Raw genomic sequence first — 72,089 nt, 5'->3', positions numbered from 1 at the left:
AGAGATGCAGCCTCATCCCCTGTACTCTATAGTCCATTCACCTTTCAATATTCTTAACACATAGTACTAAAAAAAAAAAAAAGGAACATATCTCAGTTCAATACCAAATATTGTTTGTGGAACAACAAAAGTGAAAAGCAAAAGGAATGAATTTATGTAATTAGATTGCATATCTGTGCCTCTGAATCGGTTCTCAAGTAAATTTAAAAAATCCTCTTGAAGTTGTTTGTACTTATTATTATGATCTCACTTGGAAACTAAATGACTTCCTTCAATAGTCTATTTCAGCTGTCATTATGCTGTAGTGAGGTAATTTGCTAAAACAGCTGCCTCTAATGAGTAAACCTTTCCAGTTGGCAGAACAAAAATACAGACAAGAAGCCTCAAGCTTTCTCAAATGATCTGGCAGTGCAAACAGCTGAAAATATGCCTCTCAAATGCCTTCCCTTCCCTCTCCCTCATTTTTCTTCTAATAATCTTTTCATTGTAGGTATGCAGGAATATAGGTCAACCAACAAGTCGTAAGTATTTTTTTATTAGCCTGATTAAATATATTTGTGACTAACTTTCAGTGGTTTCAAGGGCTTTTCTCCCTTCATTAGCCTAAAATGGAAACAGCAAAACAACACTGATAGATATGAATTTTGCAACATACATCAATATCATGTAAACTCTGACATTCAGGTTGTGAGATTCTGAAAGTGACACACACTTTCTTCCTCACACATACACACTTCATGCACACTCTACACCGATATTCTTTTTCTTTTGTTGTTTATTCAGCAAAAACAGGCACTCAGCATCAAAACAACGCATACTCTTATTTAAAAAAACAACACTCTAGAAACTAATATTAAGCTGCCATAATCAGTGCAGTACCCTACAGCTAAACCATAATATGCTCATATAGTATATCTAGGGACTCATATATTATGCATTTATAACTCTTTCAGGGGATCTAAATAGACTATGATGGCAGCTAAAGACTGTAACAACTTCTAGTCCTCTCATTTTCCTTTTCTGTTGCAATACTACAGACTAGGGATGTGCAGAGGGACGCCATACGTTGCATTCGTGATTCGGATTCGTCGAGCAGCAGATATGTTGCATTCAGCCGTATGGTGCCCCGATGCGTTAATACGGCGATTTCTATTCATGTCCCAGCTAAAATTAAAATTAACTACAACCCCCCACCCTCCTGCCCCCCCCCCCCCCCCAAGACTTACCAAAACTCCCTGGTGGTCCAGCGGGGAATCCGAGAACCATCCCCTGCACTCTTCCACCCTTGGTGCCGGTTTCATCATGGCACCGATAACCTTTGTCACAGGGGCTATCGGTGCCATTGGTCAGCCCCTGACACATGGTCATCGGCGCCATCTTGTGCTCCTACCATGTGACAGGGGCTGACCAATGGCACCATTAGCCCTTGTGACATAATATGGGCAAAGGCTATCGGCGCCATTTTGAGTACTGGCATCGGACGGCTGGAGTGCAGGAGGTCGCTCCCGGACCCCCGCTGGACTTTTGACAAGTCTTGTGGGGGTCAGGGGGCACCCCCAAGCTGGCCAAAAGTCCCTGGGGTTTCCAACGGGGGTCCCGGAGCGACCTCCTGCACTCCGGCCCTCCGATGCCAGTACTCAAAATGGCGCTGATAGCCTTTGCCCATATTATGTCACAGGGGCTACCGGTGCCATTGGTCAGCCCCTGTCACATGGTAGGAGCACAAGTTGGTGCCAATGACCATGTGACAGGGGCTGACCAATGGCACCGGTAGCCCCTGTGACAAAGGCTATCGGCACCATGATGAAACCGGCACCGAGGGTGTGAGTGCAGGGGATGGCTCCTGGACCCCCCGGTGGACCACCAGGGAGTTTTGGTAAGTCTTGGGGGGGTTCAGGAGGGTGGGGGGATTGTTTAAATTTTTATTTAGGTGGCCGTATAATTCGGCGAAGATTCGTCTATTCGTGGGGAATCGTGATACGTTTCGCTTCCCCACGAATACTATGAATAGTGCAATATATGTTGCAGATCGCCAATACAGCAAAAACGAATGCACACCCCTACTACAGATGCTATTTGATCTCTGGCTTTACTCTAACTTCGTTGGAGCATGTATATTTATCCCATGCTTAATGTAATGTACAGATTTGTATTCTGTCTTTCATACCTGTACAAAATAGGTCACAAGCATCTTAATGCAATATTCATATGACTATATCATCAAAAACAAAATGTTTATACAATTAAGATTCCATTCAATTAAAACAAACATTACGAATATTCATATCTCAATCCCCACAACCAATTTGCCTTGCCCAATGCCATATTCATCTAACTAAAAGTTTTTAAACTAATGGGCCCTCACTGTCTGAACAACAGCATATTTTTTTGTTTTCCTTCAAATTCAGTAAAAGTGAATTCCATATATTGAATGCTGCTCCTGTACAAGCCCTCTCCCTGGTTTTGAACAAGCTACAGATTGTATCACAGGTCTCTGAGCTTGATTTTATCACAGGGGTTGGGACAGTTAATACAGCGAAAGATTATTGCTTAAATATTTTAAATACTTTTGATTAAAGGTACAGGAAGTTAAATACAAGTCTAAATGTAATTTATAGATCTAATGGGAGTCAATATAAAAGCAGTGGGGTGTTGCTTTTTCAGCAGCAGTGCCCTTTCACTACCCATACAGCCAAATTTTGAAATGATTGCAATCTGGTTACTGTTATTTTAGGCAAACCACATAAATGGCATTGCAGTAATCCAAGTAACTTAAGATAACAGTCTGCATAACCAATCCAAAATCCCCCATATTCAAAAATGGCCTTTGCTAATTAATGAGTTTAAGCTGCTAAACAGTCTTTCTGGTGACCATAGACTCCTCAATCACAACAGCAACAACTTTTTTCCACTGAAAAATGCTTGCCTCTTGTGCATTATTTATACTTATGGGGTATCTCCTCTCTTTTGCTTCTCCCCTGTCTTTCTTAGTGCCAGTAGTGGTGATGGGAAACATGTAGCTACATCTAGTCTGGATTCTAATGTAGACAAATGGCTCAAGGGAAGTGTTCTGTTCTGTACATGGTGCTCAGATGTGGTCAAGTCTGAGTAAAGCTATAATCCCAGACCCAGGTGGAGTACTCTGGCACTACATTTCTACACCTGCCACCACACTATGACCATACTGTAACAGTGCCTCCTCATCACAACATCCCGCTGTTGTCTGAAGAACTCAGTGTAGAAAACAACCACTAATTGACTCTGAACAGCAGTAGTAGGCAAGTGAGGCTCATAGTGCAGCATATTTTATAACATTTGTCTGTGCACATCAGAACAACACAGATGTACCCTTTAGATGCACTATATGCTCTTTTTTGCAGTTTTAAAATCTATGTTAAGCACTTAGATACATACTAGAGACAGTAGCAGTATCAGACATGTGGGTTCTTATGGTTACATATTAACTTTAACTAGGGCTTCTGATTATAGGTGTCTATAAATTGTGAATTTAAGTGTTTATTTCCAGCTAATTGGGAGTTCTTTGAGGGTACCACAAAGTCAGTGCTCATCAATGTTTTTGCAGTATTGGTACTACTGCTTTTTCTGGTTGAATCAAATACATACATTTCTTCAGCTGGGGAGTCAGCATGGAAAAGGCACAAAACCAGAGTGGTGGATCCAGGGAAGGCAAGGGGGTGGGTAAGACAGTACTAGAGCAAGTGGTGTTTTTCCAGTGTTTATGCAATGAATACCTTTTTTTTTTTATTTTTTGCATTCAGGGTGTTTTATTTGTTAAAACCTAAAAACAGAAGCTCTAACTGTAACATCTATCTGTGCAAACCACACTAGCATTACATAGTTGATTCCACTACTGCCTGTATTGCAGCATCTGCCAATTCTTGTGTGCCACTGGAATCAATGAATGCCCCCTCAATCAACCAATAATGATCCAACATGCATTGATGCCCAGAAAGCTAAGTATCACCTATTTAATAGCAATGATTTACCCCAAGGAAAATATGACGTTGTCAAAGGTTGAGCTTCTAAAACTAGGATGTTGAAATTCTCTCCAATTTAATTGAATCTGTGAAAAAAATCCACTGTATAAAGTTTGCTGAATTTCCTAATAAAACTGTGAAAAACAGTATGAAATTGAAATAGGCTGAAATGTTCCTGGTTCAAACTTGAAATGGAATTTTTTACATATTTGCAGGAGTGAGCAAAGGGGTAGAGAAGCATGTGAAGAGAATACAGGCCATGTTCTTTACTCTGCTCCCAACTGTCGGAGTATGTCTTCATCTACTCTAGCAGTATGCACAGAAGTGAGGATGCGTTGTGCTTCCATACAAGAGCCAGGCTTAATGTGGCAAGAGCCGGATAGAATCAGGAAGTTTCCTTATAAGGGTGCCTGTGCATTCTCAGAACTGGCCAATAGCAGTCCAGCCTAGGGATGTGAATCGTTTTAGGACGATTAAAATTATCGTCCGATAATTTTAATATCGTCTTAAACCGTTATGGAACACAATACAATAGAGATTCTAACGATTTATCGTTATAAATCGTTAGAATCGTGAGCCGGCACACTAAAACCCCCTAAAACCCACCCCCGACCCTTTAAATTAAATCTCCCACCCTCCCGAACCCCCCCCCAAATGACTTAAATAACCTGCGGGTCCAGCGGCGGTCCGGAACGGCAGCGGTCCGGAACGGGCTCCTGCTACTGAATCTTGTTGTCTTCAGCCGGCGCCATTTTCCAAAATGGCGCCGAAAAATGGCGGTGGCCATAGACGAACACGATTGGACGGCAGGAGGTCCTTCCGGACCCCCGCTGGACTTTTGGCAAGTCTTGTGGGGGTCAGGAGGCCCCCCCCAAGCTGGCCAAAAGTTCCTGGAGGTCCAGCGGGGGTCAGGGAGCGATTTCCCGCCGCGAATCGTTTTCGTACGGAAAATGGCGCCGGCAGGAGATCGACTGCAGGAGGTCGTTCAGCGAGGCGCCGGAACCCTCACTGAACGACCTCCTGCAGTCGATCTCCTGCCGGCGCCATTTTCCGTATGAAAACGATTCGCGGCGGGAAATCGCTCCCTGACCCCCGCTGGACCTCCAGGAACTTTTGGCCAGCTTGGGGGGGGCCTCCTGACCCCCACAAGACTTGCCAAAAGTCCAGCGGGGGTCCGGAAGGACCTCCTGCCGTCCAATCGTGTTCGTCTATGGCCGCCGCCATTTTTCGGCGCCATTTTGGAAAATGGCGCCGGCTGAAGACAACAAGATTCAGTAGCAGGAGCCCATTCCGGACCGCTGCCGTTCCGGACCGCCGCTGGACCCGCAGGTTATTTAAGTCATTTGGGGGGGGGGGGTCGGGAGGGTGGGGGATTTAATTTAAAGGGTCGGGGGTGGGTTTTAGGGGGTTTTAATGTGCCGGTTTTGCGATTTTACGTTTTTTCGATTTTTCACGATTTTTCACGATATTTTACCCCCCCAAACGGCAACAATACGATTCCCTCCCCCTCCCAGCCGAAATCGATCGTTAAGACAATCGAGGACACGATTCACATCTCTAGTCCAGCCTGCCTCAACATGGGGCAGACCATGGGATCTGTGCAGCCAGCCAGGAAGGAGAAGTGCCATGGGTAGGGAGGCAGGGAGCACTTACAGTAAGCCTTGTCTTGGATACTTTGTTTGATGGGCACTGTCCTGTCTGGAAGGATATTAGGGATGTGCATTCGTTTTCAACAAATGTGCAATCTGCAATGCATAAGTCCTTGTTCATTTAATTCATGGGTTCGCGAAATGCATGGCGATCCCCCATGAATAAAACATATCATATTAATTTCATTCTTTTGGTTCACTGTGATTTCTTAGCAGCCATTTGAAATAGGAGAAGGCCATGTGGGAGTATTCATAAGAAAAACCAGCCCTTTCCTGTGAGTCATAAGTGACCTCACAGCCCTGTCATAAAGTGGGTCAGACAGGTTGGCAAGGAGATGAGAATGCAAACTATCAGAGCTAAGCATTTTTCTAATGCAGCCAATCGCCACTCTTACTCAGTGCTCTGTGTTGCTGTTCCTGATACCGCCGCACTATTTATACCTTAAGCACGAGGCATGCCATGCTCTTTCTTTGCGGGGGTGGTCCGGGGAGGTGATCCGGGGATGGTGGCTTTACTCAGAGCTAGTCTGATTGTCTCAAATCTGTATTCAAATGCTAACTACTTTGATAGAATTTTCCATTGAAAAAGATATTTGTTCGTTTTTGCTGCAGTGCCAGCCAGCCAGGCTTTTTTTGACTGCACTTTTTTTTATTGATCTCAGATTGTCTCTCTGTCTCTCCCACTGAGACAAACTGCTAGCAGTGACATTTTGCTGCTTATCTTACCCCCCCCCCCCAGGGTAGGTAGTTGCAGGCACAGGCAGGGTGTTGGTGGGAGATAGTGTGAGTTGGCATTTTCAAACAAGAAGCAGCATCACTAGGAATTGTGTACACAAAGCAGTCTCAGTTGTAGTGTACTGTACATCAAGGCACTGCACTGCATCTGTGGGCAGTTTTGCAGACACATATATTGGGCAGCAGTGCTCTTTTAATCCAAATCCCCAGTAGGAATCTTCTTGAGTTAAAATTGTGTTGTGTGCACATAAAGTGGTCCCAGTTGTAGTGTACATCAAGGCACTGCATCGTGCGCATGTGAGCAGTTTTGCAGACTCATATATATTGGGACAGCGGTGCTCTTTGAAGCCAAATCCCCAGTAGGCCTCTTTTGTAGTTACAAGTTTGTTGTGTGTACATACAGTGGTCCTAGTTGTAGTGTACATCAAGGCACTGCATGGTGCACCTGTGTGCAGTTTTTTAGATTCATATATATTGGGACAGTGGTGCTCTTTGAAGCCAAATACCCAGTAGGCCTCTTTTGGAAATAATTCTTTTAATTGAATTCCCTAGAAGGCAGTGACATTAAATCCATGATGTCAGGGAAAGCTAGACGTGGTCGAGTGATTGGGACTGCCAGAGGAGGTACTTCAAAGGCAGTGCCACTCCCCCATTAAAGTTAAAAAGGGAGCTGTTCCAATCTTATATCTCTGGAGGGGCAGGCAGTTCCATCCAGAAAAAACTGAAATTTAAAGATGATACACCACCACCACCTGTTTCTGACCCTGTAGTTTTGGAGGTGAGGGAAGAGGAGGCTGAGTCAAGCAAGACAAAAGGGTGAGACCCAAAAGCAGCAGTGTGACAGCAGATTCAACTTAGCATTGAAAATGTAGCGCAGGCACTGTTTCCTTCTGATTCCGATGAAGAATCATCTTGTGTGGGATTCTCAGCATCAGAAATGGAAGAAGTAATACCTGAAGAAGGTTTAGGAGGATTAGTTAGTTCTGTCTTAGCCTCTACTTCAGTGCTGCAGGGGAGAGATGAAACAGATGATGATCAGAAGGAAGAGCAGTCAGCGCAGGCACAGTGTGTGACTGATGCCCCTGGCATTGTTTCTCAGGTTACACCCACTACTTCAACTCCAGTGCCAGCATACACCCCAAAGGCTATAGGGAAGGGATCACAAAAGAAATCTGCAATCTGGAGCCACTTAAAGTGACAGAGGACCCACATTTTGCTCAGTGTAATTACTGTGCTAGGGCTATTAGCAGAGGCAAGCAAATGGGACATCTAACTAATTTTGGCATGATGCACCATATGCAGAAGCAACACCCAACAGTATTGCCATCTCGGGATGGTGGCAGTACCAGTCAGGGGACCCCTTTTACCAGGCAGCATAAAGTGGTTGAAAAGAAGCAGAGTCACCCCACACCCTCAGCCCCTTCTAGCAGTCAGGTGGCAGGCCAGCAGCCCCCTGCCATATGTCAGAAACGACACCCCACCATGGAGGAAATGGGGTGGTGTTTGGTAACACTATCCTGAGGAAGGAGGCAGGCAACCTCAAAAGTTGTAACCAGGAGCATTGGGGAAATGATTGCCCTTGATGAGCTGAGTTACAGAAGTGCCACCTTGGCTGGCATCATCCCTATAGTTAATTTTCTGGAGGAAAATTTGGAGGGCTTTAAACAGGAAGAGGGAATGACAGCAGAGGTGCTGCATTGTCTGGACGTTTTGCAGAAGCAGGTGCAAGAGAGATTAAGACCTTTAACAGAAGACCACACATACATACATGCCATAGTCTGTGATCACCGTGTGAAAGGGAAACTCGCCCAACAGTCCAATTGTCTCATATTTGTGAATGATCTGCTGATAATAAAAGTCCATGAACAGGAGCGCCAAAGGCAGAGACAGATTAGGCATGAAGCAGAGGAGGAAACAGCGAGCACGTCAGAGAGTAGTGCAATCCCAAGCAGGAGCAGCACTCTGTCAGCAACAGCTAGTACTTCCTCCTCCAGTTCAGTACGCCAAAGCCATGTTGCCCCTAAAAAATCATCTGTTCTGGAATGGGCTAGAGAGAAAGCAGCTGGAATGAAGGATTCTCAGCCCACCCAAGCAATGGAGACACCAGCACAAATGTCAGTGACACAGTATCTCACAGAGCCCACAGAGGACATGCAGACAGATCTGCTGGCATATTGGGCACTAGGGATGTGAATCGTTTTTTGACGATTTAAAAAAATTGTCAGATAATTTTTAAATCGTCAAAAATCGTTAGAGTCGCGATACAATAGAAATTCCCCAGATTTATCGTGAAAAATCGTAAATCGGGGGAGAGGGAAGGGCGCGAAAACCGGCACACCAAAACAACCCCTAAACCCACCCCGACCCTTTAAAACAAATCCCCCACCCTCCCGAACCCACCCAAAATGTTTTAAATTACCTGGTGGTCCAGTGGGGGGGTCCCGGCGTGATCTCCCGCTCTCAGGCCATCGGTGCCATTTTGGCTGCCACTAATATAAATGGCGCCGATGGCCCAATAAAAAAAAAACCCACCCGACCCTTTAAAATTACACCCTTAGCCTCCCCCACTCTCCCGACCCCCCCCCCAAAAAAACTTTTTACACATACCTGGTGGTCCAGGGGGGCCGCGGGGAGAGATCTCCCTTTCCTATGCTATCAGCTGCGCTAAAAAAAAATGGCGCCGATGGCCCTTTGCCCTTACCATGTGACAGGGCAAAGGTAGTGCCGGCGCCATTTTGAATATTAGCAATACGGCCCACATGCAGGAGATCGTTCCCGGGCCCCCACTGGACCCCCAGGGACTTTTGGCCAGCTTGGGGGGGCCTCCTGACCCCCACAAGACTTACCAAAAGTCCAGCGAGGGTCGACTGTCGGGGCCCTATGACATAGTGAGGGCAAAGGTAGCGCCGGCGCCATTTTGAATACTGGCAATACGGCTGGCATGCAGGAGGTCACTCTTGGACCCTCGATGGACTTCTGGAAAGTCTTGTGGGGGTCAGGAGGCCCCCCCAAGCTGGCCAAAAGTCCCTGGGGTCCAGCAGGGGCCCAGGAACGATCTCCTGCACGTGGGCCATATTGCCAATATTCAAAATGTCGCCGGCGCTACCTTTGCCCTGTCACATGGTAAGGGCAAAGGGCCATCGACACCATTTTTTTTTTTAGCGCAGCTGATAGCGTGGGAATGGGAGATCGCTCCCTGCAGCCCCCCTGGACCACCAGGTATGTGTAAAAGGTTTGGGGGGATCAGGAGAGTGGGGGAGGCTAAGGGGGTAATTTTAAAGGGTCGGGGTGGGTTTTTTTTTATCGGCGCGGGCCTCACTAAAAAAAATTAGTGATGTGAATTGGATTCAGAATGATTCTAATTCACATCTCGTAACGATCAGATCCCCCCCCTCCCAGCCGAACCCGATCGTTAAAACGATCGGGCACATGATTCACATCCCTATTGGGCACACAAATCCACTGTCTGATCACACCTAGCCAAAGTGGCTCAGTGATATCTGTCATGTCCTCCAATCAGTGTGCCCAGTGAATGTGTATTTTCAATGACAGGGGATATCATGAGCCCTCACCGCTCAAGGCTGGTACCAGAGTTGAAGAAAATGCCAGTGTTTTTGGAAATAAACATGCCTTTGCTTGGGTTTCCAAATTTTCCCTGTGAATGGCTAGATGAATAAAAGCAATTGAAAGCCTTACAGCAGCTCCAACTGCCTCCTATGCTTCAGATAATATCAGCACATGTACCTGACTTCTAACATCTGTCTACTGTCCAGGCTGTAAGTCCCTACAAGGGCCTGACCTCAAACGCTGTGCCTATCTATCCATTGTCCAGCCCTTACATCCCTACAAGGGCCTAACCTCAAACACTGTGCCTGTCCGTCCAAGCCTTATGTCCCTACAAGGGCCTGACCTCTAAAGCTGTGCCTGTCCATCCAGGCCTTACATCCCTACAAGGGCATGACCTCTAACACTGTGCCTGTCCGTCCACTGTCCAGGCCTTACATCTGTGCAAGGGCTTGACCTCAAAAACACTGGCCTGTCTGTCCAGGCCTTATGTCCCTACAAGAGCCTGACCTTTAATGCTTTGGCTCTCCATTGACTGTCCAGGCCTTTTGTCCCTACAAGGGCTTGACCTCAAATGCTGTGCCTGTCCATTCAAAGTCCAGGGCCCAGAAAACAGAGAGGAAGGAGGTCTAGAAAAGCCGTGAGGACTTCCGGCTACCTTCTTTTTGTTCCATTCAAAGTCCAGGCCTTACGTCCCCACTAGGGCTTGACCTCAAACATTGTGCCTGTCCGTCCAGGCCTTACGGCCCTACAAGGGCCTGACCTCTAATGCTGTGCCTGTCCATCCACTGTCCAGGCCTTATATCCCTACAAGGGCTTAACCTCAAACGCTGTGCCAGTCCGACCACTGTCCAAGCCATATGTCCCTACAAGGGCTTGACCTCAAATGCTGTGCCTGTCCGTCCAGGCCTTACATCCCTACAAGGTTCTGACCTCTAATGCTGTGCCTGTCCATCAACTGTCCAGGCTTTATGTCCATACAAGGGCTTGACTTCAAATGCTGTGCCTGTCCATCCAGGCCTTACATCCCTACAAGGGCCTGACCTCTAACACTGTGCCTGTCCATCCGAGCCTTAAATCCCTACAAGGGATTGCCTCAAACACTGTGCCTGTCTATCAAGGCCTTACATCCCTACAAGGGCCTGATCTCTAATGCTGTGCCAGTCTGTCCAGCTTGGAGCTTAGATATTTCATATGCTCAATAGTTTTCATGACCTTTATAATATGGGCCATTTTCCCTAGATGTTTCTTAGGTACCAACATTAATTTTCTAGTACTATAGAAAACTGATGGTAGTTGTAATCTAGTTCATCCTCTGTGTTCCCATAATTTACAGAGGCACTGTAGGGTACAATGTCAACATAGGTTGATATTGTAGTTTTCGACTTGAGTAGCAGTTTTCTTATTTCTGAGAGCTCTTCAAGTTCCTTTGTCATCAGCTGAAGTGCATAAGTACAGTTAATAGCTTCTGGGTATTTACTAGACACCAACGGAACCAGCACACTCTATGGGCCAACCCATTCTAGGGAGCCCTTTCCTGAGCAAAGGAAAGGGAACTCTCCCCGGGTATAGCCAGCCTCTCTCTTAGTACCCGTTGACCCATGTTGAACCAGAACCGCTGTTCACATGGAAACCTCCTCCATGTTGACTCGCCATGCTGGAAGGCTCGTGCTACACTCTAGGGGCCAACCCATTTCAGGGAGCCCTTTCCTGCGCAAAGGAAAGGTAACTCTCCCCGGGTGTAGCCAGCCTATCTCTTAGTACCCGTTGACAAATGTTGAACCAGAACCGCTGTTCACATGGAAACCTCCTCCACATTGACTCGCCATGCTTGAAGACTTGTGCTCCACTGTAGGACCAACCCATTTCTGGGAGCCTTTTCCTGCGCAAAGGAAAGGGAAATCTCACCGGGTGTAGCCAGCCTATCTCTTAGCACCCATTGACCCATGTTGAACCGCTGTTCACATGGAAACCTCCTCCACATAGATTCGCCATGCTTGAAGGCTCGAGCTGCACTCTAGGGGCCAACCCATTCTAGGGAGCCCTTTCCTGCGCAAAGGAAAAAAAGTTGTTCCTTATGTTACGTTATGTTATACTGATTTACCCCTGTTCGATGTAAACCGACCTGATAGGGTATTCAACCTTGAAGGCCGGTATAGAAAAATGTTAAATAAATAAATAAAACTCTTTCCGGGTATAACCAGCCCATCTCTTAGTACCTGTTGCTCCATGTTGAACCAGAACCGCTGTTCACATGTTAACCTCCTCCACATCGACTCACCACATTTGAAGTCTTGTGCTCCAGTCTAAGGGCCATCCCATTTCAGGGAGCCCTTTCCTGCGCAAAGGAAAGGGAACTCTCTCCGGGTGTAGCCAGCCTATCTCTTTGCACCTGTTGACCCATGTTGAACCGGTGTTCACATGGAAACCTCCTCCATGTAGATTCGCCATGCTTGAAGGCTCGTGCTGCACTCTAGGGGCCAACCCATTCTATGGAGCCCTTTCCTGTGCAAAGGAAAGGGAACTCTCCCTGGGTGTAGCCAGCCTCTTTCTTAGTACCCGTTGACCCATGTTGAACCAGAACCGCTGTTCACATGGAAACCTCCTCCACGTTGACTCACCATGCTTGAAGGCTTGTGCTCCATTCTAGGGGCCAACAACCCATTCTAGGAGCCCTTTCCTGCGCAAAGGAAAGGGAACTCTCTCCGGGTGTAACCAGCCTATCTCTTAGTGCCTGTTGCTCCATGTTGAACCAGAACCGCTGTTCACATGTTAACCTCCTCCACATTGACTCACCACATTTGAAGTCTTGTGCTTCAGTCTAAGGGCCATCCCATTTCAGGGAGCCCTTTCCTGAGCAAAGGAAAGTGAACTCTCCCTGGGTGTAGCCAGCCTATCTCTTAGTACCCGTTGACCAATGTTGAACCAGAACTGCTGGAACTTCTGTTCCATTTCTGTTGCTACCTTGTTCCTGCATCCTAGTATTCCAGCGTCCTTCTGTTCCTGTTTGTATGTCCGTCTCCCCTGTTAGTACCTCTGGACTGTCTCACTGACCTTGGCTTGCTCCTTGACTTGCCTGCCTGCTGCCTGCCTTCTGACTCCAGTCTGTTCCTCAACCTGCCTGCCTGCTGCCTGCCTTCTGAACTCAGCCTGCCTGTGACCTCGTCTGACCTCCAGAACCTGAGCTCTGCTTTGCTGACTACTCCTTGGACTGACTCCCGGACTTTGACCTCTGCCTGCTTGACCACGTCTCTAGATTCTGGCTCTGTTCCTAGCCTTTTCATCACCTATGCTCTTCTGGTCCTCCTTGTTCCATCTGACCTCCAGTCTCGAACCTGACCGCGCTCCCCTCCTGCCTGTGGGCATGCTGGGCTTCCATTCTTCCAGGAGACCCTGCGAGGCCCACCTAAGTCCAAGCGGCCCAGGTCCCTATGGGCTCCTCCCGGGAGGACCTCAGGCTTCCAGTGGTGAAACTCTTCCTAGCCTCTGTATCCTCCAGTGCTCTGCCCCCTGGTGACAGTTGCTTCCTGGTCCCTACCAGGAGGCAGTTCTCCACTGCCTCAGGTGAAGGGTCCATCCCTGAATGCAACAATTTTACTACAGAATTATATTTCATAAATTCTACTACTGCTACTACTCATTTCTATAGTTCTACTAGATGTCCAGATACACATCATATGGTCCCTGCTCTGTGAAGCTTACAATCTTGTCAAGACAGAGACAAGACAAATGAGATACTTAAGAAAATATATTTATTATAGTAAACATGGCCACAATAAACAGGGCTTTGATGAGAGAGATCCAGAGTTTTATACACAAAAAGATTTCAAAGCAACCTCAAAAAAGCATGTTTTAGGTGTTACATATGTAGGCCAAAGAGAGAAAGTATGATGTATCATCTCAGGAAGGTTATTCCAGGCATATGGAGCAGAAAGGTAGAATGTGTAGGTTGCATTTGGTGATGGAAGAAAAGGACAGGGATAAAAGCAGCTTGCCAATGAAGGTCACAAGTAGAAATGTTGGGATTGATAAGACAGGAGAGGTTAAGAGAAACTGCAAAGTGAATGCATTTGTAGTTTAGTAGGAGATGATTGAATTATATGCGTAAGTGGATTGGGATCCAGTGTAGTTATGTTAGAAGAGGAGTTATATACTCATATGAATTTTGTAATAAGATGTCATGCAACTGAATTTTTAATAGACTGTAGCAAAGATAGATGGTTTGGTGGGAGATCAGTGAGAAGTAGGTTATAGTGTTTTCACTCATCCTTTCTGAATACAGAAGGGGAACCCTTCCTTCCAGATTGGTGAAGCATAAATCAAAAATTCTTCTTCAAATCCAGCGCAGCATTTTTCTCTTTTAATCAAAAACCAACTTCTCATGCTCTAGCCACTTTTTACTTCTCCTGAATAACTAGCTTGAGATCCTGAAGGACCTAGACAGGGATCTCCACCCAAAACCTTCACATCTCCACACCATCTCTCTTGTAGCATCGCCTGCCCTCTGACTGTGAGCATGCTCCTACGGTACTTTAAACCCCTAAGCTGCAACCCACAAAAAGGTGTTTTTAAAGTGAGGGAAGGATTCAAATATGCAAACTCACTCCCACTGCCTATAGCTGTAAAAATGATGGGGATTGAATTATTGATCGGCAAAACCCCTAGAGATGTGCAGGCAAAAAGTTTTCGTTGCGTACGCGATACGTATTCGTGGGGGGTCAATTCCGTTCAATGTGAACGTATGGCGAATTCAATAAGTTGTTGATCTGTAAATACGTTACTACTAAATTAATTACAACCCCCCACCCTCCTGACCCCCCCCCCAAGACTTACCAAAACTCCCTGGTGGTCCAGCGGGGAGTCAGGAAGCCATCCCTGCACTCGTTTGTGGTTTCCTCACAGCGCCGATAGCCTGTGTCACAGGGGCTGCCGGTGCCATTGGTCAGCCCCTGTCACATGGTCACTGGCGCCATCTTGTGCTCCTACCACGTGACAGGTCACGTGGCAGGAGGTCGCTCCGGGACCCTCGTTGGTCTTGTAGGGGTCAGGAGGCCCCCCAAAGCTGGCCAAAAGTTCCGGTTGGGTCCAACGAGGGTCCCGGAGCGACATCCTGCCACATGACCTACCTGTCACGTGGTAGGAGCACAAGATGGCACCGGTGACCATGTGACAGGGGCTGACCAATGGCACCAGCAGCCCCTGTGACACAGGCTATCGGCGCCGTGAGGAAACCGCAAACGAGTGCAGGGATGGCTTCCTGACCCCCTGCTGGACCACCAGGGAGTTTTGGTAAGTCTTGGGGGGCTCAGGAGGGTGGGGGGTTTAAATGTTTATTTAGGAGGCCGAATACAATGGATATCTGTTGAATACGTGGGGAGTCGCTATGCGTTTCACCTCCCCACGTATTTTTCAGATTGCAAAAAAGAAGTTGCGGATTACAAATACGTGGAAAATGGATGCACACCCCTAAAAACCCCTGTCACACATTTTAGACCCTGAAGATCTCTTAAAGACAATCTACATCAACTCAGTTTCCCCTTGCTCATTTGGTACCTCAATGACCTTTATTCTGTTGTTCCTATAATGTAAAGATTCTCCTTCCCCTTTTTCAACCTATCCTATCCTATCCTTTATGAAAGGAGCATATTCTAGTATATTCAATTCCCAGTCCTGATCATCATTGAACTATGATTCAGTTACTGCAACCACTTTGATGTCCTCTTCCACCATGGTAGCTTCTAGGTCAATCAGTTTGTTGGATAGAATATAAGCATTTGAACAGATAACTTGAAACACAAAGTTCAAATAATTCAGAGAGCTCTACCTCAGTGCTAAACTGTGGGCATTTGTTCAGCTTCACTTCGTTGTATGTAATCTTGCTGTTCATTTCTTAGTCCCATACTCTCTGCTCTGATCTAATGCATTCCAGACTAGCTCAGAACATATTTGTAAAATAAACATTCTAAGAAAGTAGACTTCATTAACAGCTATCAAAACTTGTTAGCTCAATTAGTTGGTGGCAGTGGATAAACTATTTTCATAGCCGAATTTAGAAAGGAAAAGAGGTGACTGTGTGTGTGTGTGTGTGTGTGTGTGTTCATACCCTCTAAAGTCTCCAGCATTTTACTGGAATCACCATTCATCCTCTGTAATACTTTTCAGCCCAGAATTTAATAAATGTGAATCCCCAGCAAAATCACAATATCTGTAGTGAAATTCCAGAAAAATCTCTAGCAGAGCTATGAAAGACCTTGCAGATTATGGAGCACTGTTTCTAAGTGCTAATGAACAGGGTCTGGCTTTAGGATGGGATAAAGTGAATGAACGCTTTCATTTCTAATTCATGTGACTGCTATATTTTGTACTTTTATTTATTTTGTAAGAGTGTAAGTGAAAGAGGTCATTTAGTTGTGATTCACACTATAAACTGGCCTGTACTTAGTCTCAAGAGTATGTATTCATAAAACACTGTTCCTTGTTCAGTGTTCTTGTTAAAAAATAAAAAATGTAGAGTTACAGATATCAAATACAACATTATTCCTCAAATTATCACAAAATAATACAGTAGCAGAAGAGCTTTGGATTTTTAGAGCTTTTAATTTTAATGGACTGTTTTATGCTACAAATGTATTCAAGCAAAATTCATGAGGTGTATTATAGGGATGTGCAACCTCAGTATTTTCATGTTTGTTTGTTTTTCATTTTGAGGATTTTTTAAATGTTGTCTTCATTTCATTGAATGTTTTATTTTGATTAGGTAAGTTTGCCAAACTGAAATAAACATTAAAAAAAAACAAAAACCCCATAGCAAGAAAAATATCACAACGGGGCCTCCCCAGGCCAACACCGCTGCATTGCCTCCAATTTACAGGGTCTCCCTGGGCCCCTCTGATCCTCCACCTCTTGAAATCAGTGCGATTTCCCGCCGCGAATCGTTTTCGTACGGAAAATGGCGCCGGCAGGAGATCGACTGCAGGAGGTCGTTCAGCGAGGGTTCCGGCGCCTCGCTGAACGACCTCCTGCAGTCGATCTCCTGCCGGCGCCATTTTCCGTACGAAAACGATTCGCGGCGGGAAATCGCTCCCTGACCCCCGCTGGACCTCCAGGAACTTTTGGCCAGCTTGTGGGGGGCCTCCTGACCCCCACGAGACTTGCCAAAAGTCCAGCGGGGGTCCGGAAGGACCTCCTGCCGTCCAATCGTGTTCGTCTATGGCCGCCGCCATTTTTCGGCGCCATTTTGGAAAATGGCGCCGGCTGAAGACAACAAGATTCAGGAGCAGGAGCCCGTTCCGGACCGCTGCCGTTCCGGACCGCCGCTGGACCCGCAGGTTATTTAAGTCATTTGGGGGGGGTTCGGGAAAGTGGGGGATTTAATTTAAAGGGTCGGGGGTGGGTTTTATGGGGTTTTAATGTGCCGGTTTTGCGATTTTTCGATTTTTCACGATTTTTCACGATTTTTCACGATATTTTACCCCCCCAAACGGCAGCAATACGATTCCCTCCCCCTCCCAGCCGAAATCGATCGTTAAGACGATCGAGGACACGATTCACATCCCTAATTTTTATGTCACACTAGATGTCAGTCTTAGAACCAACTGGCACCATTTTTTAAAGGAATCCAGTGGGGCAGGAGTGAGTGGGGTTCACTGCTGCCCCTTTCTTGTACTAGAATCCCCACAGAAGGGATACGTGGGGGCTGGAAAGGTCCCTGGTCCTGAATACGTTTTTGGGGTTGGAAGGGAGGTTGTGGGGAATGCTGCAGCTGGGTTTGGTTCAGTCCATCTGGGTAGGCCTTGGCTACTTACTGGTGGGGAGTGCATTTTTTTCCTCAGGAAATAGTGCATGTTATTATCTAAAAGTTTGCACTATTCCCTGAAAAAAAAAAAATACCTCAAAGTTTTTTTTGGGTTTTCGTAAGGATGGCTTATTCTTTGTAGGTAATTCAAACCAAAACAAAAAATGGCCTTATTTCATTCACATTCTCCGTTTGTTTGAAATTAATACACATCCCCAGTGGATTAACATTATTGCTAAACTACATCCCCAAGAAATATAATATTTTTCATTATGATAAATTAAGGGATAGATTTTCAAAGCGCTGCATGCGTAAATCCAGGGGTTTACGTGCGTGGCCGGGCCTTGCGCACCCCGGGCACATTTTCAAAGGGGCCCAGCCATGCGCATAAATCCCGGTACGCGCATAAGTGTCCCGGAGCCTCACGGGCCGACCAGCTGCCGGCGCACGCAAGTTACTTCAGGTCGGGCCTCGAAGTTAGTTGGAAAACAACAACAACAAAAAAGTGAAAAGGTAGGATTTAGGTGTTGGGGAGGAGAGGAGAAGGAGAAGGGAGGTTAGGGTAGGGGGTAAGGAGGTTCCCTCCCAGTTTGCTCCTTAATTGGAGCGGATTGGGAGGGAACTGGGGAAGGATGGGATGCGTGGCCATGCGGAACTTGCATTAGTCTCCCCCTCCCCCTTGCACGCACATGTGCGCGTGGCTCCCGGATTTTAAAACATGCACGCGCCAGCACGCACATGTTATAAAATCGGCGCGTCCATTTGTGTGCGCCAGGAAGCACGCACGCATGGACACGTGCGCGCACCTTTGAAAATCTACCCTTAAGCTTATAAGTTATAACAGCGTTTGAAAATATTAAACATTGTTATATTTGTTCAAATAATTGCTAAAAAGTAGAATTTGTATCTAAGCAAAGTAATTAAGAAAAAAACATGTAGTATCTGGTTCACTAAAGGCTTTTCTCCCATTCTGTGATTTGGTGATTCAGGCTTTTGTAATGCTTTGCTACGCCAAGGGCTTCTCCTATTCTAGCAGATGAATCAATAAATAAATGAATGTTTGTCTTAAATATTTCAGTTAAAACTCCTGTTGAATTTAGTATAAAATGAATATGCAACACCATTACTGCAGCAGCATAGACTTGTGGGCTGCTAGAGCAAATTGATTACCTCCCGCCACACATGCTCACACCATGATAATGTATTTTTGAAAGAAAATGTCATTGTTATTGTTAGTAATAGCAGAAGCAATGAGGAAAGATTAGTGCCTGGCATGTAATTTTTCAGAACAAAGATAAGAATGGGAGTTGCTGCTGAGGCGAGAGCCGGTGAGAGCAAGACTTTGCACTGGATACAAAATTGGCGTCTGTCTAACTTGCTAAATTGAGGAAAGTGTGATAGACCTTTGAAGTAAATTATTTTGTGTTTGGATATGTGTTAGAGGTGTTTCCTTATTTTCCCTCCCCACTCTTCTCAAATCTTCATTTATAAACTATTGCCCCATTATGGGACAGGGAGAAAATGTACAGTACAATAATCAACTAGTGTTTTGGGCAAATAAGTACAAAATAAGCTCTCAATTTTAAAAAAGAAATAGTAGGTCAATTATAAGTCTTTGGCTACAGAGTAAAAAGAAAAGAAAAAGATGCAGACAGTAATCTAGCAATGGTCTATTGCACTGAGTGCCATGTCTGTCTGTTGGGGAAAGATGATATGTTCACACCCAGTGCAAAGTGCTCCAAGCTCTCAGAAAATGAGTCTGTAAAGGAGTGTAAGGTAGATCCTCCTTAAAAGCTCATGACCGGGCATTTAGTTTGGTCCATCTTAAGCCACAGATAGGAAGGGAGTACTGCTCTCAAAGCATTTTCTGTAGACAGGGCCCCAAGGAAGAGAAAGATTCATAGGAAAGGCCAGTCCTGACTAGGGATGTGAATCGTTTTTGAACGATTAAAATTATCGTCAGATAATTTTAAAATCATCCAAAATTGTTAGAGTGCACGATACAATACAAATGCCCCCGATCTATCGTCAGGGGCCTTTGTATTGTATCGTTAAATAGGGCGCGGGAAAACCGGCACACCAAAAAAACCGTAAAACCCACCCCGAACCTTTAAAACAAATCCCCCACCCTCCCGAACCCCCCCCCCCCAAATGTTTTAAATTACCTGGGGTCCAGTGGGGGGGTCCCGGCGCGATCTCCCTCTCTCTGGCCATGACTGCGTTAAGAGAAATGGCGCTGGTGGCCCTTTGCCCTTATCATGTGACAGGACAAAGGTAGCGCCGGCACCATTTTGGTTCCTGGCTCCCGACGTCACGCGTGCAGGAGATCGCTCCCGGACCCCCGCTGGACCCCCAGGGACTTTTGGCCAGCTTGGGGGGGCCTCCTGACCCCCACAAGACTTGCCAAAAATCCAGTGGGGGTCCAGGAGTGAACTCCTGCACGCGGGCCGTATTGCCAATCTTCAAAATGGCGCCGGCGCTACCTTTGCCCTCACAATGTCATACGGTCGCCCGTATGACATAGTGGCGCCGGCGCCATTTTCCGTACGAAAACGATTCGCGCCGGCAGGAGATCGACTGCAGGAGGTCGTTCAGCGAGGCGCCGGAACCCTCGCTGAACGACCTCCTGCAGTCGATCTCCTGCCGGCGCCATTTTCCGTACGAAAACGATTCGCGGCGGGAAATCGCTCCCTGACCCCCGCTGGACCTCCAGGAACTTTTGGCCAGCTTGTGGGGGGCCTCCTGACCCCCACGAGACTTGCCAAAAGTCCAGCGGGGGTCCGGAAGGACCTCCTGCCGTCCAATCTTTTTCGTCTATGGCCGCCGCCATTTTTCGGCGCCATTTTGGAAAATGGCGCCGGCTGAAGACGACAAGATTCAGGAGCAGGAGCCCGTTCCGGACCGCTGCCGTTCCGGACCGCCGCTGGACCCGCAGGTTATTTAAGTTATTGGGGGGGGGGGGTTCGGGAGGGTGGGGGATTTAATTTAAAGGGTCGGGGGTGGGTTTTAGGGGGTTTTAGTGTGCTGGCTCACGATTCTAATGATTTATAACGATAAATCGTTAGAATCTGTATTGTATTGTGTTCCATAACGGTTTAAGACGATATTAAAATTATCGGAAGATAATTTTAATCGTCCTAAAACGATTCACATCCCTAATGCTCATTGAGGTCCCCTGGTGGAAGAAGACTGCAGGATAGGCTGAATCCTGAGACCAGGGAAAAGATGGGAAGAACAGGTAGGAGCGGAGCTCACTGGAGGCCTCTGCTGCTAGGGAGGTGTCCAAGCCAGGGCATGATGAGACTGCATCATAGCTGAAATCACAAAAATAGCAACAAACTCTTGCCTGTAAAACTTCACAGCCTTGTCAGAACAGAGGCAGGACAAATTGACAAGGAAACCACACAGGGGACAAATCACAGTACAACATCTTTTCATCTAGCCTATATCCAAGGTGATACATATAGGGAAAAGTAACCCTTGCTATAATTACACAATGTTGGGTTCCATATTAAGTGCCACAACCCAAGAAAGAGATCTAGGCTTCATAGTGGATAACACATTGAAATTGTTAGTTCAGTGTGCTGCGGCAGTCAAAAAAGCTAACAGAATGTTGGGAATTATTAGAAAGGGAATGGTGAATATAACGGAAAATGTCATAATGCCTCTGTATCGCTCCATGGTGAGACCGCACCTTGAATACTGTGTACAATTCTGGTCGCTGCATCTCAAAAAAGATATAATTGCAATGGAGAAGGTACAGAGAAGGGTTACCGAAATGATAAGGGGAATGGAACAGCTCCCCTATGAGGAAAGACTAAAGAGGTTAGGACTTTTCAGCTTGGAGAAGAGACGGCTGAGGGGGGATATGATAGAGATGTTTAAAATCCTGAGAGGTCTAGAACGGGTAGATGTGAATCGGTTATTTACTCTTTCGGATAGTAGAAAGACTAGGGGCACTCCATGAAGTTAGCATGGGTCACATTTAAAACTAATCGGAGAAAGTTCTTTTTTACTCAATGCACAATTAAACTCTGGAATTTGTTGCTAGAGGATGTGGTTACTGCAGTTAGTATAGCTGTGTTTAAAAAAGGATTGGATAAGTTCTTGGAGGAGAAGTCCATTACCTGCTATTAAGTTCACTTAGAGAATAGCTACTGCCATTAGCAATGGTAACATGGAATAGACTTAGTTTTTGGGTACTTGCCAGGTTCTTATGGCCTGGATTGGCCACTGTTGGAAACAGGATGCTGGGCTTGATGGACCCTTGGTCTGACCCAGTATGGCATTTTCTTATGTTCTTATGTTCTTAGCTGCAATCTGGATCAATTACTGTATCAACTGTCACCTACTGTAAATGCTGAGCATGTGCAAGGAGCTCTGTATTTCCTCTCTAGCATATGGTAGAGAAGAATGCTTATGGTGAAGCCTTTTTAGTATTTAAAAAAATATATTAGAAGTTTTAGAATTTGGCACTGGTAAAGGGCTACTTCTGATCTCTGTGCTGCAGTGGTCTCATTCACTCTGCCTGAAGGACAAAAGCAGTGGTACCATTTCTATTTTTTATTTTTATTTTCACTGGGGGAGGGTCAGAAAGGAGATAATATGGAGTATTGTAGCAGTGCTTATATGCCAAAGAGGTGAGTACCCTGTTAGACTAAAGTGAAGAATAGCCTTAACAGGCTGCCACTCTTTTTTGGTTCTCTTAGTGTTTCAAGATTTTTTTCTGTGTGGATTAGGGATGTGAATCGTGTCCTCGACGTCTTAACGATCGATTTCGGCTGGGAGGGGGAGGGAATCGTATTGTTGCCGTTTGGGGGGGTAAAATATCGTGAAAAATTGTGAAAAATCGTAAAAAATCTAAAAATCTAAAAATCGCAAAACCGGCACATTAAAACCCCCTAAAACCCACCCCCGACCCTTTAAATTAAATCCCCCACCCTCCCGAACCCCCCCCCAAATGAGTTAAATAACCTGCGGGTCCAGCGGCGGTCCGGAACGGCAGCGGTCCGGAACGGGCTCCTGCTCCTGAATCTTGTTGTCTTCAGCCGGCGCCATTTTCCAAAATGGCGCCGAAAAATGGCGGCGGCCATAGACGAACACGATTGGATGGCAGGTGGTCCTTCCGGACCCCCGCTGGACTTTTGGCAAGTCTCGTGGGGGTCAGGAGGCCCCCCACAAGCTGGCCAAAAGTTCCTGGAGGTCCAGCGGGGGTCAGGGAGCGATTTCCCGCCGCGAATCGTTTTCGTACGGAAAATGGCGCCGGCAGGAGATCGACTGCAGGAGGTCGTTCAGCGAGGGTTCCGGCGCCTCGCTGAACAACCTCCTGCAGTCGATCTCCTGCCGGCGCCATTTTCCGTACGAAAACGATTCGCGGCGGGAAATCGCTCCCTGACCCCCGCTGGACCTCCAGAAACTTTTGGCCAGCTTGTTGGGGGCCTCCTGACCCCCACGAGACTTGCCAAAAGTCCAGCGGGGGTCCGGAAGGACCTCCTGCTGTCCAATCGTGTTCGTCTATGGCCGCCGCCATTTTTCGGCGCCATTTTGGAAAATGGCGCCGGCTGAAGACAACAAGATTCAGGAGCAGGAGCCCGTTCCGGACCGTTGCCGTTCCGGACCGCCGCTGGACCCGCAGGTTATTTAACTCATTTGGGGGGGGTTCGGGAGGGTGGGGGATTTAATTTAAAGGGTCGGGGGTGGGTTTTAGGGGGTTTTAGTGTGCCGGCTCACGATTCTAACGATTTATAACGATAAATCGTTAGAATCTCTATTGTATTGTGTTCCATAACAGTTTAAGACGATATTAAAATTATCGGACGATAATTTTAATCGTCCTAAAACGATTCACATCCCTAGTGTGGATTGGAAAAGGAGTCAGTCAGCACTCAGTGTACACAGCATACACATACACTGTGTGTGTGTGTGTGTGTGTGTGTGTCTGTGTGTGTGAGAGAGAGAGTTCTCCACAGTGTGAATGGGGGTAGAGTTAAAATATCAATAAATAAATTCCTTTCAAATAACCAAACCTCTAGTAGGCAGTGTACGTCAGCAAATTCCATCTAATTTCAAAGGGAGAGGAGGAAATGGCAGGTTTGTTAGCTTTAGCAGGGGTAGAGGAATTGGGGCACAGCGAGCCCAGCTTAGAAGCAGCAATAAAAAAAATATCAGTCCTGCCTTTAAATTGAAGAGAAACATTTTTAGTTGCAGAATGGCAGGAGAGGAAGGCAGCTTTAGGCAGGCGCATTGAAATTTGGAGTGTATATCCCACCACTACCTGTTCCTCTCTCTCTTGTTTTGGAACAGAGAGAGAAAAGGTGGGGGAACCATCCAAGGCTGACAGTAGCATGGCAGGGGTATGGACTGAGACAGCAAAAGTATAAAAGCCAAAACCAGCAGCATGCTCATCTACATTGGTTACTGCTTCTGCTTCAATAGAGGCAGTGGGTTAGATTTTCAAACTTGTGCATGAGCGTCCATGTGCGTGTGCTACCTGGCGTGCACACATGCACATGCAATTTTATAACATGCGCGCACAAGCATGCGCATGTTATAAAATCGGGGCTCTGCGCATGCAAGGGGATGTACAATTGTGCACCTTGTACGTGATGAGTCCGCGCTGAGCATGCTGCCTTCCCCCATTCCCTACCCAATACCCCACCTTACCTTCCCTTTCCCTACCTCCCCCACCCTTTCCCCCCTACCTTTTTCTTTGTTTTTCTTCTGTTTTAAAACTTACTTCAGCCCTGGGGCTGAAGTAAGTTGCATGCACTGGCTGACTGCCAGCGCACAATCCCCGCCACAGCAGCAAATGGCCACTGTGCAGGAAGCCTCTGACCCTGCCCAGCCCCTGGACAGCCCCACCCCACCCCCTCATTGCCCCTTTTTCAAGCCCCGGGACTTACATGTATCCCGGGGCTTTACGCGCGTCACCGGGTATGTATAACCTTTTGAAAATCTACCCCAGTGTTTTCAACTCTTATGGGAAGCAGTCTCCTCAAACTCAAAAATTGGCTCATAGGAAGATTCTGCTTTAGAATCCTATTGTATTGACTCTGGAAATAAGGTAACTTATTATATTCTGTGGGGGCCTTTTAAAATCTGGCCTTAAATGAATTCTTTATTTTGGTATTCACTGAAGAAGATGTAAGAGATATACCAATGGCAGAAATGATATTCAAAGGTGATGATTCAGAAAAACTGAAACAAAACTCAGTGAGCCTAGAAGAAGTACTAATGCAAATTTACAAACTAAAGAGTAGTAAATCACCTGGGCCAGATGGTATACATCCCAGAGTGCTGAAAGAACTGAGAAATGAAATTGTGGACCTGCTATTGGAAATTTGTAAACTATCAGTAACTTCATATATGGGTACCTGAAGACTAGAGAGTTGCCAATGTAACAGCAATTTTTAACAAGGGCTTAAGGGGTGATCCAGGAAACTACATCCCAGTAAGTCTGATGTCTGTGCTAGGCAAAATTGTAGAAGCTATCATAAAGAAAAAATTGCTCTACATATAGATAAGCATAGATTAATCGGACAAAGCTAACGAGGATTTAGCCAAAGGAAGTCTTGCTTCACAAATTTGCTACATTTTTTTTTTGAGGGCATAAATAAACATGTGGTTAAAGGTGAGTCAGTTGATATAGTGTATCTGGATTTCCAGAAAGCATTTGACAAAGTCCCTCATGAGAGACTTCTTAGGAAATTAAAAAGTCATGGGATAGGGGGCAGTGTCCTGTTGAGGATTGTCAACTGGTTAAAAGATAGAAAACAAAGCAGGGCTAAATAATATATTTTTCCAATGGAAAAAGGTGAATAGTAGAGTGTGCAAGGGATCTTTTCTGGGACCACTGTTTTTTAATATATTTATAAATGACCTGGAAATGGGAACAACAAGTGAAGTGATAAAATTTGCCGATGACACAAAATTATTCAAAGTTGTTAAATTGCAAGAGGACATTGCAAAACTGGGAGACTGGGCATGCAAATGGCAAATGAAATTTATTATGTGGATACGTGCAAAATGATGCACTTAGAGAAGAATAACCCAAATTACAGCTACCTAATGCAAACTTCCCTTTAAGAGTTACCACTCAGTAAAAGGATCTAGGTATCATTGTTGAAAGTACATTGAAATCTTCTGCTCAGTGTGCAGCAGCAGCCAAGAAAGCCAGTAGAATACTAGGGATTATTAGGAAAGGGATAGAGAATAAAACAGAGAATACCATAGATTCTCTGTATCACTCCATGGTGTGACCTCATCTTGAGTATTGTGTGCAGTTCTGGTTATTATATCTCAAAAAAGATATAGCAGAATTAGAAGAGGTACAGAGAAGGCCAATCAGAATGATAAAGGAGATAGAACGAGTACCCTGTGAAGGAGGCTAAAGAGGTTAGGACTCTTCAGCTTGGAGAAGAGACAGCTAAGGGGAGATATGATAGAGGTCTATAAAATAATGAGAGGAATGGAACGAGTAAACTCCTAATGGTGCCCTCCACCTGGAACACACACCTAATGCAAATAAGAGACCATATGTTTTCCATAGCAGGCCCCAAGCTGTAGAATTCACTTCCAGATCCATAATGACAGATAACAGAAAGAAAGAATTTCAAGCATGAAATGAAACCATGGCTCTTTAGAAGGGCATACAATTTAACGTAAAATACCAATATGCTGATAATTGCAACAACAGTACCAGAGTCAATGCTAGATGAGCACGCAATATATAATGAATGATATAAAGGGTATTGAAAGGGTATAGCTAATAGAATTAGAATTTGTATTAACTGTTGTGCTGAATTAGAAAAGTGTCAATATGAACTAAATTACATAGTAGCTACTTTGTTATCCTAGAATATGTATATCTATGAACTAGAATATGTACTTGCTGTGGTGTTGAGTTAGAAGTTGAATGTGGACACAAAGTATATGATTGGAGACCATGAATATAAATGCTGTTACTGTAAACCATTGTGATTTTCTTATGGAACAATGGTATATAAAACAATCAGTTGTTTACTCTTGAAAAGTACAAAGACCAGGGGACACATAAAAAGTCACTAAGTAATACCTTTAAAACACATAAATAAGCTCTGGAATTCATTGCTGTAGAATGTGGTGAAAGCTTTAATGAGCTGTATTTAAAAAAGATTTGGACAAACTCCTGGAGGAAATGTCTATTAACTATTATTAAGGTAGAGTTGCAGAAATCTACTGCTTATTCTTGGGATAAGCAGCTTGGAATCTATCTACCCCTTGGGATCCTGCCATGTACTTGTGACCTGGCTTGGCCACTTTTGGAAACAGGATACTAGGCTTGAAGGATCTTTGGTCTGACGCAGTATGACAAGTCTTATGTTCTTATGTTCATCTGTTTCTGTTGCAAAGTTAATGCTTTGTTAAATATATGAAGATTGATAAATAAAAGTTTTTTTTTCAAAAAGGTCTCTTTTTGTTGTCAAAACATCCCCCACTTTTCCTATCTTTAGACATGTCAGAATTTCACTTCTACTGACAGATTCTGGATCTTGTGTTAATAGTAAGAAGCAGGATACTGTTGCGCTCGGGGGTGGACCCCTGGCCCGTGGCAGTGCGGGAACGGACCACAGGGGGAAGATCATGAGAGGAGACAGAGGCAGTGTTGATCTTCACCACTGGAAGCCCGCGGTCCCCCTGGGAGGAGCCCGGAGGGACCCGGACCGCTGGGACTTAGGTGGGCCTCGCAGGGTCTCCTGGGAGTGTCAGAGTCTGGCGTGCCCACAGAGGCAGGAAGAACACTATAGGGTTCGAGGCTAGAAATAGGATGGAGATAGGCGAACCAGAAGAGCATTGGTGATGACAAGGCTAGGGACAGAGCCAGAATCAAGCAAGGTCAGACGGGCAAGGTCAAGATCCAGGAATAAGTCCAAGGAGTGGTCAACGAAGCAAGGGTCAAGATCCAGAAGTCAGGCAAGGTCAAGAACAGGCTGAGGTTGAAGGCAGGCAGGCAGGTCAGGAACAAGCTGTGGTCTTTGGCAGGCGGCATGCAGGCAGACAAGTCAGGAACAAGCTGTGGTCTTTACCAGAAAGGCAGTACAAGGTAAGACCGGGAAGACAAACAATGAAGACAGGAACAAGCAGGGCAAGGAAGCAGATACAAGCTGGAATGGAACTGGAACAGAAGGATCCTGGAACAAGACTAGTATCAGGCAAGCAGGTACACGAGCAAGGGCAATCTCAGGAACTAACCGACCCGATTGCCAAGGCAATGAACTTCCTTTAAACATCCCTTCAATCAGGCCAGGAACTTCATTTAAACATCCCTTCAATCAGGGTGCACTGTTTATGCTCTCCATTAAATAACTGAAGTTTTGATGGAGTTAATGGTGCATGTACCACATGATCTCTAATATTTCTGCTTCTTTGATAAGAGATCAAGGGTAACTCTTGAAATGAAGGGTGGAGTTGAAATACATGCCAGTGTGACTTGATGCTTTGCGCAATAAGATATGATTTCTCAGTATGCTGTAAAACGCAAATATTGGCTGTCATCAGTGCTTTTGACTGATACTGTAATAAAGCACTACGTGGTGAGTAATAGGCATGTTTATATGCCTTATATACTGTAGAGTAGGGATAACCGCGATCAAAAAATCTACGTGCAAGTATTTGTGCTTGTGCTTTAAATTCCTGGTCCGTAGAGCAGAGGCGACGTATCCTGAAAAATTGACTGACAGGGAGGCCATTTTTAAAAGCCCGTGGGTGAAAACTGGTGTATCGTAGATTATTTCTATCTTTTTGTGATGAACTGTGGTGGCCAAATTAGTACCATGTTTGGTGATAGATATGTCCAAAAACACTACATGCTTGTCACTGGATTGGGTAGTGAACTTTAAATCGGGAGCATGCTAATGACCTTATTCTCAACCCTTTCTTACAGGGTCTTTCATGAAGCTGCATTAGGGCTCTAACACATGTTATATCATGGTATTTTGCATGACCCCACCCAGTTATCAACCTTATTTCACATATGTTGTTCTGGCTTGATAGAGAACAGGAAGGGAACCAAAATTAAATTTAATGTGGACAAATGCAAAATAATGCACACAGGGAAAAATAATCTCAACTATAGTTATACAATGTTGGATTTCATCATCCAAGAAAGGGATCTAGGCATCATCAAGAACAATACATTGGAATCCTCAGCTCAGTGTGCAGCAACAATAAAAAATCAAACAGAATATTAAGAATTATTAGGAAAGGAATGGAGAATAAAATGGAGAATATCATAATGCCTCTGTATTGCTCCATGGTGTGACAGCATCTACAGTAGTGTGTGCAATTCTGCTCACCATATCCAAAAAAGATATAGCAGAAGTAAAAAAGGTTCAGAGAAGGGTAATAAATTATAAAGGGAATGGAATGGTTCCCCCTATGAGGAAAGGCTAAAGAGATTAGGACTCTTCAACTTGAAGTAGAGATGGCTGAAAGGAGATAAGATAAAGGTCTAGAAAATCATAAGCAGACTGGAATAGGTAAATGTGAATCAGTTGTTTATTCTTTCTGAAAATAAAAATACTAGGGGACACTCCGTGAAGTTACTAACATATTTGAAACAAATCAGAAGAAATACTTTTCACTCAGGGGTAGATTTTGAAAAACTGCGCGATCGCGTACTTTTGTTTGCACAGCAGGCGCGAACAAAAGTACGCTGGATTTTATAAGATACGCGCGTAGCCGCGCGTATCTTCTAAAATCCTGGATCGGCGTGCGCAAGGCTGCTGATTTTGGGCAGCCGGCGCACGCCGAGCCGCACAACCTGCCTCCGTTCCCTCCGAGGCCGCTCCGAAATTGGAGCGGCCTCGGAGGGAACTCTCTTTCGCCCTCCCCTTACCTTTCCCTCCCTTCCTCTACCTAACCCACCCCCCCAGCCCTATCTAAACCCCCCCTACCTTTATCCATGGATTTACGCCTCCCAGAGGGAGGCGTAAATCCACGCGCGCCAGCAGGCTGCTGGCGCGCCGAGACAGGACCCGGGGGTGGTTCCGGAGGGCGTGGCCATGCCCCTGGAACGCCCCGGCCCGAAACCACGCCCCCTGGTCCGCCCCCGAAACGCATCGGCCCGCCCCCAAAATGTTGTGCCCCGCCCCCTACATGCCCCCGACACGCCCCCTTCCAAAAACCCCGGGATCTACGCGCGTCCCGAGGTTCTGCGCGCGCCGGCAGCCTATGGAAAATAGGCGCGCCGGTGAGCAGGGCTTTGAAAATCCGCCCGTCAATGAACAATTAAGCTCTGGAATTCACTGCCGGAGAATGTGGTAAAGGCAGTTCCTAGAGGAAAATTCCATAAACTATTATTAAGCAGGAAGACTTGACGAAAGCCACTCCTTATCCTTAGGTGTAAGCAATAGAGAATCCATCAATTAATACCAAAAGTCCCTGGTGGTTCAGCAGGGATCCTGGAGCGATCTCCTGCCATCAGGCCGTTGGCTGCCAGTATTCAAAATGGCCGTCGGCTGCCAGCCAACTCTTGCATTAATGAAACTTGTATTAGATGGATTCTCTTTTGCTTACACCTAAGGATAAGAATGTCACATATAAGATGCACTTTTCAATTTCTCAAGCCTATCAGGAGAAAATAAAGAGTCAAATGATGTATAGGGTAAATACATATCTTAAAAAATAGTATAATTGTATGTGTAAAATTGTACCTCATTCAAGATGATATCCAAAACATTAATAGCAGATTTTGTTGATATGCTCATTCCATATGAGTTCATAAGCAGGCTTAAACATAAAAAATTAAAGTTAATGTGGGGAGTTGTAAAAAATCTATAAAATTAAAAGATATAAAATTAAAAAATTAAAATTAAAAAATATTAAGGTTAAAATACATTATTACCTTTTAGGCACACGAAGTATGAGCACCAAAGTTCTTTCAATCAGAGCGGCTCCAAAAGCCAACAAAAAGTGGTGTGCATTCAAACAGCAGCGGGAGTTCTAAAAAGAATTAAATGTCCCCATAGAGAAAATAAAATAAATGGATACAAAAACCAAATTTTATTTTGTATTAAACCATTTAAAAAATATATACAGAGCTATAAAAATTTTCAAAACATATTTATATACATGTTTGCTTTGATAATTGTCTCACTCAGGGCCTCATTTTCCATCCGGATTGCACGCGATAAGGGACGTTTCGCATGCGAAAAGTCCCTTATCGCGTATGATACCAAAATGGGGGCAGAGTCAGCCCCAGAAGAGGAGGAGTCGGGGCATCACCGGGGCCGACTCCACAAAGATGCCACGGATGACGAAAAGGTAAGGCCCTTTTCGCATCTGAGTTCGCGCCCAATAGCTACACCTTCTATGGTGGCGCTATTGGGTGTGAAACCGGCAGCAGTGCGATTGCTGCCGGCTAGCGCAGGCCCGCCCCCCGTTTTGGCCCCCCGCCCCTCATTCCCTAAAGTATTGCAGGCCTGCGATACATTAGAAAATGAGGCCCTAAATCTACCTGCATATAATTACACCTGCTAAAATATTCACACAAATTTACAGAGAAAATTTGCATGCATAGTTTTGAAAATCCAAAAATAAAGCGGTAATTTTCCAAAGGGTTTACACACACAAAACTGGATGTTACTTATGTAAATGGACTTTATGCTTGTAAATGGGCTTTTGAAAATGACTACAATATATGCTACTTGTATCCACCTAAATCCTCTGACAACTCACTCCTATGCATGTAAGTCCACAACCCTCCCCAGCAATGCCCCTTACGTATGAACAGGACATGTGTGTGCAAAATTACTACATAATGGGTATTGGGTAAAATGCTATTTCTGTTGGCAAATCACTATTTTGCCCATGGAAATGCTTTTGAAAATTAACTTCCATAGGACTGTAGCTTTTACCTCAAACCTAATCTTCCCCTTCTTCTTCCTTTTGTGGGTCAATGGCTATACAAATAAATATATATTGTCCCTGGTTAATACGAAAGACCCATTTTCATTTATTCTCTCTTTCATCACTGTAAGGCTTAAATGTGTGTATATGTGTGCCTAACTCTAGAAAGCCAGATACAAATTTATTTCATCTAATAGAAAGATGTCATTTACAACTTGTTTCTAGCCTTTATTTTTCACTAGCTGCCTGAAAGAATGTGTGACTATCTGTAGAAGCATCTATAAGAAACTATACAATCACATCTTCCCATGATACCATAAGTATCTATTCTCTGCTCATAGATTTTTCCACTTGCTATTTTTGAGCTGTTTAGGATACATTTTCTAAGAGATATTGGTAGTGAGCAGGAATAGTAGCACATCAGTATAGCATTTGTCTGGAATGTATACCAATATTGACTGCTACAGTAATTTTTAAAGATTATGTGAATTTATAATATGATGCCTACAAGATCCCCCTATATCTCACTGTTTAGTACTTCAGAAACATGTATGCAGCCACGGGTGGGATTGATGACCTGACAGTTGAGTTTTAAGACCTAAATTGCATGAAAGTTTCCAAAGTAGATGGAATGAGGAACAAGGCTATTAATCTTACTCTATTACAGCTGAATAAACTGAGGCATAGAGAGATAAGGTGACCTGTCCAAGGTCATGGCAAGTTGGACACACCAGAAACAAACTCATGTTCTAAGATTACTCCGGATTTGACCACACCATTTCTCTTATTTCTGCCAACTCCTTGCACTCACTATGAATTTGATTGGTGCTGTTTACAACAAATACTACTTACATCAAGCACAATGGGGTGTGTATATATTCATTGTCTTCTGTTATAACTCCAGTACCAGAAAAATCGTCTGGTAGTGAAAACACCACTTCATTGTGAGTTTCTTTTTGTTCTGATTTATATTTCATTTTCATTTTTAAGGCTTTTACTATTTTTTTCCAGGTTCTGAATGCTCTTTTTACTTATTCACACAGACCAATATTAACCTAAATAAATCCCACTATTTTTGCAAAATAACAGCACAGCAGCACCTTATGTTTTTACATTGACATTTTACATTTACACTTATGCATATAGCTTAAAGGCTCTCTACCAGGAATATATAGTTTCAGCTAAACAGGGAGGAAACAGTTAGAAACAGAATAGAGGGCAGCTCCCCCATGAGGGAGCTTATAATAGTATGCTTCCATCCTATATAAACCAAAGCCATCATTTTGTATTGTGGAAGTCTGAATTGATACTACCAGGGGCAGCATGTGTCATTCTATTCCCTGTTTTGTTTATATTTTGCTAAGAAAGGATTTTGGAGGATTCTGTGGTTGAGAGCCTGGGTTAGAAATGGAAACAGAGTACCTTTACTCATTTGAATGCCATGTTTTTTGAATCTTTTTTTTTTTTTTTGCCCTAGGGGAAGTGTTCCACTCTTCCCAGCTTAGTTCTTTGGTTTCCTTAACTGGGTATGAAGTGTCCCTTTTGATTTTTGATGAGTACCCCAATATCCAGGGACTCAGCCATTTTTCCCTTTTTTGTTTTACATCAAGATGAAGGGAGCCTTTCATTGAGAGAGGACCAAAGGATCATCAGTATCCTCCAGGAGGGAATGACACATAAGTGACTAAAATAGGAGAGAAGGAAATTTTGTGGACCCACTTTGTGGTTCACTATCATCTCAAGAGGAATACATCTGGTGCCTTCAGGTACCACCAGCAGGAGGGATGAGAGGAAAGAACAAAAGAACTACAGGTAGGAGAATTGGAACTTTGACAGGGAACACACACAATTAAATTAATTAAAGAGATATCCCTTATCAATTGGGATGGAGATAACCCCACCACCTATTGGACAGGAGAATCTATACATTTGGACAATTTTCATTTAATGAACATCCAAAGAAATGGAAGTAAACCCAAGGGTCACAAATTTATTAAAAGACACTACTGGAATGTGTACATCATGTTCTGAGAACCACAGAAGCTGTAAAGTACTTTTCCATCAACTACATAATTCAACAGTTAAAGTTATATTGGAAATCATAAGCCTCTAGCATGATTACTGCTGCTGCCTAGATGCAAGAGATCATCAGTGTTGTACACAAATAACTTTAAAGTGGGAATTGATGTAAAGTAATGCACAGGGCCTAGAATATTAATCTTCCCCTGCTCAGGGAATCATGGACACTCAGAGTAAATTAACTTCAGAAAAGGATTGAAACATCTAAAACTGAATTTGAGGTATGAATCTTGGGGTCCTCTGGTGGGATTTCACTTATATATCGACCTTTCCCACAAAAGGGACCCAGAGCGGTTTGCATCATAAAGTTAAAGTACCCAAATGGCTTACACCATATAAAGCAGTAAAATACATCAAATGCAATACATAAAACTCTAATGCAGACCCACTCCCTCCTTACTCTCACTAAGGTGAGAACCTTGATTTATTTAGATTCTTAAGAGGTAAAAAGAACCAGGAATAAAACCCAAAGAAAGTCAATAGAAACAGGCTATGTAATATATTTTAAGAATCTAGAGCTGTGACTTTAAAGATCTTTCTGACATCTCATTCACAGTACGTCTAATCTGCCTTCATTCAAATTGAGCTTCACTTTTAGAAATTCAATGAAACTATCAAATCTATATGCTGTAAAGTAAATAATTAGCTTTTTGTTTTGCTATTTAAGAGAAACTGCCGCCTGGGATTGTTTACATTACAGACTAAAGAGACCATAAGACAGGGAAGGATAAAAAGCTGAGTCTTTACAATGGATTTGAAGAGAAGGATAATGGTGGTGATGACAATAGATCCTGTTAAGTTATTCCAAGTAGGCAGTGGGCACAGCAATTAAAGACTTGGTACCAACTGTAGCTAGTTGAGCAGAGAAAAGGCAGGCATTTGAAGGCTAGAGGGCATGGGAGGACAATAAAAAGAAATAGGTTTGAAGATGTTAGCAGAACAAGTCCATGAAAAATCTTGAAAAATCTAGAGCAGAGGTTCCCAAACCTAACCTGGGGGACCCCCAGCCAGTCAGGCTCTAGGATATCCACAATGAATATGCATGAAATAAAATTTACATGCTATGGAGGCGGTAAATGCACATTTATCTCATGCATATTCATTGTGGGTATCAAGAAACCCGATTGGCTGGGGGTCCTCCAGGACAGGATTGGGAACCACTGATCTAGAGGGAAATTTTGAACTGGATTCTAAAAGAGACAGGAAGCATCTAGAGTTCTCTGAAGATTGAAGTGAGGTGTGGTCTCATGTTTTGGAAGAGATGAGGAGAGCTACAGCAGCATTCTTGGCATACTGAGGAGTAGAGAATTGAAAAGAGTTGCAATAATCAAGACTTGAGGAAATAAGAAAATAAATGCAAATTTCACCTAAGAGCAGAGTCAAGAAAGCAATGACTGCACATTATTTATTTATGTTAATTATTTATAACCTTTATTATACAAATGATGAAAGATATTTTATAGAAGTCTGAGAGGTGAAATAAAAATGTTTTTCTGGATCAAGAATATGTTGCGCGTTCCGTCCACATTTGGCCCACCCACGGGCCTGCTCACCTCTCTGACTCTTCCGGGGGTCCCGGGTCGTCCTCCCCTGCAGTGGTGGCAAGCACGGGCCTTCGTCTTCCAGCCAGGCCTCACAGCGGGCTTGGATTCCTCTGTGGCGTTGGCCCCGCCCCTAGGTGCTCACGCACAGACCGCCCAGCACCTTAAAGGGCCAGGGGAGGATCCAGCTCCGTGGCACGCCCTGATTGATGGTACTATAAAAGGAAGCTCCTACCCTGACTTTCTTGCCTTGGCAATCGGGTCGATCCTAGTGATTTCTAGTAGGGATGTGAATCGTTTTTTGACGATTTAAAATATCGTCCGATATATTTTAAATCGTCAAAAATCGTTAGGGCCACGATACAATACCAATTTCCCCGATTTATTGTCAAAAAATCGTAAATCGGGGGAAGGGGGAGGGCAGGAAAACCGGCACACTAAAACCCCCTAAAACCCACCCCCGACCCTTTAAATTAAATCCCCCACCCCCCAAATGCCTTAAATTACCCTGGGGTCCAGCAGCGGTCCATAGCTAAATCGGGGGAAGGGGGAGGGCAGGAAAACCGGCACACTAAATCCCCCTAAAACCCACCCCCGACCCTTTAAATGAAATCGGGGGAAGGGGGAGGGCAGGAAAACCGGCACACTAAATCCCCCTAAAACCCACCCCCGACCCTTTAAATTAAATCCCCCCCCCAAATGCCTTAAAGTACTCTGGGGTCCAGCGGCGGTCCGAAACGGGCTCCTGCTGTTGAAGCGTGTTGTCTTCAGCCGGCGCCATTTTGCAAAATGGCCGCCGCAAAATGGCGGCGGCCATAGACCAACACGATTCGACCGCAGGAGGTCGCTTCCGGACCCCCGCTGGACTTTTGGCAAGTCTTGTGGGGGTCAGGAGGCCCCCCCAAGCTGGCCAAAAGTCTCTGGGGGTCCAGCGGGCGTCCGGGAGCAATCTCCTGCCGCGAATCGTTTTCCGTACGGATAATGGCGCCGGCAGGAGATCGACTGCAGGAGGTCGTTCAGCGAGGGTTCCGGACCTCCGCTGAACGACCTCCTGCAGTCGATCTCCTGCCGGCGCCATTTTCCGTACGGAAAACGATTCGCGGCAGGAGATCGCTCCCGGATGCCCGCTGGACCCCCAGAGACTTTTGGCCAGCTTGGGGGGGCCTCCTGACCCCCACAAGACTTGCCAAAAGTCCAGCGGGGGTCCGGAAGCGACCTCCTGTGGTCGAATCGTGTTGGTCTATGGCCGCCGCCATTTTGCGGCGGCCATTTTGCAAAATGGCACCAGCTGAAGACAACACGCTTCAACAGCAGGAGCCCGTTTCGGACCGCCGCTGGACCCCAGGGTACTTTAAGGCATTTGGGGGGGGGGTTCGGGAGGGGGGGGATTTAATTTAAAGGGTCGGGGTGGGTTTTAGGGGGATTTAGTGTGCCGGTTTTCCTGCCCTCCCCCTTCCCCCGATTTAGCTATGGACCGCTGCTGGATCCTAGGGTAATTTAAGGCATTTGGGGGTGGGGGATTTAATTTAAAGGGTCGGGGGTGGGTTTTAGGGGGTTTTAGTGTGCCGGTTCACGATTTTAACGATTTTCACGATATTCTAAACACCCAAACGGCAACGATACGATTCCCTCCCCCTCCCAGCCGAAATCGATCGTTAAGACGATCGAGGACACGATTCACATCTCTAATTTCTAGTTTGCCTCTGCGTTCCAGTCTGTGTTCCAGTCTCGTTCCAGCCTTTGTTCCAGTCTCATTCCAGTCCTGTTCCAGTCTTGTTCCAGCGTGCTTCTGTTCCAGCGTCCTTCTGTCTCCTCATCTCCCCAGGTAGTACCTTTCGGACTGTCTTCTCAGTACTCACCTCGACTTCCCTTTGACTACTTCGATCAGTGCCTGCCTCTGACCTTCTGCCTGTTTCTATGACCACGTCTGCACGCTGCATGGAACTGACCTCTGCCTGATTATTGACCACAGCTGCACACTGCCTGGAACTGACCTCTGCCTGAACTCGACCACGTCTGACTGTCTCCTGGAACTTGACCTCTACTTTGGCTAAATACCCACGGACTGACTACTGGTAACTAAACCCTGCTTTGCCTGACTATCCACGGTCTGATTATTGGCTCTGACCTTTGCATTAGCTGACCACGCGTCCTTGAATCTGGCCTTGATCCTTGTTACACTTTCAGAGACTCTCTTCTGTCCTTCTCAGGCACCCAGGACTTCTGGCCTGAGTATCGACTGCGCACCCTTGATCATGGTGGGCACATCCCTGAACTTCCTATCAAGGAGATCCTGTGAGGCCCACCTAAGACCAGGCGGCCCGGGTACCCAAGGGCTCAACCCACGGGAACCCTGGGTTGCTAGTGGTGAAGCTCCAGCTAGCCTCTGTCTCCTCTTATGCTCCACCTCCTGGTGGCAGGCACTCTCTGGGTCTGACCAGGGAGCCTACCAATCCTGCACTAGGCCAAGGGTCCACCTCCTTGTGCAACAGAATGACAGTAAAAACATGCCACAAGTTAGCCCATTTCATATTTTTGGTATAGCACCAAAGTTTTCCTGTTATATCTTTAAAGATTAGAATGCCAGTGTAATGTTCTGAATAGTCAAATGGTACTTCAAGAATGGTGGACTTAGTTCAGAAAATAATTTCTGGTGGGTTGGCAACAAAGATTTTAAAATATTATCCAATTTAACTATTGACTATTTATTTATTTGTTTGCTTGTTTTTTGTATACCGACATTTGATGGAGATATCACATCGGTTCACATATAAACTGAACAGTAAATAAGGCATGGGCTGCTTATTTTTGCAGTATAACTTACAGTATAACTTAGAACAGTTAACATTTTAAAATATGATTTGGAACATTTAACTATTTACAGAGTAATTTAGAACATATAGAATGGTTAACAGGGAACTAAATATTACAGGTGTGCCAAGGAAAATGGGTGGCTTGCATGTTGGAAACAGTATGACTTAGAACGGTTAGTATTTTACAATATGATTTGGAGCATTTAACTGTTTACAGTGTAATTTAGAACATATAGAATGGTTAACAGGGAACTAAATATTACACTTGTGTGAAGGAAAATGGGTGACTAGAACCTTATGTTACTTTCCAAGTACAATTTGAAAGCCATCAGCCCAATATTCATATTTAAATGTTTATTTAAGTTAACTGGATAAGGTTTATCTGGTTAACCTAAATGGAATATTCAGCAGCACAGCTATGCCACTGGATATCCATGTATGAGGCTCTACTTTGCCAGATAATCTATACCCAGCTAAGTTAGACAAGCTCTTTCGGCACTTATCAGGTGACAATCGGCACATATTCAGTTAGGTTAACCAGATAAGTAGCACCACCCCAATCTACCCATTCCCTGCCCATTGAATATTCGGATATCTACTTAGCCAGATAAATGATTTACCCGGCTAAGTAGCAACCACTGAATATAGCCGTATATTCGGAGGCCACCACTTAGAGGATAAGTCCTAATTATCTGGCTAAGTAGTGTTTCAATATTGGTCTTAGGGTTGCCAACTGGCTCCAGATTTTCAGGACAGATTGATCCATTCCTGGGTTTACCCCATTGCATGCTGGGACTTATTCCGATTTCCCTAAGAAAATCAAGACTATATAAGTACTTGCATGCAGGGGAGTAAAACCAGGACTGGATCAGCCTGTCCTGAAAATCTGGAGCTAGTTGGCAACCCTAATTGATCTCCAAATGTGTGAGTAAATAGAATTAACTCTATAAATCAGCTGTCTGAAAATTGTCCACTCTCAATGTGACTAAAAGTCTGTGCATTGTTCTACATTGTTCTATTTTCTTCTACCTTGTTCTAAATTTTCTATAAAATACTTGCATTAATCTTCACATCTCCACTTAAGCATGTAAATACTGTACCACAGATGGGTTTGGAAGTTAGGCTCTCTGTGCATTTGGCATAAATATTTGTTCTGTCAACATTTATATAGCTTTTTAGCACCTTACAATACTTTTTAAACTTTTCATCTATTACTCTGTTGCATTCCTAGTAGGCAACTTTATTTTTAACTTTCTGGAATACATTTTCATAGCACTAAAGACTTCTATATAATAAGTTAGATGCAATCAAAAATATAATACTGGAGCTTCAGGGGCTCTGTTGTCTTCAACTAATCCAGTGCTCAAGGGACCAGAGATTCTTGGCTTTTGCCTCAGAATGGTCCCAGGTTTGTGATTACAGCAGGATAACTACTCCCCTTATCCTGTGCTATTGCTTCATTAATGGATTCTTACAATTCCAATCAGTCAGACACTTCCTAAACAGAGCTAGATTTATCTTCACAATACTTGTTATTGTTCATTCTCCATAAACCCCAGGATCTATCTGCAGTGGAGTTTTGTTTTGTTTTTCCTGGTTGGGGTGGGGGTGGGGTTTGCTGAGTTTGCATTTTAAACTGTAAGGCACACCAGAAACAGCAAAACATTTGGCCTGTCCTCACCCCTCCTGAGAACAGGGAACTGAAAAACAACAATCCCTGTTTAACGTGCCAGACTTTTAGCTGAAATGCACTTATGTTTCTTAAACTGCTAATTTGGAAGAGGATATGACCATCGGGGCTTCTAATGTGAACTGCCTGAAAGCCTTAGGAAATCCTCCTTTTATTTTCTATTATCTTTTCTTCTGTTGAACCAACTCTCCTAAACTTCAATGAAGAATGTGTGCTTCAAAGGGCCAAATAACCCCGGGGTATTAAGTCAATATTTCTAACATCTTGCATGACTAATGGCTGCAAACTGGCAGCTTCTAATCCTTTAAAAACAAAACATTTTCTTGACCCGTACTGGGACCGGTACAAGGGTCTTTTGACAAACCTCCGTTCTGTAACTGCTGTTTTACTTTACAAACAGAAATTAAAAAGCGGTGCCATCAATGACTAGGGAGCACTTTTGGAGCCTGAAAGCATTTTTTTTTTCTCCAGTCACCGCATAACACTACAGCTTGTCACGCAACCAAATGAAAAACAACAACAACAACAACAAAAAAACAACTCTAAAAATGTATAACTGAGTAAAATAAAATAAAATGTACTTCTCTGTAGGGAATGTTAAAAATGTAATTATAAACAAAAACCTACGCTCTATCCACATAGAGTTAGTGCTGGCAAAGGCAAGTCACTGGGTTGTGGGTGTACTCAGCTGTGTGGAGCTGATTACAGAAGATGAAAGAGCCCTGGCAATTTATTTCATCTCGCATTGAAGCACTGCTGACAACCCAAAGGGAGGACAGAAGGATTCATTTGTTCAGCTTCTGTTTTGGAAAGCAGATTTCATATGATGCCGCAGTGAAAAGGGAAATGTTGAAGTGCCATGCATTGTACACCTATTTAGTATGCTAACATGGGCATGCATATTTTTTTATCTTTCTGATTTGTTTATTTCTTTGGTTTATTCATGTATGCTTGTGTGCTAGATGAATTACTAACCAGATGCATGAGACTAGATTAGTTCAGTGTGAAGAGGCATGCTTTCATTTCTCATGTAGTCTCAAAAATCTGCAAGAGTCCCTTATTCTTCCAAAACAGGGTAGACATAAAAATGTATTATTTTCATTATTTTCTTAATGGCACAGTAGAGTTGTAATTATTTGTATCTAGACTAGGGTGGAACAAAAATACCCTAACAATTTTAGGTATTTTCATTTTTGTATTTAATAAAGGCCTCCCTGTGACCCTCCAACCCCATTCCTGCCCTATAAAATCAAGGCCGGGAAGCAGACCTACCCAGCTGGGCTGAACTGAGCCCATTTGGGGCCTCCCTGGGCCCATCCAACCCACATTTCCACTCCTGCCCTCAGCAAGGTAGCACTTTAAAAATGGTGCCACGGTCCTCAGGTTGGCACCACAATGACATCAATCTGGCACCCATCGCAGGAACAGCTGATGCCCGAGACAGGCATCAAATTGACACAACTGGCACCATCCCTGAGGACAATTAGTGCAATTTATAAAGTACTAAGTTGCTGAAGGGCAGCAGTAAATATAGTTACTTGAAACACATCTCAAATGTTTTTTGGTGTAGACTCTACACCATTTTTGTTGCATTTCTTTGGACTCTTTCTATCCTTTTTGAGATACAGTCTCCAGAACTGAACACAGTTCACTCCAGAAGAGGTCTCACTCCACTCATGATTTTATAAATCTAAATCATATCCCCTCTTAGTCTCTTTTTCAAGCTAAAGAGCACTAATCTGTTAGCCTTTCTCCATAAGGGAGCTTTGTCATTCTTTTTTATTGGCCTTCTCTGTACTATTTTTTTTATGTTTTCTATGTCTTTTTTAAGAAGGTGTGACCAGAACTGCAAACAATACTCTAAATGGGTTGCATCATGGATCTATGCATGGCATATGGTATTACAATTTTGTTCTCTATTCCTTTCCAAATAATTCTTAACATTCTATTTGCCTTTTTGACCGCTGCTGCAGTGCACACTAAGCCAAAGATTTCAAGGTATTGTCCACACGGACTCTGAGGTCCTTTCCCTGGGTGGTGATTCCTAACACGGAATCCAGGATTGTGTACCTGTAGTTGGAAATATCTTTCCCTATGTGCATTACTTTGCATCTTCTCCACGTTAAATTTCACCTGCCATTTAAATGCCCAGTCTCCTAGTCTTGAAAGGTCCTTCTGCTGTTCTTCACAATCCACTGCTGTTTTAACAGCTCTGAATAGTTTTGTGTCATTGGCAAATTTGTTCACCATTTGCTATTGTGTGTTGTTGTTAGTCAACCAATTTCTAATTCATTCTACAACCTTGAGACCCACTCCCATGAAGGGATGTAAAGAACTAAAATTGTTGTTTTGTTTTGGTGTGTTTTTCCCACCTTTTCAGTTCAATAAATGTTTTGGGTTTTTTTGTTCAGTTCATTTCCCAAACTGAAAAAAATCATTAAAGAACCCTCCCCCCCAAAAAACAAAACAAAACCCCAGACCTCTAAACTCCTTCCTGGCCTGTAAAATCAAGGCTGGGGACTAGGCCTACCTGGCTGGGATGAGCTATATATACAGCAGGGACCTCCCTGTGCTCATCCAACCCCCACTCTCACTCTGTCAAACATTTCCAAAGCCGGGTCCTCCCTAGCTCCCTCTTACTCCTTCCATAATGAAAATCCAAAGGACAGGAACAATGCATACATGTATATCCTAAAGGAAGGAGAGACAAGGGGATAGAGTACAGACTTTTAGGTATTGAAAGGTTTTTAATTATGCATGAGACTCAAATCTTTTTCAATGGAATGAAAGCTGTAGAACTAGGGCTCATGGATATGAAACTTCAAGGAGGTAGACTCAGAACAACATCAGGAAATACTGTATTATAAGAAGAGTGCTGGATGCAAGGAATGCCCTCCCTGAAGAGGTAGTGAAGCCAAGAACAGTAATGGAATTCTAAATGATATGGGATAAGCACAGAGGACTAATAATAGCTAGAGGATGGAAATGAAGAAACGGGATAACCCGTGGTAACTTTGGGTGTAACATTTCTGCATGGGTAACCTGCATGAAGCAGCAGTTACAACCTTAAATAGCTTGCTGGGGAGACTGGATGGACCATTTTGCTCTTTATCTGCCATCATTTACTGTGTCATTTTGATATAACATAATTAGGGAAATTTACTCTATCGTCATTATCAATTATTTAGTAAATGTGCTGTGGCGATCAAAAAAGCAAACAGAATGTTAGGAATTATTAGGAAGGGAATGGAAAATAAAACAGAGGATGCCATAATACCTCTGTATCACTCTATGGTGAGACCGCACCTTGAATACTGTGTGCAATTCTGGTCACAGCATCTCAAAAAGTATATAGCTGCACTGGAGAAAGTGCAGAGAAGGGCAACCAAAATGATAAGGGGCATGGAATGGCTGCCCTATGAGGAAAGGCTGAAGAAGTTAGGGCTGTTCAGTTTGGAGAAGAGCCAACTGAGGGGGGATATTAAAGAAGTCTACAAAATCATGAAAGGACTTGAACAAGTTAATGTAATTTGATTATTTACTCTCTCAGATAATAGAAGGACCAAGGGGACACTCCATGAAGTTAGCAAGTAGTTCATTTAAACCAATTCAAAGAAAATTCTTTTTCACTCAGCACATAGTTAAGCTCTGGAATTCATTGCCAGGAGATGTGGTTTCAGCATTTAGTGTTACTGGGTTTAAAAAAGGTTTGGATAAGTTCCTAGAAATTAAATCCATAAACTGCTATGATTGTAATTAATAAGCAATAGTAGCTTGTGATCTATCTAATGTTTGGGTACTTGCCAGGTACTTGTGACTTGGATTGACCACTGTTGGAAACAGGATACTGGGCTTGATGGACCCTTGGTCTGACCCAGTATGGCATTTCTTATGTTATGTTCTTATGTTCTTAGAAATGTATTAAAATCTTTACTTTAGAAATTTAGCAATTACGATTTAGAACAAATTTTTAAAGGAATATACTTCAGGAATATGACAGAATTTTATCAGAGAATTACACCTTTAAAATAGGCAGGCTCTTATGAGGAATACACTGGATTTGTGGATTATAACTGCTTCCTATGCATAGCTATTTATCTGTATAACCTATATCTGAAAATGTAAAATATTCATAGTCTACCCAAGAGATTTCTGACAGCATGGCTGCTGCTGTTTGGATAGCTGGTGGGAAAATCCTCAAATGAATGTCTGGCACCTGCTCAATTTTTTTTTCATCTTTGTTTCATGAAGCTTTGGCAGCTTTCTTGTATAGAAAGCAGGATGCATAGGAATTCATTAAAATGAATGGCTATTCATGGTTAATCCAATCATAGGATCCTTTATTTTCAGCATTGCCAAACATTGCCAAGTATAGATCTTTGCATGCTTACCATATTGGTTAGACTTGAAAAGGGGAGGGAAAGGAATATAGACACATGGGGAGCAAGGGAGGAAAAAGCCACAGAGGGAATATGGAAGGAAGGAAGGAAGGTCACAGGGAAGAGGAAAGGCAGAATGGGAGCATGAGGGAAGGAGGGAGACAGGGAAGGAAGAGAGGAGGAGAAAGACAAGAGCATGTGGAGGGAGGGGATTAGAGATAGGAGGACAGCACAAGAGAGGAGTGCACAGAGGAGGGGAGGGCATATTAAGAGACAGGTGGCACAAGTGAGACATATGAAAGGCTGGAAAGGGAGAGTGAACCACCTGTTTCTGAGAGATGAGACCGTGTGTTTGGGAATGTGTGTGTATATGAGGGATTTGTGTGTTTGGGAGTGTGTGTATGAGAGAGGGATTTGTGTGTTTTGGAGTGTGTGTGTGTGTATATGGGAGAGGAAGTTGTATATTTGGGAGGGTGTGTGTGTGTATAAGATAGGAGGCAGTGTGTTTATGTGGAAGTATGGAGGTGGGTGTATATTAGAAAGGCTTTAGTTGTGATAGAGAGCAAAACTGCATGAGAGAAGCTGCAGTTGATTATGAGGATAACTAAATCACATCTTATAAAGCAAAGTATATTAAGGGGATGCCTGAAAGGCAAATAATGAGTGGATTGACAACTGACAGTAGTCTGTAACCTTCCCCCACCTCCCCTCCCAAAGCATGAAGTTTACTCTGGTGTCCATATGGTCCATGGAAAGGATGGCCACCCTTTTTTGCAAGATTACATAATAAACTTCATATTTTATGACTCTTGTTTTGAATTCTTCTTCCAGTTGCTACTACCAATCTTTAGTGTATTGCTGATCAGCATTAGCTGTATTTAGCTATCTGGTGTTTGGACACATGTAGTTGTCAATCATTCAGCAGTTTTAGAAACATATTTCTTTGTTGTAAGAAAGTTAAAAGCAATTGTTTTGCTTCAAGCAGCAAATAAATGCAAGTACCAAGTAATTATCATCTTCTTCACTCTATCAAGTATCATGCAACTACTAAGGTATATACATAAGAATACCAATAAATGAAGGACAGATGGCTATCTTTATACTTTTATCACTAATTATATTCTGTCTTTATCTATGCAGAAATATTGCAATTTTCGCTATGAATCCCTCCACCAAACACTCTGATACGAATAACCATCTATTGAGAGATTTACAAGACCAATATACTTTTGAAATTCAGTATTGCCTATTGAAGATGATTGTGGATGCACTGACCAGGCCACTGTTCAGAGACTACTGACAGTGGAAAAATAATGAAACTTGGGGAATAATCCTTCAACCTTTGAGAAAAAGTGTTGAAAAATGGCACTCATGATCTTTGCTACTAGCAAGACTCTTGAGGGGAAGAAGCTATCATTGACATGTTAATTACTTTTTGCGCACATGACCTGCAGTCTGAATAATTTCCTCTTCCTGTTCAGTCTCTCATTTGTTTTTTTCTTGGTGAAATGCCTTTACTATGGTTTCTTGTTTTATCTTAAACTCTCAAGTAAAGGGGTCTATTTACTAAGCCGAGTTATTTTACCCCAAAAAGGAAAATGCTGTGGGGTTTACTAAACTGTGGTACTCAATACTCTCCAGCAGTAAAATACCTCAGGAAAAAATGCTGTGGGTTAAGTAGCCCATAAATGCTATGCAAAGCGATGTGCATTCATTTAGAATGAATTAGGCAATTTCAATGAAATTGCCTAATTCGTCCTTGTCGTGGAGACCCAAATCCCGAAACGGATTTTTCCCGAAATTCGGGAAAATTCATTTTTCGGGTTAGCGCCAGGGAAGTGGTACATTTATTAAAAAAAAAAACAAACCCAACCCAACCCTTGAAATTTACTTAATTACAACCCCCCCACACCATCCCGACCCCCCCCCCACAAGACTTACTGAAAGCCCTGGTGGTCCAGTGGGGGTCCCGGGAGCGATCTTCCATTCTTGGGCCATCGGGCCTGCCAGGAATCAAAATGGCAGCAGTGGCCCTTTACGCTTACCATGTGACATTGGTCGGCCCCTGTCACATGGTAGGAGCAATGGACGGCCAGCGCCATCTTTGAAAATGGCACGGGCTATCTATTACTCCTTCCATGTGACAGGGGCCGACCAATGGCACCAGTAGCCCCTGTCACATGGTAAGGGCAAAGCGCCAACAGTGCCATTTTGATTAGTGGCAGCCGATGGCCTGAGAGGGAGAGATCGCTCCCGGAACCCTGCTGGACCACCAGGTCTTTTAGGAAGTCTTGGGGGGGGATCGGGATGTTGGGGGGTTGTAATTAAGTAAATTTGAAGGTTTGGGGTGTTGGGGGGTTTTTCGGTTCGAAAAATCTGTCAGAAAAAAAAATGACCCGTAGGAAAACACATTTTTCCACGAAGTGCCCGACACGAAGTCCGACCCGAAAGCTTAAAGCAAAGCATATCTCTTCATCTTGGGGCAGCCATCTTATTAAAGGGCCAGAGTGGCCCAAATGAAGACCCCACAAAGTGTTAAAAACTCCTAGGTGGTCTTGTGAATTCCTCTGTCCCACCTCCCCTCTGTCTCTACTGGTAGCCCCAATAGCCAAAACTTAAAATAAAAAAGTTTAACATCAAGCAGCACTGGCCCCTCCTCTCCCATTCCAACCCCACTATTTTGTAAAACTAGGCCCTGGTCTTTCATACCCCCCTGGTCTTTGGAACTCATGAGATAAGGGCATGTTAACTGTAAACTGGCATGATGTGATACCTATCGCGAATGTCGGTATAGAAAAAACACAAATAAATAAATAAATAAATAAATAAATAAATAAGAGGAAAAGCAGCTATCTGGCATGGTTTTTTTATTCAGATGACTCTGAGCCCAGAGCCTAGGGGGAGTTCCAGTCCCTATTAGCCCACCAGGGAGATCAGAGGGTGAGCTATGGTAGGGGGTAGAGATTTGAAGGAAATGCTTGGAAGCCTTAGGAGTTTCAAAGGCCAGGGGGTTATTGAAGGCTGGGGATATTTTTACAACAAGGCGGGGTTGGAAAGAGAGGTTAGGGGCCCTCATCATCCAATTTAAACCATTTTTATTTTAATGTTGGTTATTGGGGCTACCTCTAGAGGCAGCAAATGGTGGGTGGGGGTGGGACAGGGGTTTTACAAGACCCATGTTGTTGTTTTTTAACACTTTGGGGGTCTTTGAGATGTGCTGGGAGTGTTCCGAAGTTCCTGGGGAACATTTTTTACAACTCCAAAGTTGCAGCTAACTTTCATAAAAATAACATGGCTTATGATTTTTCAGATAAGTTGCAGTATATTATGTCTATGGATTTCCATTTGCAAAATATTTTCATTACCATTTTGGCATTATTGCAGGCAAAATAACACATGGTATTTAAAATACCACATGCCACTCACTACCGCAAGGTGTTTAGCATGTGTTTAACACTGTTTATTGTATGGAAAACACCTAACACATCTTGATCAATGACCCCCAATGTTTATTAGTTGCATCTCTTAAATCAAGATTCTCTGATAGCTCTATTAAAATTTAAATCCACATGCATACTTTCCTATGAGGACTCTGCCTACAGTAAAAGCAGATGCAAAGTTCAAAAGTACTTTTGAACTTATGAACTTCAAACCACCCAACCAATGACATTTTTCATCAATAGCTTGATTCCGTGACACTTTTTCATTATTCCCTTCCTTTATTCCTTTTTTTTTCTCATTGTATTCAGCAATCATTGGTTCATGTCCAAGGATTTTTTTCAAAGGGCACTGTCAACACAGAGTAAAATTAGAACTTATAAGTTGCTGACACATAAATATACCCCGATTACTCATCAGACTTGCAGATTTGATCAAAATATTTGGTTTATGTTATTTCCTGCTGGGTTGCTCCTGAGTGACTGAGACTTCAGTTTGCTTATCTATGCTGCTGCACCAGTCTTAAACAAAAAACAACCATTGTAATGGGATAGCAGAAAAAGTGGCAGAGAAATCTCCTGATAAAGGAGCCAATCAGCACCAAGAGAGGCATGAAGACACAAAAGCAACATGAGGGGTGCAAACAGCCCCTAGATTGGCAAGAACAACTCAAGGTGTATGGTCTGGGTACAACAGCAAGGTACAGTGGCAGAAAGAGCTAAAGGTGTAAAGTATGGGTGGGCATGATATCAAGGATGAGTGGCACAAAACCCACCCAAAGTGTAGAATTGACAGTACAGCAGCAAGGCAGGGTGGCTTGAGAGATGCCAGTCATTCTGCTGATACGGTATACTATGCAAAGGGTCAATAATTAATCCCTCTTCTATCAGGTTACTTAACTATACACAAGAAGAAGACACTTATAATTTTATAATTTTATTTGCATTACATACATATGCCTATCTAACATTAAAAATTCTCTCTAACTCATACATCCATCACATACACACCACATAAAATCCCATAACCCAATGATTTCAATTTCAAATAATTTACACTTTGAGAACGTTTTTTGAATATACAATTAAAAAGTATACACATGTATTTAATAATTACAACATATTAAGTATCCAGTGCAATAAATCATGAGCACAATGTGTCCATAGAATATCAATGTTAGTCCAACTATCCTTACAACATATTATATATCAATTGCAGTATATCATGAATACAATGTATCCATAGAGTATTAATGTTAGTCCAACTATCCGACAAAGATCTTCGTTTCACCCCCTTTAAGTCAGGGGCTTCCTCAGGGATGGACTTCCAAAATATTCAGAATACCGCCTCATATCCATATATCAAATATCTGAATTTTCTCCACCATGCACTTTCAATCAAAACGCGTATAATCTTCAAGTATCTATCAATTCAAAACAATGAAAAAATTCAAAATAATGAAACAAAGTAAAAAACTAACTGAATGTGTGTTGAAACATGACTACCTAACTTACCCATGGATCATATTACTTACCAAACATTAGAACCTTTCAACATCAAATCACATGTGGATTCTAGGATCATATGTGATTCTAGGATCACATATGATCCTAGAATCGCCATATATTCAATTCTTTAAACCCCCACAGTGTCTAAATCTGTAACAACAATCACAGATCAGCTCATCATCTATTCACGAGAAGGATGTTATAAAATCAACTATGAGTACTGATCAAATATTATCCATACCAATTAATTCTACTGTGGCCAAAAAATATATTCAAATTCGGACCATAATGTAAACTCTCAATTGTAACCTCCACCATCTGTAAAGACAAAGTCCAGAAGAAAGGTAAAACATTGTGTAATCAATTCTGCTTACCCACGCTGTCTTCCAACTGCTACGATTTACCTTTACTCGGAACTGACACATTCCTGGCGTTCAAACGAGGCGTAATGACGCATAATCCATTAGACCACAATATATATACTTTCTCAAAAAGGATCGCCCCAACTAACCTCTTAGCCCAAATTAAAAATTAAAAGTTAACGTACTTCCCTTAGAATCACATACAAAATTGATTACATTATACAAATACGTTCCATTCGACAGGTCCATTTAACCCATGCGGCGTTGTAGTAGACCATTTAAAAATAAAGCGTTGTTCTGCTTTCCGCAACGCGGCAGATAGATCCCCGCCGTTCCTCAACTGGACTCACTTAATTACCATAAATCTAATATCCTCCCAAGTGTGATTACATGCGATCCAATGATCGACTAGAGGAGCGTGCTCCTTCAGCACCTTGACCCAACTACGGTGCTCTACAATGCGGGCTTGAATCATCCTACATGTTTGCCCTACATATATGAGGAAAGGCTGAAGAGGTTAGGGCTGTTCAGCTTGGAGAAGAGACGGCTGAGAGTGGATATGATACAGGTCTTTAAGATCATGAGAGGTCTTGAATGAATAGATGTGACTTGGTTATTTACACTTTCGAATAATAATAATAATAATAATAGAAGGACTAGGGGGCATTCCATGAAGTTAGCAAGAAGCACATTTAAGACTAATTGGAGAAAATTCTTTTTCACTCAATGCACAATAAAACTCTGGAATTTGATGCCAGAGTATGTGGTTAGTGCAGTTAGTGTAGCTGGGTTCAAACAAGGTTTGGATAAGTTCTTGGAGGAGAAGTCCATTAATGGCTATTAATCAAGTTTATTTAGGGAATTAGCCACTGCTATTAATTGCATCAGTAGCATGGGATCTTCTTGGTGTTTGGGTGGTTATCAGGTTCTTGTGGCCTGGTTTTGGCCTCTGTTGGAAACAGGATGCTGGGCTTGATGGACTCTTGGTCTGACCCAGTATGGCAATTTCTTATGTTCTTATGTTCTTACTTGCAAATGCATGCAATGCATTAAAACCATGTATATTAATGCATAGTTGGCCAGATTTTAAATGCCCTGCGAGCGTAAATCTGGCCAGATTTACGCGCGCAGGGCCCTCGCGCACCGGAGCACCTATTTTGCATAGGCCGCCGATGCGCGCACAGCCCTGGGATGCGCGTAAGTCCCAGGGCTTCGTAAAAGGGGCTGGGAAGGGGCGTGTCTGGCGGCATGTCTGGGGTCAGGGGGTGGTTCGGGGGCATGGCGCTGGCCTGGGGGTGTGGTCGAGGCCTCCGGACCAGCCCCCAGGTTGGGTGATGGCGCACGGTGCGCGCAGATTTACGTCTGCTTTCAGCAGGCGTAAATCTGTCAACAAAAGGTAGGGGGGGTTAGATAGGGCCGGGGGGGGGGGGGTGGGTTAGGTAGGGGAAGGGAGGGGAAGGTGCAGGGGGGGGGGAAAGAAAGTTCCCTCCGAGGCCGCTCCGATTTCGGAGCGGCCTCGGAGGGAACAGGCAGCGCGCGCCGGGTTCGGCGCGCACAGGTTGCACAGATGTGCACCCCCTTGCGCGCGCTGATCCCGGATTTTATAAGATACGCGCGGCTATGCACATATCTTATACAATCCAGCGTACTTTTGTTCGCGCCTGGTGCGCGAACAAAAGTACGCGCTTGTGCAAAATTATAAAATCTACCCCTTAATGTGCATACATTTCCTTCCTATTTTAAAATTATATGCACAAAAGAAAAGTAGGACTTACTCATATAAGTTGGCCAATTTTAAAACATGAACGAGTAAATGAAATTAACCAGTTTGCTAATTAGTCTGCCGGTTCACCCAGCTTTTCTCCAGGTCATCGAGATCTTCCTGGTTCTTCAGGCTGAACTACCCCAGCTGATCCAGACCTCCCACCCAGTCAGTACTTCACAATAAACATGTTTAATATCACTTGTGCCAGATAATTAGCAAGTGTAAAAATACATGAGCAAGTGGGAAAATGTATGCATCTGTCTTTTAAAACAGCAATTAACGTGCATAAGTGTTGACCCCGCTCCAGTGCTCTCCTGCACTGCCCCTTTTTTATGTGCACACATGTGCACGTGAAAGTGGATGGACACTTATTTTTTTACTTTTATACAATATAGAAAATGCGAGTAATTAGTAGGTGTAAAAATGTGTGAGTAAGTTGGCAGATGCTTGTGCATGTCTTTTGAAATAGCAACTTACACATGGATGTGTTGGCCTCACCCCAGAATGCCCTTAGACTGCCCCTTTTTTATGCATGGAACTGAAAATGTGTGCGTATTTTTTACTTTTAATCTGAGGGTCCAGGGTTCAAGTCCCTGTTCAGGTGGGGTGTTCTTTCTTCAATCTGAAACCTGTTTATTTATAGTTACTATAATTTTCTAAATAGGCAACACAGCGGTGCTTGAAAGACAAATTCATAATGCCACACCCACGGGGGAAGTCCACTGAAGGGCCACAGGTCAGGCCTAGCTCAGGACACACAAGCACAGAGATTGATCGTTTATTAGACAATGTGATAAAGATACCAGAGGTGGCAGTGGTGAACAGTAGAAGTAGCCCGGCTGGGCTAGTATCCCTCAGGCGCTGGAACAGTAGCAGTGCTGTAGTGGAAAGAACTGAGAATAATGAGTACAGTGGAATATGCACAAGCCCCAGTATGGAGAACCCCAGGATAGGGAGAGCAGGCCCTGAAAGCTAGGGGGCTTGAAGGTGATGTACTCACACAGCGGTTCCACGTAGGAGATGGCACCAGGGCTGGAACGGAGGCAGGCCCTCGAGGAGCGAATACCTGGTTCCAGGGAACAGCTCTGAGGTGAAGATGGTACTACTCACTGGTGTTGAAGATAGTGAATCCTTCCAGGCAGAAGAGAAGGTAGGAGCAGGCAGCGAGTCAGGGAACATGGGCCCTTGAGAAGCAAGTACCAGTTTTCTGATAGCAACCTGAAAAGCAAGTGAGGCCCCGAGGAGTGGGTACCCTGTTAGCGTTAAGAGTCTAATGGAATTGGAGGCAGAGTAGCTGGGTACGGAGAGCGAATCCCATCTGTAATAATCCCCTTGCTAACTCAAAGGCTAGCAAACAATGTAGGCTTTAAATATCCGGGCACCATGATGTTCGCGCCAAGTAGGAAATAAGAGAGAGGGCCGTGCGGCGTGTGCGCCCTTAGGTACTAATGGAGCATGGCGAGAGGCAGCGCCCAAGCCGGTTTGGGAACGCTGGAGAGAGCGGCAGGCAGATGCCGCGGCAGCCAGGGGTCCATCCACAGCAAGAGGAGGAGCGAAGAAAGAAAGGTAGGCGGAGTAAGGCCGTTGGGAAGGGACGGCTGCAACACCCATAGAGATATAAATACCTATCTAACGTGAGGACATTGTGGCTAGGTTCTCTCTCTCTGTCTCTCCCTCTCTCTCCTAAACATGGTCCCCCCAGTGGTTGTATGTAGGAAATACAACAATTCTGGCATGCAAAAAAGTTATCACAATTTGCACTTCACATAGGTATTAATGCAAATTGCAATAAACTGCCTATTACCATAAAACACACTCCTTTTCCTATCGCATGCGATATTTAGTGCATTTTGATAAATCAAGGCCTAAGGGGGTCATTTTCAAAAGGGATCGCACACGATACCTAGATCGGGGTGGGTTCTGGGCGGCATCTGCACTGGAAGGGAGGAGTCGAGGCAGCACCGGGGTGGACAGTGAAAAGGTAAGGGCCCTTTTCGCCACCAGTTTCGCGCACAATAGCGCCACCTTTTACGATGGCACTATTGGGTGCAAAAGCCAGCAGCGATCGTACCGTGGAGGTGCTATCACTGCCGGCTTTCGCAGGCCCTACCCCCCGCTTCACCACTCTGCCCCCCCCCCCCCCTCCCCGTTATCGCCAGATTTTCTAAGGTCTGTGACCTTAGAAAATCCAGGCCTAAGTTAGTTGGACAACTTTGCTCCACCCGAAATTCCCTTGGCCTTCCCCTGATTTAACGAGCTAATTTTTTAGCTGGTTAACAACTTAGCAGGATAGGTCATTGCAGTCAAATTACTGGGAAATTCAAACCCCCCAGATCTCTCAGAAATTCTCCCCTAAGAGTTCCAAAAATTCTGCACTCAAATTCTGTATTAATAGAATTTGGGGGAAAATTAAGGTTCACTGCAATTTCCTAGCAGCAGTGTTGAAATTATTTGCTCAACAATTATTTTTTGGCACAAGATTTAAATTTCACACACAGCTTAAATAGTCCTTTCTTAACAATTTACAAGCTATCTTTGAATTTTACCCAGATCTTAAATCTGGCCCAATGCAGTCTAGCTAAGCGTGATCTCTAATGTGCATTATTTTTAAACATGAAAGCTGTTTAGAGAAAGCTATAAAAGTATATTGGTCTCACTTTGTAAAACCATTAATAACATTTTGTGACACTGTGTTTACATGAGTGTTACCTTCATCCATTGAACAAATCAATGTCTTATCAGATTACAATGTCTACAGATTACAGGCTCTGTAGATTCCAATCAACGCCAAAACTGTTTTTTGTCGTGCTACTATGTCTTAACATATTCAGAATATAGTGTAGCTGCAGAATCTCCAATCTCTGCGATGCCTCACTATCTAAATAAGCTTTAAAATAGTTACACAGTTTTCTGGAGAAAAAAGACAGAGCCCCCTAAACCCACCTCCATGATGCACACATCTGATTATTACCTGTCTTTCCCCTTCATGCTTCCAAAAAGGTTTAGGCAACTGAAAACATAATGCAAGGAGAATGAACTGAAAGAGGAGGGAAAATTAAGTGAGAGCACTGTATAGCCATGACCCTGTATATAATAAAAGCTTTTATTTTTATTTTTTTGCAAAAGATTAAGACTAATATTGGATGTGCACTAGAGATATATACCAAAGAATAATTTTTGTCCACCCAGGCTTTTCCAATGCCTGATTAAAAGGCTCAACATTTCCCCTTGAGATTCACTCCTTCGGGTAATGCGCAGTAATTGCAATAGAGTGCTTGGAAGAGCAGCAGCAAGCAGTGTTCTGTAATAAATTTAGGTCACTACAGAGTTCACCGTGTAGTCCTTGGCAACAGAAGATAAAAGACTGGTTTGTTCATCTTCCGTTTTTAGCTACAGTGTCGACCATTCGCCTGTCTAATGATATTAATAGGGCAAAATATAGGCAAATAGTTTAAGTTCCCAGGTCTCTTTCTGTGCATATCAGCCCCCCCCCCCCCCCAAAAAAAAAAATAATTATCCCTTGCAGCCACAGTATTTGCACTAAAGAGGCAATTATGATTTCCTTAACCTCGATCCTCTTTAGCCATTCAGACCAATATACAGAAAATATTTTAGTCGGAACAAAAAAATAGATCCTCTTTCTTTAGTGGCATACCAGCAGAAATGGGTGCAAAGCTTTTATAAACAGTGTTGCAGCTCTTCTCTCCCAGGAAAGAATTATTTTTTTGTTTGCACATTTTATTTACTTGTCCTTATGCTTTAAGTAGAATTTTGTTCTTTCCCTAACCTATCTGGAAACTGTCCATACTCATTAATTCCCAGTGCTGGCCTCTAAATTATTTCTGCATGCTTTTTGAATCTTCTAATTCATCTGGCTTGAAAAAACAGACACATAAGGCCCCTATGTATTGCAGACAGTAAGGCAAGGTTATGGGGTAACCAAATGGAATAAATCTGCCAGCTGGTCCTTTTTAAACATTGTTTTGTAATCCCTTTGAAAAAATATATATTTTGAAGAAAACTATCTGAAATACCAAGGCATTAAGTAACATGATAAACCCAAACTGGGTTGGATTTTGGTACTATAGTATTTATGTTAGGAGCACAGAACATTGAGCTGTAGTACATAGTAAGGTTGGGAAGATAAAGATTCCTTTCTGGTTTTGAAGGTCTTTGTCTTACGATATATTTCAAGCACCTGCAAACTGTGTTAGGCCTGTGAAAAATTGTGTTCAAGGATGTGAAGAAGAAAGCAGTGACAGAAATGGCAAGCTTCCAACACACAGTCTAAAGAGGCATATGTCCAATAGGTTTAGAGCATACCAACACAAAGATATATACCATGAAACAGATCTGTTATTTAGGTGGAAGGATAATTGATTTTCTTTTCTTTTTTTCCTTTTTTTTTTAGAAGAAATGCATCTTTTTCTTTGGAAAATGTAATTGTGAGTTTTTGGGTGAAGGAAAAAGACATCATGATAATGATATTAAAACATAAAAAAGGAATTGTGCTGAAACTTCATGATATGCTGAAGAAGCCCAATTTTATACCATTGTGCTTAGGGCTGAAGTTCGCACGTACAAAGCACATGAGGATTTCATCCATAATCTTCAAAGTAGACTTAAACTAGTAAATCCACTTTGAAAATTAGTGGGTATGCGTGCGTGAACCCATGCGCAGCAAACACACGCACGCTTCTGCCTTGGAGTAGGCGTAAATGCTCACGTGTACGTTTATGTACTTTCAATTTTAGAAAGTAAAGTACGCATGTGCATGATTTCCTTGCCGTAACTCCATCCTTGGAATCACCGCTTTCAGAAGGCCTATAGAAGTGTGTAAAAGGAGATTTTACGCACGTCTATGCTTTTGAAAATTAAGTCCAATAAGTGATTGTTTATTTATTTATCTATTTATTTAACTCTTTTCTATACCGACCTTCATGGTCATAACCATATCAGATCGGTTTACACAAAACAAGGGGATAAAAACATTAACTTTAACAAATCATTTAAAACATGGAGCAAAGTTACAATCAACAAGGTGGAATAACTTGGGGGCTAAGAAAGCCGGAAATAGGGTAAGGGGAGGCAGATAACAAAGAACAATAAGATTAGGAGTTAGGCGATTAAATGTATTATGCTCACGTGTACGTTTATGTACTTTCAATTTTAGAAAGTAAAGTACGCATGTGCATGATTTCCTTGCCGTAACTCCATCCTTGGAATCACCTCTTTCAGAAGGCCTATAGAGTGGCCTATAGAGTGACATAAACAATGGTTTATGTCACTCTCTACGTGCACATTTAACATGAACATATTAACACAGTAGGTGTCAGGAGATAAGGACCTTTTGACCTACCCAGTCTGTTCAGTTGGCCCTGTCTAGTGTCTACGGTACTCTAGTTAAGAATATCTCTTAGCTGTCAGCTATACAAGTGCATCCTTAGCTGGGAAGTGTCAGTCAGTCTGCTGCCCATGCTAACAAACTTGCCATCTCAGACTTTGGGGCCGATATATGAAGTGGTGAAGATTTCTGCTGAAAGAGCCAGCACCACAGGAAATTTTCCTCATGTTACTGGCTCATTTTAGTAATATGAAAATATAAATCATGGCATTTTTCTTGTGAAAAAGTGGTGTGCAACAAGGTAACAGGGAATGTTTATTTTACTCTGTTTAACAGTGCTAGGGTTAGAGAAACATTTCATGAAACTAACCTGTAGCAGATAGAAAATAAATTTAAGAAAATATTTTTTCAGTCAACCCACTTAAAGTACAGAATCTGTTGCCAGAGAATTTGGTCAAGGCTTGTAGTTTATAGCTGAGTTTAAAAAAAGGTTTGGACTAATTTCTGGAATACAGGTCCATTAACAATTATAAACCAGACAGACTGGGATATCTTCATCTTTTACTTCAGGGAGAGAAGAGCAAGAAATTCACTTTTCCATTAGGATCTGTGGGATACTTTCTAAGTGACCTGGCCTGGCTACTGTCAGAGACAGAATGCTGGGCTTAATGGATCATCATTAGTCTGATCTGGCAGAGCACGCCTTATGGTCTTATGTTCTGATGTCCTGTCTCTACTAGCTATTGATTGACCTTGCCACCTCTTCTTGGAAGCTTGAAGCAGTCATACCAGTGCTCTGTACAAATCTGCTTTGCAATCTTTTCTATTTTGGTCTTCTACTCTGTCAGTAGTTAAGCAAATAGGTTTCCATACCTAGTCCGGCTCCCATTCCCTCCCCCCATGTATTTTATCCTCAATCCACCCCAAGCTTGCTTTTATTTATTTATTTAGATGTTTTATATACCATCGTTCCATGTAAAGATCACAACGGTTTACAATAATTACATTCATAGGTATAAATCAGCAAAGAACCATGGATTACATAGGAAATATTCATAAACAGACCTTAACATCTATCAACTCTATTCTCAAATACATATTAATTAAAGATCAGGATGTGAAGTACAAAAATAAAATAAATAACACATTTCACATATCATTCTGTACGTAGTACAATCTCTCGATAATTTGTTTATCATGTATCAGATAGTATCTCTTGTACTTCTTGTTATTTTCGTTCTCTACGTTCTGATGTTTTAAGCTAGGCTGTATTCATTTTTAAATAACCATGTCTTTAGTTCACTTTTAAATCTCTTTCTGTCTGTTATCATACATAGCATTTCAGGTAAGGAACTCCCAAGTTTTGGGACCACTGTGGAAAGCCCATGATCTCTTATATTCATCAGGTGTGTGTTCCATGTTTTTGGAACAGTCAGTAGTCCTTTATTTTGGGATTGTAGTGATCATTGTGGTATGTATGGTTGTAATGTCTCAGCTATCATACTGGTGTTACTAGTGTGTGTGTGAATGATTTTGAATATTAGCATTAATACTTTACAGTAGATTTGGGATTGTACTGTCATACTTTTGGTTACTAATACCTCTGCTGGTAAGTCCGGTGGAGAAGTATTGCCAATATCCTCTGAACTTTCCTTTGACCAAATTCATATCATGACTCTGTCCTTGCATTTGTTTTTCTTCATGTTTTATATAATGACCATAAGAACTATGAATAAGGAATATTATCTATAGTAAATCCCATAATGCATCAAGATTGTGTTAAAAATTATCAGATCTCAGGTACAGGATGTATAAATTGAGATGTTTTAAGATAATCTCATGTCTATCTATTAACCACTTTGGTGTCTACACCTTTACGCGGCACATCACATTTGATGTGATCTCCAGGGCTCTGTTGACATAGAAGATAGGGTGAAAAGTAAAGCAAAGAAATACAGCTTCAGCAGATTATTTTCTGTTCTTCCTGTTGCTTAAACTATGGCATCTTTTAACTCTTGCCCTTGTCAGGAGAGAAACCAGTTCAGCTTGGGATAAAGGCGAAATGTTATTGTTCAGCAGCACACAGGGAAAGATCAGTGCAATGGCACTGGGGGCCAGACCTAAGGATGAGCAGGGGTTTTGTCAGATGGCCAAGCGGCAAAGAACAGAGTAAGAAAAGAACAAAAAGGACCATGAGGAAAGGAGGGAAAGGAACAGGAAGAGCTGGCAGAAAATAAGAGTCAGGAAAGATTTGGGGGAAGATGAAAGCTAATGGGAAGGCAGGAAGGATTCTCAAGAGGAGGACATGCAGGTAGATAAGGAGAAGGCTAGAGGTAAGTCAGAGAAATTAGGGGAAGGGGCATGGTAAAAAGGATAGCATTATGAAGGAAAAAATGATGGGACGAGGCAAAAAAGGAAAAGCATAAAGACAAGAAGGGAAATGGCATAGAGTAAGAGCAACAAAAAAGTAGAAAAGAGAGAAAGAAGGTCAAACAGACTCTACTGATACTGATATATATTATTTTTATTTAGATACATTTTCCTATGGACACAAAACGAGAGTAAACTCATAGAGGGCAGTAATGAAATCACCCACATTGGTGCAAATACCATGGATACTTTTTACCCACAAGATATATAGCAATAATCAAAGCAAAATTATGCCCAAAACTTGGTTTGCTCTGTATGCATGTATATTTTAAAAGTCAATATATGCATGTTATTTTTCTCTCCCCTCCCCCCAGTCTAAAAGTGCTCCCAGAAACACCTCCTGTCAATGCAGGTAAAATTACACACGCTGTAGAGCGACATGCATAGTTTTACCAGCACGGAGGTTGGGCATTTTGCAAAAAGCTGATTTAAAAAGGTTAAAAAGCATTTTACCCACAGAAATTGGCTTTCAAATTGTCCTCCCAATGCGTAGGCTCCAATATTTTTGATGTTTAGTACTCTTCAGATGTTGATGAAAATATAACTTTTCTTATTGGTTAAATAACTCACAGATGGATATACCATTATTGTACAATTATTTGACATGTTGCAGTTGGGGAAGATTATCTGAGATCATTCACTCACACATTTTTCACATACTCAAAATGCAGGAACATAATAAATCACCATATTCTAAATACATCATTAAAAAATCAGACAGAATGTAATTTTCAGGTTCAAGTTACTCAGCTTTCTTACACTATTTTGTAGAGATGTGAATCGTGTCCTCGATCGTCTTAATGATCGATTTCGGCTGGGAGGGGGAGGGAATCATATTGTTGCCGTTTGGGGGGGGTAAATATCATGAAAAATCGTTAAATCGTGAGCCGGCACATTAAAACCTCCTAAAACCCACCCCCGACCCTTTAAATTAAATCTCCCACCCTCCCGAACCCCCCCCAAATGACTTAAATAACCTGGGTGTCCAGCGGCGGTCCGGAACGGCAGTGGTCCGGAACGGGCTCCTGCTATTGAATCTTGTTGTCTTCAGCCGGCGCCATTTTCCAAAATGGCGCCGAAAAATGGCGGCGGCCATAGAACAACACGATTCCACGGCAGGAGGTCCTTCCGGACCCCCGCTGGACTTTTGGCAAGTCTTGTGGGGGTCAGGAGGCCCCCCCCAAGCTGGCCAAAAGTTCCTGGAGGTCCAGCGGGGGTCAGGGAACGATTTCCCGCCGCGAATCGTTTCCCGTACGGAAAATGGTGCTGGCAGGAGATCGACTGCAGGAGGTCGTTCAGCGAGGCGCCGGAACCGTCGCTGAACGACCTCCTGCAGTCGATCTCCTGCCGGCGCCATTTTCCGTACGGGAAACGATTTGCGGCGGGAAATCGTTCCCTGACCCCCGCTGGACCTCCAGGAACTTTTGGCCAGCTTGGGGGGGGCCTCCTGACCCCCACAAGACTTGCCAAAAGTCCAGCGGGGGTCCGGAAGGACCTCCTGCCGTGGAATCGTGTTGTTCTATGGCCGCCGCCATTTTTCGGCGCCATTTTGGAAAATGGCGCCAGCTGAAGACAACAAGATTCAATAGCAGGAGCCCGTTCCGGACCGCTGCCGTTCCGGACCGCCGCTGGACACCCAGGTTATTTAAGTCATTGGGGGGGGTGTTCGGGAGGGTGGGAGATTTAATTTAAAGGGTCAGGGTGGGTTTTAGGGGGTTTTAGTGTGCCGGCTCACGATTCTAACGATTTATAACGATAAATCGTTAGAATCTCTATTGTATTGTGTTCCATAACGGTTTAAGACGATATTAAAATTATCGGACGATAATTTTAATCGTCGAAAAACGATTCACATCCCTACTATTTTGTAACTCATAAAACCTTGATATGGCACCAGAATGTATGTGTATAGTGTATTTAACAGGCATGTGCATGGAAACAATTCCAATTGATTTCATTCATCATTTTTCATTTTATTTGCAAATTATTTTATGTTTTTTGTTTTATTTCAATCACAGAGAGTATGACAAAGCAAGTTGGCACATGATAAATGACCGGAAAGAAACTAAATGAAATTTTGGAAATGACACAAAATGAAACAAGGAATAGCAAGAAATATCCATGTCTCTTTAAAATGCGTGCTCATCCTGAGTATTTAATTATGTTCTATGATGATATTCAGTTTGAAAAGAGGTTACAATAATACAAATTTGTACAGGAAAGATATATTATATATTCTTATATACAACATTTTATCTAATTTCAAAATACTTTAAGGTTAACTTTCAAACATCTCCGCACAACCACATATTCATGCCTATAGGGTTTCATGTAGAATTGATATAGTATTTTAGAATCTGTGTGTACCCATCTGTGCAGGTTTTAAAGTATGATGTACAATAAAATAAAATACATAACATATAAAACATAAGAAAAGAAAATTATACAAATTCATATTTCAACCACATTTTCCACATCCAACCCAACCATGCCATTAATAAATACATCTGACCAGGCCTCCTAATACCAATACATACAATAGGATAAGTTCTTATCCAAATATTTCAGTTAAAAATTGTACACATCATCCAAGTTTTAAATTTTCTCTGGAACAGATTTAACTCAGCTTTAATACTTATGAAATGATTCATCATAAAATAAAGTGGGACTAAATCTCCAAATAAATGTTCTCTGATCAACATCTCCTAAACCCAGCTCTATAATAATGGGTGAATAATCAGAAATAGAGATGATCCCAATGGTTGAGCTTTGCACCCTGGAGAATAAACTCTCAGAAACTAACAAATAGTCAAATCTAGAATAACTTTTATTTGAATTTGAGTATAATGATTAGTCCATTTCACCAGGGTACAAAACCCTCCAAGCATCAAGCAGTCCCAGCTCACTACACACACAATTGACTCCCAAAGAATCATTATCCAGCTTGGCTTCTTTAGATGGTTTGTAATCAACCCAACAATCAGCAACAATATTGAAATTGCCACTGATCACCACCTGATAATCTGAATATTGCAGCACCTTAAAATGCCATGTGAATAAGAGTTTGGAGCATACAAATTATATACCAATTTCTGCTTATAAAGGCTGCCCAATAAAATAATGAACTGGCCCTCATCATCTTGAAATTCTTGTTGTACTTGAAAAGAGATTTGTTTATGAATCAAAATCGCAACCCTTTCTTGTCTCCTTGAAAATGAGGAGTAAAAGCATCGACCAACCAACTTATTGTGCTCCTCATCAGACAAGTGTGTTTCTTGCATCAAAACAATGTGTTATTTTAGTTGCTTAAACATTGATGGGTAGATTTTATAAGGGCTGCGCGTGCACTCTTAAATGCATGTATTTTGCTGCGTGCAAAGATATGCGCTATTTTATAAAGTATACGCGTTACATATAAAATACTCTTCAGGCACATATCTTGCAGAGAGAGAGAGACAGAGAGAAAGAACCTTTTTATAAGGCTCAGTGTGACACTCAATATATGAACCATTGTAAGGGCCACTTTGATTCGGGGTGAGTTTTCAGGAGGTGGGTTGGGGTTTGGGTGGATGGTGTTACAGACACATTCAGAAGTATTCATTGTAAAATTGATATCATTAAAGAATTTTAGACCTTCTTTTCTCTCTCTTTCTCTCTCTCCACGATGTTCACCAGACTCCTACGCCTACCGAAGAGCTGTAACAAAGTAACATACACTATCTGAGCAAAATTAGGGGTTTCATGTGCCAGTGTTGGCCCTGCTTCTGGAAAAACCCTTTTTCCACCTACTTTTCTGGCCTTGCATACATCAATGTATGCACATCCTGCCCAGCTTTTAAAATTCACGTAGCTCCTGTATGGTCCATTTATGCGCATATGTGACCGTTTTTGTGCAAGCAAGGCTTTTAAAATCTACCTCTGAGAATTCAATTTAAAATAGGGTGCTTGACTTTCAAAGTTTTATATTGGGGTACTCTAATATATTTTTCAAACCTTATTGTTCCTCACTGTCCTGCTCATTTACTGTTATCTTCTTTTCAAGAATTTCTAATGTTACCATCCTCCAAAATGAGTAGTGGGGTCATTTATCAAAGGCTTATCGCACGCGATACGGCTGTATCGCGTGCAATAAGCCTCTATCGCATGCGAAAAGGCCCTTTTTGCGTGTGATAGCATGCATATTAGGGGAGGGGAGGAGTCTGGGCAGGAAGGGGGCAGAGTCGCTGGTGTCTTCACTACCGACGATGATGTTACCAACGTGATCGTCGGCAGTAGCGTGACGAATAGCACCACCTTTCACAGTGGTGCTATTTGGTGCGAAAGCCGGCAGCCGGCACACCGCGGTGGTGCGAAAATTGCGGGCTTTTGCAGGCCCACCCCCCCCCCCCGCTCCCTGCCCCCCATTTTCGCTGGATTCATCATTTAGCAATGAATGATGAATCCAGGCCTAGGTTAGAAACTATCAGGGAAAATGACTTTTTCATATCTTCCACCTAGTCTCTGGAATTCTTTTCCCTTAGACATGTTTAGAAAAGGATTATTTTAAGTTTAGGAAATCTTTAAAGACTTTTCTATTTTTGAAAGCCTTTCCATTCATTTGAATGGGTCTTTTTCATTTTTATTTTTATTTATTTATTTATTTTTAATTTACACTTTATTATATCTCAAATCATCAAAATTACAATGAAATGACAAGTAAAGCATCTTCATAACAACAAAATAAGAAGTAAAACGAAAGGCAATATTCATGCAAAAGCCCACATTATTGGAGGAATAATAAAGAAAAAGGTCAAATTGAATTGAAAATACTATTCTGGGAACTCCCATGCCCCATCTCTTCAACTAGGGTTGCTCTTGTCAATTAGAACCCTCTCAAGATCTACAGGATCTGAAAAAATAATTTATTACCTTGAAAAGATATAACACTCTTGCAAGGAAATTTCAAATAAAAAGATACCCCTATGTCTAGCACCCTGAACTTCAACAGAAAAACTGCTTCCTTCTTGACTGAATTTCCCTAGAGACATCTGGAAAAATCTGAATCTTTTGTCTACAAAAAATACTCTTCTTGAACTTAAAATATTGGCGAAAGAACAAGTCTTTATCTGTCTAATACAAAAGTAACCACAAAGGTGTCTCTAGTTCTTATATCATCAAATTCAAGAAATGATGATGAAATATTAGGACTTACAATTGGTGATAAGATGTCAAAGGACCCATCTATATTTTCCCCACTCTGTTTAGCAGGCAGGTAATAAGAATTAGATAGTAAGAATATCTTATCACTTGAAAATTGAAAGGTCTCGATTGCATACTTTTTAAATAGCTCGACTCCTGAAAGGAGACAAGTTATAGGAAAATTCAATAGATGTAAATTCTTTGAATGCAAACAGTTCTCTAAAGCTTCACACTTCTGGTGGATAATTAAATTATCCTTAATGCCTGTAACTGAGGTTGATTGCAAATTAGATATAGCACCAGACTGTAATTTAACTTCAGATTCTAATTTAAGGGATCTACTTTCCACCTCTGAAAACTTAAGAGATGCCTTTTCAGTATAATAAAATAACTGATTTACAGAATTAGTTAAAGAATTATCAATCAGTCCGGTCCACAATAGCGCGGAGCTCCCGAGCCATTTTTATGGCTCGTGGGCTCCTCCTTCTCATGCCGGGACTTCCGGCGGCAGGCGTTGTTCCGGGGCTGGCTCTGAAAAATCAGTCTGGTCCATAATAGCGCGCCGCTCCCGAGCCGTTTTTATGGCTCGTGGGCTCCTCCTTCTCACGCTGGGACTTCCGGCAGCAGGCGTTGTTCCGGGGCTGGTTCTGAAAAATCAGTCCGGTCCACAATAGCGTGCCATTTTTAAAGATGGCGCCGGCCATCCAGTGCTCCTACCATTTGACAGGGGCCGGCCAATGGCACGGATACCCTGTCACATGGTAAGGGCAAAGGGCCATCGGTGCCATTTTTATTAGCGCAGCCGATGGCTCGAGACTGGGAGATCGCTAGATCACCAGGTATTTGTAAAAAGTTGGGGGGGGGGGGGGGTTCGGGAGGGTGGGGGAAGCTAAGGGGCCAGTTTTCAATGTCGGGGTGGGTTTAGGGGTTGTTTTGGTGTGCCAGTTTTCCTGCCCTCCCCCCAAATAACTCCTGTTAGTGGACACTAACCCGATTAACAATTTTTTCACGATAAATCAGGGGAATTTCTATTGTATCGCACTCTTAACGATTATTGACGATTTAAAAAATATCGGATGATATTTTAAATCATCAAAATACGATTCACATCCCTACTCCTTATTGTTTTGTATGCATGATGTAATCAATCAGCAAGTCTTCTGGAATCTGAAGCCCTTTCCATCCATATCTATACAGAAACTCTGTCACTCTGACATACTTCTGGATGTATGCATTTCAGGTAGAGGGCACCAATGATCTTTGCAACTTTTTCCAGGGTGCCGGGTTCCATAGCTGGGGTGTCACCTGTTGTCCTTCCACATCTGCCTAAGGGGCTAGCTCCTGAATAGGGACCACTTACAGCAAGAGATAGTGTCAGCAATTGCATTACTGGTACCCGGGACATGGTTCACAAGCACTACAACATTGTGATGCAGGCAGCATAGCACCATCTCCCTCAGGAGCTCTGACACTGCAAAACACTTAGCTGTTTGCTTATTCACTGAGGGGTAGATTTTCAAAAAACGCGAATAGGCGTACTTTTGCTGGCGTATCAGGCGCAAGCAAAACTACGCTGGATTTTAGTAGATACGCGCGGAGCCGCGCGTATCCACTAAAATCCTGGATCGGCGTGCGCAAGGCTATGAATTCTGTATAGCCGGCGCGCGCCAAGCCGCGCTGCCTACCCCCGTTCCCTCCAAGGCCGCTCCGAAATCGGAGCGGCCTTGGAGGGAATCCTCTAACGCCCTCCCCTCATCTTCCCCTCCCTTCCTCTATCTAACCCACCCACCCGGCCCTGTCTACACCCCCCCTTACCTTTCTCCGGGGATTTACGCCTCCCGGAGGGAGAAGTAAATCCCCGTGCGCCAGCGGGCCTCCTGCGCGCCGGGCCGCGACCTGGGGGCGGATACGGAGGGCACGGCCACGCCCCCGGACCGCCCCGGGCCGTAGCCACGCCCCCGTACCCGCCCCCAAAACGCTGCCGACACGCCCCCCTCGGAGAACCCCGGGACTTACGCGAGTCCCGGGGCTCTGCGCGCGCCGGTAGGCCTATGTAAAATAGGCTCACCGGCGCGCAGGGCCCTGCTCGCCTAAATCCGCCCGGTTTTGGGCGGATTTAGGCGAGCAGGGCTCTGAAAATCCGCCCCTGAGTGTACTACTGCTTCATTGTTGCACCATAGCACTATATGCCTATTCCACAGCAGCTCCCCCCATGCATGCAAAGTGACCACGATCGGGAACAATTCCAAGAATGTAACATTCTTGATCACACCTCTCTTCTTCCACTTGTCTAGCCAAGCGGAAGTACACCAAGTTGCCCTAAGATGCCCCTAAATCCAATACACCCAGATGCATCAGAAAACAACTGTAAGTCATTACTGCTAATGGATGGGGGCAGCCACGCTGAGATGCCATTAAAGTCCTTTAAGAAAGTTTTCCATAAGCCTAAATCCTTTTTAAGGGACTTGACTACACACATACAGTAGTAATCCTGCTTTAGGCCTGACATAGCGTTAATCAATCTACGAAGGAAGACCCTTCCCATTGGAATGACCCTTACCACAAACGCCAAACTGCCAATGCGGGACTTCATATATCTCAGCATGACCTTTGAACTCTGCACAGTGGATGCTATCAGGCTCTATAATTTGGTCAGTTTTTCAACGGGCAACCTAAACTCCATGTGCTCCTTGTCTAATTCTATATCGATGAGGTAATAACACTTGTAGGGCTTTGTGACTTGTCATTTGCCAATGGGACACCAAATTCATGTGCAATTTGACAGAAGGTATTAAACAGTCTTGTACAATCGTCTGTACCTCCTTTTCTGGCAAATAGAAAGTTACCTAAGTAGTGCACTATGCACTTCAATTTGGCTGCATCTTCCATCGCCCAATGTAAGAAAGTGCTAAATGTCTCATGACACTGAGAATCCCATTGGCAGACACTTATAGTAGTAAGCTCACCTCCTTCTGAATTCCGAAAGGATCTCAAGTTTCCTTTCACATTATATGCCCTGGATGTTATTTTGGTTATTCATAGTCCCACATTGTGCATACTCCAAGAGACAGAACTCTTGCCTGCCATCATCTCCTGAAAGGCCTCATCATAGTTAAGCCATGCAAAGCCACTGTACTCTTTATAGGAACCCAAAATAGAGTCCAAATAGCCCAACAAAGGTTGAACCATGGAAGGATCTGCACGGGCAGCACGAGCAAAGGCTTGCACCCAATTTATGATTTCCCTCTGTGCAGATCTGTTCGCTTCACCTTTACCCTTCCTCTCCCTCTGCATCTGACCTCTCCTCCTATGCCCTTCCAGCAACCGGAAGATATTAATATAATGCCGATGTCTAATATGTCAATGTATTTATCTTGGAACAGCCTCCCACAATTCATGTTCGACTCTGGCGCCTCCCACACCTTTCCCTGGAACAGAGCTGTCAACCACCACAGTGACCTAGGAGGATCTAGACACACCAGAAGTTGAAGACGAGCTATATGATAAAGTACTGGATGCTGAGCGTGATGAAAATCTTTGGGACCTGTGTATGTTTGCTCATGTCATTGGACTCATCCTATGTTGTAGTTACCACTAGCACTGGTGCCAAGTTCCCAGTTCCTGACTGTTCCCCAGATCCAAATGACTGCTCCTGCCCAGAGGTAGCACCTCCGTGTGCTAAATGGCTAACCAACATGGCATTTGCCCTTGCTGCCCCTTCCTGTGCTTGGGTGTATACCCTTTCTCTTTCCCTATGTTCCCACCTGTGCTCTTGTTCACAAGAATAACAATGCTCACAGCCTATTACCCCTACTCTATATCTAGGGGGTTCTCTCCACCTTCTGTGAGGAGAATGGTTGCAATGATAGCGTGGCATGTGGAAAGTACAAAGCAAGTAATAGCACTCCCTATGCGGTGAGCTGGGCACATCATGGTGGAAATAGCATCTGACTAGAAGCTTATCATCGGTATAATGTCTAGGTGATGACCTAAGATCCTCCTTGTAGTATCTACTAGGAGTCCCTGAGCTACCCTATCATAATGCGCAGAACTCTCACTCCTCCAGGATCTCCAAGATAGTGATATGGATCTGACATGTAGCCCCTGAGGGATCATGAACCCTCTTGAGGGTAATACAGAGCCAGCCTTTGGGCCATAGTTCCTTCTGGATCCCACTGAATGCAAATTAGACTGTCCAAATGATAATCTTCCAGAGCTCCTCTCACAGCTGTTATTAGGCAGATGATAGGCCATTGGTGATCTAGAATTGGTGCCAATACACCTTACCAGAGATCCAGTGGACCATGATGGAGGACTGTACAGATTCCTCCCCACCATCTGTGTTGGTCCCCCAACCTGGGACAAGGGATTTTGAGGGACCATCTTTCCAGTTACATATGAAACCTCAGACCTTGAAGTACCAACCACACAAGGCATGGGGTCCCCCTGATCTCAGGTAAGGGTTTGGAGGCTGGAATCATTGCCTGAGAATTGCCCCATCCCACACCTTTTCTGCCCAGCCCTGAGGTTGTGCAATCTGAGCATTAGGAATTAATGCTTCTATAGGGTTGAAGTAGATTTGCAATAATTGAAGGACTGATTTTTTGTGGACCTCCATACTGAGGATGGCCCAGATGCCCTACCTTGACCTTGTCAGCTTCCGGGTCTCTGCTGGCTAGATATGCCAATGAACATGGGAGCCATGAGGTCAGAACCAGTGAGCTCCAACCTGACAGACATGACCTGGTTGGGGATATCTAACATCCCTGAATTTCACACTGTTGGGGAATGCCGAGCCACAGTCAAGGAGGCCGACTTTTGAGGCATTTGTCGCAACTTACCATCAACCCCAGGGAAACAAAGCAATTTCATCTTTCTCTGATCCTTCCTTCACCCAGATCAAGAATCTCCTATTAGCCTTTAAATATTAGCACAAACATTTTTCTTTTTTTAAAAAATAAAAACAATTGATAAAATTTCACTCCTTAACATAAATTATTTTGTTTTATTTGTAAATATTTCTCTTAATTTTTTTTCCATTTAAAACATTTTTCACAAATGAGCAGTGAAACTGTGTGCCGATAGCCAGCTAATCAGTTCTTACCATTGCACAGACAGAAAGAAAGATTGCGTTGGGTCTGCCAAAGAAGAGGAAGCAGTGCAGTCGCCAGCTCTCCCCCACACTTGACGTCATCAGGCAACATCCCCTGGCCAGTCGGATGACCTGGTGCTGAATCTCATTCTGATGATAACATTGCTCTCAGCACCCAGTCAACCAGGGGATGAGGTGTCATCTCTGTGTCATTAGTGGCCCTGACCTCTCTGCTGCTGACACGCGGTCCCCGCTATGCTCCCCCCATATGCCCAATCACCATCGCCTACCAGCCTGGTAAGTGTCAACATGGTGGAGAACCCTTGGGTGCCCATTATTGGTGGCACCCACACATTCACAGTGGGGGTCCACTCCTTTAATGATTTGCCCATTACAGTGCCATCTCCAGTAGCCCAGCTCTCTGTGGAAGAACTACACCGCCTGTGGATATCCCCACAATGCGCCCTGATCAAGGCCAATGAGGTGGCAAAGAGGTATGAGGACTAACGGAGAAGACGTTATCCACCTTTTAGACTGGGACAAAAGGTTTGGCTAAGTACACAGTTCATCCGGTTGAAGCTGCCTTCATTGCGACTGGCCCCGCGATTCATTGGTCTGTTTCCCATTGTGGGATGATGGGGAGATTATTTCTTTGATTTCCTTATTTGAATTAATATTGTATTGGATACAGTGGATTTAACTAGTAAACCAGCTACTAGTGACAGGCTGAAGCTTTGCTGACTTCGCATTTTTCTCAGAGATGCTGGACATTGGAAGAGTGACAAGAACATCTGGAGTGTGTTAAATTAGTCTACATTTGGGTCTGTCTATCAACCGGAGCTGAAGTCCTGGATGTAGTCATTGCTGAAGTCATTGATTGGTTGGGGTCAGAAATAACTCCCAAAGGAACAACTGTTTCTACGTGAAAGAGCCATGCTAATAAGTGATTCTTAGTTGGCTGGGGCTATTCTGACACAAAACCATATATGACAAGAGAACTTGGTTATTCTGGTACAAAACCATATTTGAGGAAAAGAGCTCCAATTTGTGACCAATCAGAAAAGAACATTTGTCTTGGATTTCACTTGGGACATTATAAAACAGAGTAAAACTTTATCATCGCTTTGGAGGCAGAGAGAGAGAAACACATGCCCAGAAGATATCCTGTATCACAGTGCTACATTCCCTCCCCACTGTGAGTATCAATAGCCTGGCCAGCTACAACTTACATCGTAAGTATTTGATACAATATTAATCAAGTATAGATATCTGGGAGATTCTCTGCGTTTATTTCATTATCTCTGAAAAGATCCCTAGAGATAACTGGATAAGGAATTATATACTTTACTGTATATTCTAAGTGTATACTAAAGAAACATTAAAAAGGATATAGCAAATCAACTTTTACCAATTTGCTTATTAAAAATTATTATTAAATTGGTGTCTGTGAATTATTCCTTATCAAACTAAAACAGTTACACCATTATCCGGCAGGTGGGTCCTGTCTCATATCAACTTCATCTCCCTCCGTCTCTTAGGATACACAACACGTTCCATGTCTCCCTCCTAAAGCCTCTGGTATTGTCATGGCCCTCCAGCATGCCTCCTTCTCCTCAACCTGTCGCCTCTGAAGATGACCTCACCTACCAGGTCTGGGAGGTGTTAGATGTGAGAAAACATCACAAGAAATGGGAGTATCTGTTGGCATGGGAGGGCTTTGGTCCTGAAGAGAACTCCTGGGAGCCCATGGCTAACATCCTGGATCGGAGTCTATTGGACCAGTTTCACAGAGACCACCCGTCCAAACCCAGGCCTCCAGGGAGGCGCCCTAAAGAGGGGGGTACTGTTGTGTTCCACGCCTGCGGCCGTCCGCAGGTGCGCCCCCCCCCTACCTGACCGCGGCGGCGATCCACTGCGGCAAACGTCCAGAGAGGAGCCTTGGCCTGGTGCCGCTGCCCCCGCGCGTTGGCGCGGGCCCTTGGGGTGCCCACACACTGGAGAGCCGTCCTAGTCTCCCCAGTGCGGCAACCACAGCTTCACCCCCATGGATGGGATTCAAGATAGCCACCGCCATGGAATCCAAGATGGCCGCCGCCATTTTAGGCGCGAGGCTGTGCCCCCTCACTGAATTTAAAGGGACCTGATCTCTTTAACGATGCTCACCTGCTTCCAATGATCCAGAGCAGAGGAAATATTTAAGGTGGCTTCCTCTGCTCATTCCTTGACTTGGCAACGTCTCCTGTGAATGTTGTTTGAGTCTGCTTGCTTCGGTGAGTTCCAGCGTCTTGATTCCCTGTTACGTCTTGGTGTTCCTGGTTCCTGACTTTGGATTGGCTGATGGTGATTCCTGGTATTGACTTCGGGCTGGCAAGCGACGACCCTCTGGCACTTGGCTTCGGACTTCTTCTGGACTACCATCTCCAAGGGCCCACCTAAGTCCCAGCAGCCCGGGTCCCTACGGGCTCCTCCTGGGGGGACCGCGGGCTTCCAGGGTGAAGCTCCAGTTGGCCTTTGCACCGATACCCCGACCTCTCTAGGTCCACCTAAGTCCCAGTCGTCAGGTCCCTATGGGCTCCTCCCGGGGGGACCACAGACCACCAGTGTTGAAGACGGCTCATCTGCTCATCTCCTTGTCTGTCTCCACAGTAGCTTCTGTCTTCAGTGCCAAGGGTCAGCTGCTCTCCTCCTCTGTCCTGCCTCGCCACCCGACGAGAGAACCTATGGATCTTCTGCAAGGTGAACATCCCCTCGTCGGCCCAAGGGTCCACAAGCCTGAGCATAACACATAGATGCTATACCACAGGGCCAACTTTCAATTCAGCAGGTCCAGAACAACAAATTA

Source organism: Rhinatrema bivittatum, chromosome 1 (genome assembly GCF_901001135.1).
Source record: "Rhinatrema bivittatum chromosome 1, aRhiBiv1.1, whole genome shotgun sequence".
NCBI lineage: Eukaryota > Metazoa > Chordata > Amphibia > Gymnophiona > Rhinatrematidae > Rhinatrema > Rhinatrema bivittatum.
This window is presented reverse-complemented; position numbering follows the sequence as displayed.